This window comes from Danaus plexippus, chromosome 12, assembly GCF_018135715.1.
Source record: "Danaus plexippus chromosome 12, MEX_DaPlex, whole genome shotgun sequence".
Classification (NCBI taxonomy): domain Eukaryota; kingdom Metazoa; phylum Arthropoda; class Insecta; order Lepidoptera; family Nymphalidae; genus Danaus; species Danaus plexippus.
Window position 1 is genome coordinate 380,746 of NC_083545.1, and position 72,089 is coordinate 452,834.

Sequence of the window (72,089 nt, forward strand, 5' to 3'; positions counted from 1 at the left end):
GCCGTTCACATGCGACTATATCTAAGCACAATAAACCTTATGGATATCTATCAATTGTTTCGTTTTGTTCTTGAAGCTTTAACAGTACCTGAACTGAACCAAGTCAAACAACAGCATACTCTCCGAGCTAAGATTATTTTCACGGACTAATAAACTACAATTTTTACACTCGTGTGAAGTTTCTTATGATGGTTTTAGAGTTCTCGGATATTTTGATGTCGTTATTAAGTTATCAGACAACCCTCGGGAGTAATTCCATTGCTATAAATCATAAAACAATGTTTAGCAATAAACGAAATGTATGATCTTTTGACTCTCGTATATTTTCGTAAGTGCTTACAACCGGTAAATTGATAATTGCGTGCAATTTTATTTCTACATTGTTCTTCTTAACGGACAAGCGTTGTAACTGTTGTTCTTATTAATTTTTATAATATAGTTAATTTTATATTAAGTGATAATGCAAAATATGTATGCTTAGCACGAGTTTACACGTAACACTGCATACGGAGCGTTACCCTTTCCCGTGCAATAAACGATGCAATGTGTGCAGATTTATAAACTAAAAACTGATAATTCCCGTACGAAAATCCACGCAACTGTGGTAGGCATACAGACTTTGACTATTCAAGAATTTTCGTAAGAACTATTTGTTTTAATGTCTACTCATATTCGTAATCATTGTTACGGTCGGGGAACGTCGAGTCTCAGGATAAAATAATCTGACTTAAAGTTGTAATTTAATGGATACTGTGACTCCTACCTACAGAGTATATGTTATCAAAGAAAAGTTAATATATAGTTATAATATTATTTTATTATTAGTTATGTTATAATCTAGGCTATGATCTTCGCATCCACTGTTTGTACGTCGAACCGTAATAGCGATACGTTATAGTATAACGTCCACAGTTTCTTAAGACGACCGTTTTCAATCATCGATCTCGTGACAGAATTATTAATGTGAATCATTTTATATATTTTTCCATCTAAGAGCAGTGAAACATACTTAAAATACATCGTTTACATTAGACTAAAAAGGTGTAAACAACACCTTGAAGTTGACGTAAACGGACTATTAAATTTTTAACTGTGATGTCTTTTACTACACTCACTATTTTAAGGCTTCTCGTATTCAATATGAAATAAAGGACACTTATTTTTGTCTGAAAGTATTTTCAAAGTATATTTTCTTATTTCTCTTTTTCATTCTCTCATTGAATTGTTATTTAACCTATTAACATTTCGTCATGAAAAGACAATTTTATTTATTACATAAACAGCTTTATCTGTTGCCATTAAAGAGATAGACCAAAATAGGATTCTTTGTATAAATACAATTATTGAATAATTAGCTGATGATAGCCTTCGTGTTACACGAAATTTGTATTTGTTACCAAATCAAATGAATTAAATAACAGTTGTATTTATCTGAAGTGAACTCATGACTATAAAGATCACAATTATTGTCTGACGGCTTCGTACAATCATATATATACTTATTGCAATTAATAAGCCACAAATGATTGAGTATTAATTTTATGAATATGTACTTCCAAATATTGTTCCTATGTTTAGCCTCAGTAAGCCAATAAACATGTTGTTTAAGACCTTAAGGTGAGGAAGCATTATATTCAATGGGAAAACCCGTCGGCGATCATTGATCCGTACGTGTAATTTTAATATACATATATATTTTCAATGTCTTTTTTCGAAACTAAATCAGTAAATTAATTTAAAAAATTAACGATAAATATTTATTTTAACATAAATCGGTGTCGATTAAAACTTTAATAAAAATAAATTATGCTCTCAGACAATAGTCTCGATGACACCAAAAGAATTTTCAATAAAAATAATATTCATTGATTTTCAATAACATCTTCTGATTGAGTTCCAAATTTATATGTCGTTTGTTAAAAATATTATTACGGATCGTAATAAAATGATGTCTATATTTTATTAATTATAAGAAAAACTGAAACAACCATATATATGTAAGCACGGAGTAATAGTGGAAAAGTCAAATAGTTTCGTTAGGTTTGTTACAAAATAAAACTATAAAAATCGAGTGCTTGATTATTTTATTTTGTACGTTTCCGTGAATGCATCCATTTAAATCTCAAGAACATGCTACTTAAAATAACAATATGTACAAAATGATTCTCATAAAATATAACACTGAGTATGTATTTGCGACTAAATTTCACTACATTGAGTATATAAGACAGCAAAAATATATAACAAAAAATTGCAACATTGAGCAATTAGCAGAAATATATAACATACACACGTTTATAGGAATGTTTGACGTAACATGAGAAGTGTCTTTAAAATGTAACTTAAATTAGATAAGGAATAATAAAAAACAAAATTCACAATGCACCCGAAGTTAAGTTGCAATCAAACAACACTTCAATCAAAATTCTACTAAAATTAAATAAATTATATTTAATACCATATCATGCTTTTACATTATTTTCCGCGGGGAGCATTTCCATCCAGAACTAAAACCGTCTAACGAAACTAACTTAGTATACGAATAATTTAGTATTTACACTCAATTTGTACAACCATCGACCGGGGTTCACCTACATATAACATTACCATTTAGAAATTACTTAACATACGTATTTGGATAGACTCTTTATTCAATCGATAACAATTCAACAAACACTTCCCTAATCTATTCACCATAGATTTACTGGCCTTTGACGTGGTGATGACGAGACTTCGCGTCAGACTTTAGTCGTCAGGTCGAGAGGATGGAGTTTGATCCTCTTTATTTGAGAGTATGCCATGTCCTCTTCGTCACTGGCCGATGCTCGATCACTGCCACTCTCCGGGTCATCATTATCTGGGGTGATTATCTCGCTATCATCGGACCTTCGTCTCGCTGAACTCGATCTACCGTCGGATTTCACCGACAGATCCATCGGGTTTTCCTGTAACGGTGATTCTGACGTCCTTCTTTCCGCCGGAGGTGTTGGCACGAACTCAGCCTCCGATATGACATCTTCTTGTGCGGGCTGGTTGGATCTCTGTTGCTTCAAGATCTCGTCCAAAAAGAATCGCTTCGACGAGTCTGTGTTGTTATCGTCGATTCTGACATCATTGTTGTTTTCAGCGGCCTGTCTGAGTGCCGCATGATCCAGTAAATGTCTAGAATAAATCGGATGGAAACCAGGTGGAAATAAAAGTGGATGGTTCGGAGGGAATGTATTGAAATGGTGTGGTGGTAGAAACGGCGAATGCGGGAAGTGTGGCAAGGATATATTGGCTAGAGGAAGATGGAGAAAAGCGTCTCTGGGCGGTGTCAGAGGTCTGTCAGGCGGCCGGGATTGTGTGAGCCTAGATTTCTCATCTAATTTAGGTGAGGACCCGCTTCGGTGGGAATCTGGGGATCCAGAGCAGGGCATCTTGTAATCATCGAGGCTCAAAAGAGCGAGTTCTTCTTTTGACCGTGGTCTCGCTAGTCCAGGGAACAGATGAGGTGGAAAGGGAGGCGCCATGTGCGGCGATTGTGGCATTCTAGGGGGTGACTGTGATTGAGCTGCTTGCTGTTGTTCTTGAAGAAGACAGTGAATCTTAAACCAATTGGAACGTCTTCCGTATCTGGAACCAGACTTTGACATGCCCACCATCAAACATTTTCGAAGTCGGCAAGCTTTACATGCAGTCCTATTCTTCTTGTTGATAACACACTCGCCGTTGTTTTTGCATTCCGTAATGGAGTTGAGATTATTGTAGGAGCGTCCGAAGAATGACTGGAAAAGAAAAAACATAAAAGATTAAAATCATATTTCATTCAAAATTAATACACTTAATTTCTGTTTTGCGTCAAATTGTATTTTTTGTTCAATTGTACTTAATTGTGTTTAATAGATTTTTTTGTTCTCAAAATAAATCTCTTAATATAAATTACTATTAAATAGTAATTTTAACTCAATCTAGTCAGACAAGTACGATATACATCATGTAAATCTATATTTACACGGCTTGCTGGTCGCAAGTCGAGTGCGTAACGTTGAAAGTGAATTCACGGTCTCTCAAACGTAGTATTTACGGTCTAAGACGGCACTTCCTTTGTATATAGGCCACAGGTACGGTTCCAGTTGGCTTCGTCCGTTTATAAACGGTTTCGTTTTTCGACCTTGAGTTTTCGCTGAAGTTGTTATGTAACCTATTGTATTGTAAGCTTTTCATTCCTAATTTGATTTAATAGGATAAAATAACAAAATTTAGATTTTTCATACTTGGGAAAACAAATCCTGTTCATATTAAAGAATGCAAAGTATTGAAGATGTAATAATAATGAAAACGGTTACACTCCCATATAAACTTGTTAGGATTCCCGTTTATCAATACTTTCGGTACATTGCCAAAATATGAGAACACAGTTAGAATGCTAATCCGACTGCAGTGATCGCGTCATAGATGAGGAATTTAAACTGAAACAATGCCATCTTTAAATCGCGTTCCGCGCGTGATCTGAATGCGTAGCGTTTGAGATCAACTGTAAGATACGATGGGCGCCCGCGCAACGACCAACACTTTGAAGGTGACATTTTAACATTTAATGTTTTATGGTAATAAATATATGTATTATTATACATTTCCCGAACGTTCAGTGCCGGTGCATACAGACGGCGTTGAACGAGAAAATTATAAATGTCTGTATGAACAAAAATAACATAAAGATCGTCTGAAGCGATTAGTCTCATCAGAATTAAATACATTTAAATAATATGATATTAAAATCAGCTACAGTAAACACGTCAAGTTTATATGAGGTTTCGCAATGTAAGTCGACTCGGAGATGGACAATTTTTAGTTGACCTGCAACCTCTCACCGGACCGGCCGGTCTCCAGTGCATGTTACCTGGTTATTAATAGACTTGATAGTCATATGTCACACCGTTATATATATGACATGTCTGTTTGTTTAAATGTGACACAGAAAATCATCACATAAAATGAAGTTAAATGGCGTATTTTTTATACTATTACTCAGTTTGAAGTATTACAATTAGAATATTTACTGTTAAGTGTATGTTTCGGCTGGTTTTATATAATGATTATATATCGTAGGTGATGACATCGGCTGTTTAGTAAACTTTATTAATTTTATAAGCCGTAAAGAGGATGTTATCAAGGCGCTTGATTTTCTGGTACATTGTGTAATAATGCTGCATAATTTTAATAGTGGGACGTGCGCCGCAGACGCTTTCACCTCTGAACTCTACCTCTCGATGTCGTTTGAGACTCTACTTATTAGTATTATATATATTTTTATGTTTAGAACAACTAGAATACTACACTGGTTTATATATTTTTATGTTATTTCAAATCGTTTTATTTTAATGGTAAACGAAAACCATTCTCTCGCCTGATAGATGTATTAACTGTGTTCTTTTATTATCTAATAAGAGTAAATAAAAAAAATGTATCTATTTTTGCAATTAGTTTGATTTAGTGTCCATAAATGCTATCAAGTACGGAAGATCTTAGTTTTTATGAATCGACCGTTATTATTTATCGTCTATAAAAGACCTGTGTTTAATAGCTTCACGATAAATTCGAATATCAAAAGCTGCACCTTATGATCCGAGTTCATATTTTCTACTCCAAGAGAATCAGCAATCAGCTCAAAAAAGGAAATGTCAACTTGTTTAATATTTAATAACATTTATTACGTTCAGTAACATCTCTGATAACTGCGGATCGTATCGTCCTCGTGTCGCCGGCGTGTCGTAGTCGTGTTGTTGGGACATTAAAATTCTATTATACAATGCATTAAAGTAATAGGTTAAAGTAACTCAACTAAAATTAACTTTAAACATGTTCATAAATATAATACTTTCGCTCAAAGAGAAAGATGGTGTCTTTAGTAGCTATAATTTATGAGTAAAAATATCTGGTCCTAGCATATTAGTAGTTAAATTGTACGTTACAGTTAATATTATTAAATAGTCGGTGTCATTATAGAGCGACGGTACAACATTGTAACCGTCATAAATGGTGCCCTGAGCAAATTCTCTTCTACACCATTAGGACTTCATAAAGCGGGGTATAAAAGTTATAGCACATTTTATGGTATCCATTGCATACCTACCGCAGACGGCCGACCGGTATTACTTTAATATTAAGATTATTATTCCACTGTTTAGAACTGGAGACCAACACACCAAGCCTACGGCCTGATCGGTAATCGATAATATTATATATTACAATACATTAATAGGGATTGAAAGGTCTATTTGTTTATCCCTTCAACGGTAACGTAAAAAATTATAAGCTTTCTTATCTCCATAAAGTATCAAAGGTTGGTTAATTTTCCATATGTGAAATATTACTCGTTCCGCGCGTGTAAGTGACAATTGAAAAATTATTGTCATTGGTTTATTTATTGAATAATTCGTACATACATATGTATGTATTTTACTCATGAGATGTTTCCGCGAATGTCTCGTCCTCCTTGAAAGTTACAATGACCAATCATATAATTAATTTCAAACGTTCGATTAAATCTACCATTACGTTAACGTGTGCTTAAACTCTTTTAAAAAATATTCACAGTTAATGTATTGGAATCACATGTTACCTTAATACTATCTTTCTGTAGGATCTCAGGTTATTTTTTAATGCTATTAATAATTTACAAAGCCTTTTTTTCATACAAACAGTCCGATAACGAATGCACCACAAACATATGCATCCGTATTCATTCACATTGACAAATTGTCCACAAACATCGGCCGGACCGTGATCAAATGCTAAAATGATCACGTTCGAACGCGTGAGAACATTTCAGATTAGGAATGATCGACCTCAGTTTCATATCGGGGACGCTATCAAAAATATAATATTAAAATTCGACTTTCTTGTTACAGAGGGAAGCTTCTTATGCTCGTTCTATTCTATCTGTACGTTTGTAGTTCGTAGTGTCGTCTTACGTTTGGTTCGAAGACGCAGTGACCTGTGGCTGCGATGTTTTGATTACGTCTGACATTAGGATACAATCGATTAATCGTGTAATGTGAATCGATGCTGCGCCGCTGCTTCTGATATTTCGATATCCGGTTACGTTTCGGTACTCGAATATTTATATGAATTTAAATTACGTTCAAAATACGTGGGCTCATGATGAATTGTGTACATGGGGTTAAAAGTTATCTACTAAGGGGAGCTGTTTGAAATATGGCAGAGTTTAGTATGAAGTCAGTTTGGCATGATATTTATGTGCAGTATACGTTTATAATGTATATCAAGTATTCTAAGACCGCCGTGTAAAGGTCACCCATTAGAATGTGACGCTTATCAGTCGTCATATATCACTACAGATGTTACAAACTTAAGGAGTCATGTGTCAAAATGACATCTGTCACGCAGAACACTGAGGAAGGGCAGAGGCAATATAACACGTTTATTATCAAGGAAGGCTTTCATTTTAAACAAAAGCAAATATAAATGAAAAGTGTTATAATCAATGTGAGCTTTAGTGTTAATTACCATGGCTATTTAAAGTATTTAGGTGTCAAAAATTGTGGTAACGAAGAAAATTTCGACAACAAATGTTTTACGTATTCGAATTAAATTAAGGTTCGTTTTGAATGACGTCTGTCCATCATCGGAGTAAACGTTCTCTGAGAGTCTACACATAGAATGCATTTCGTGACGCGAATAAAAATCACCGATATGCTCCAATAAGTTCATCGGTGTGCCAACAATTGCGTCCGTTGACAGTTTCATAACCTCTAAAACAATGACAATAATTAACACTAGCTACAGACGACTCTAGACCCTGTGACTGAACAGTTAAAAAATAATTTAAATCAAAAATATTTCGGCGTGATAATAAATGATAATGCAAAATATAGTTGATTGGTGGCGTCACAGTTGAATCGAATCGATTCAAGCCTCAAGCCGTGATTATCGCAATGATATTATTACAATCTGACGGCCGCAAACCAACCGATTGATTTTGATCCAAATTTTTTAATTAACTGCCATCGATTATTACAAGGTAAGGGTTTATATTGAAAGAGAAACAAAGCATAGTTTAAGAATACTCGGTAACTATTTGAATTTGAACTTAAAAGCCAGATGAATAGATAGCAAAAGGGGCATAGACACAAATGTGTTCGCGCAAAACTCATTACAGGACATTAAGCCGGCTACGTAAAGCACGCCCAATTAAGAATAAAGTAACAATCCGATTAATTCAGACTCGTCCGAGGCCATTAAAGGCGATACTTTTGTTTTGTTTGGAACTGTGACAAATTACGGAGCGGCGCGGTGTCTTTTAACTACTGAGGCTCGCTCGCACAATGAGCCCGCACAATGCACACACATAATAGAAAATCTTTAAAAACAAATTAGTAGATGATTTATTGCGGGTTACGAAAGAACACTTCTCCGTTCGCGTGCTGTACTGCAATTTGTATTTGATCTAAATTTGAATATAATTTGTGGCGTGCGATTGTGTCGCGTCCGCTCCCTCGCTCGAACGAGATCAGAAGATCAGATCTCAACCCGCTCTGAGGGAGATTACCGTCGCCATTAGATATTAGGATTACGAACAACGCTAGCGAAACTATAATGACGAACCTGAAACTCGCTATATAGTAATGAAGGACAGACGGACTGTTTCACAATATCATTAACTTATGCTCACTTATGTACATATGAGAAATATCGTATGTATGTATGTATGTAATGCTGTGTAAGTCATCGGGTAATTGGAGCAAAGGCGAGAGTCACACGTTTTTGTGAGTCTCCATCAATCACGGACCAGCTAACTACCGACAAAGAACGAATACTATACTTACTGTTAATGGATACGTCCAAGTTTGTTTGTTCATACGTATTAATGTTTATTTTAAGGTTTAGTTGTTTTCTATTCTTAATGTTTGTCACGACGACTGTAGATGTTAATAAAACTTGTATAGAAGTTTAAAAATTGCAACTAACTCCTGAACTATGGTGACCGGTAATGCCGATTCTGAGTATCAGTTATTAAAGTAATTGTCTCAATCGTTCCGTTTGCTCTAAGACGATAAATGTTTATTATAAATTAGACGGAGACCCCAAGGATGATGAGGTACGTGTATTAATTCATGGCTCATAAAAGTTCCAACGTCTGCGTATATATTGTCCACTGGCAAAGGTTATGCTATGTAGGTTATATTTTGATCAATTTATTGATTGTAATTATAATAACTTATAACAATTATATATTCATGGCTGTTTCGTAAATATTCTCATGTATTTGATGATTTTTTTAATGTTATTCCAGTAAATATCTAATATGTATATGTATGTATAATTCTCGTCAGTCCCATACTGTATGGTACATGTGGTACAGAATATAGATTGTTTTATTTCCTACGGCACACCATGACCGACCTCAGATTATCATTTAATCATTATCATCAATCAAAATCATCTCGATCTATATGTTAGTATTGAATTTAAAAAAAAACGACGTACATTAAGTACACGTGTGTTACACTGCTCTTTTAATATTATTTTTTTATCCGACTTAACAAGAAGATATTTTAAAATATTAATATATTTATTTTCCCATACAAATATTTCTACTATGAACGAGGAATTTTCGCTGTTGGTATGTTTTTCATTGAAATGTTTGCTCAATTGGATGGTAGTAAACTAAGGAAGTGACGTCACAGATTGACCGAGTTCCCGACATCCTGCGACACGTGACGCAACCATTGTTCAGTTCCACTTCATATCACAACAGAAACCTTCGTTTAAGGAAACAAAGGCTCTAAATCATAATAACGTTTAATATATTTCATTAAAAACAGCCTGAACATATTATTCTCTCCACAGCAAGCCTCGCTGTCCATTTGCTTTCCGATTTGAAATTCCTTCATACAATTAATTTGATTGTCATTAATTCGAGCTCACTTTCTATTTAAAATAATTTTCCGCTGTCAAATCAGTTAAGTTTTTATTCAATACTGCCGGACGAATAATTGATATCTCCTTTTTCATCTGTTTATTGAAACAATTCGAAGTCGTTGACATTGATGTTATTGAGTTACCAATAAGAGGAGCTTGTTGTTGTTGTTGCTTTAATAGGGAGCGAGTGTTACCGACGATTTCCTTGTGACGAGAACCCATGCGAATTATATCGAATCTCATAAATAGTTGTGAGAAAGGCGGAATGTAATACAGAACATAGATCTGTACAATATTATTGTTATTTAGAAAATGTTGAGCAGAAATATAACATGATTGAATTCCATTAATGTTTGCATAATAATTGGAACTCGGTGGATGTTATTCGGAAGCAAAGTCAATTTACTTACAATTTACGTATCCTTTGAACGAGAAATCTAACCTCTTGTTTGTGTTACAGCAAAAAATGTGTAGCGGCGTTGTTGCGTGTATCGACTACTGACGCGAACCCCCGGACATTATGGTATGTGCATACTAATTTTATTAATATTTTGTAGCATTTAGCTGCAATAGAGGCGCTTTTAGCTTGAATGAAGGTACCGTATTAAAATTAAGATATTATGATTATAAAGTTAAACTCGCTGTTACGATAAAGATTAATTTCAAACAGTTCTCGGACAGTTCATTTAAATATATCAGAATTATACACAGACGCCTGTTATATTATTGTGTATATATTTAATAAGTGATCGTAGTCCTTGATACAGTTAGTGGAAAGTGAATCAGAACCGACGCGTATTACAGTTTCCTATTCGAGTGTAATAAATGAATATTACAGTAAGTTTAATATGAACAGAAAAAATACCCGTCACCGTGAGATTGTATTGAGATATGTTTTTTGTTTAAAATACTGTTAGAACAATAATTACCTTGCATCCCTCGCAGGTGAAAGCTCCGAAATGAAAGCCGGCAGCCGGTTCTCCACAGACTTTGCACTTCTGATTCATCTGAAAATTTAAAAAAATACATATAAATTAAACAAATTATATATTCAACACATAAACAACGACCAAAATACGTACAGTTCCGTTACAATTTATCAAACTAAACAGTAGTTTGTGTGAAAATTAAGTAGAACTAAAAATGCAACAAATTAAAACACGGAGCAGAGTTGAATCAATTTGCAATGTTCTCATAGTGTTATCGGAGTAGACTCAAACCCAATTCAATGTTAATACGCCGTGTCGTCCAATCAGTCATTCAGTCGGTACATCCATACAGCTATATTAGTAATTGTAATAAAAACACTAAACCAATTATACTTTTAATCGGATTTAAGTAAAAATGTTTTTTTTAATTAGTTTTTTCCAGTGCACTTGTTAGGGCTGGTGCTTACCCGATATACATTTTTAAATTATATTACGTTTTTTTTTATAAAGAAGATAAATAATATAATTTAGGAGATACTTGTTCCTGGCACCGAGACACCGATATACACATATTTTTTTTTATGATACTTAAAAGTATTTCTTCTATTACATATACATATTTATTTTAGCCGAGTGGAATACTGAAGTCAGTGAAGTATTTCAGATAAAGATACAGTTGTATGTATAATTCAGGTCCTCAGACGATATATCACAGAGTCTACACAACTGAGGCTGAGTGGTGGAGCGTGAAGGTTGTATACATCGGGTTGGGATTTATATATATTTTATTGCAATTAATTATATTTTTTTTATTTGATGCATTGTATAAATTTTGAAAAATAAAAAAGTTTTTGACTGTAATTATTATTATTGTCACCAATTATATCCCTTATGGGATTAGACAAAAAATATTATACAATATCGGAAGAACTGTGTTTAAATATGTCCACCTTGAAGCCAGTCTCAAATAAAACATAGAGCGAGAATTTTGATAATCGGAAAAAATAAAGCATAATATAAAAGGGACTGTGTATAATGTTTTTAATTTTTTATTGATGCGGACGTAAAATCTCGCCATAGTCGCTAAGCTCCGCGCATAAAGTAAATCACGCAGCATGAGGTCCGAGCGGCTCCTCATCACGCCCGCTTTAAATTAGATCGGATATACATACAACTGCTACGACCTTAACGCCTTCCAATAAAGTCCATATTTCTATAGCGGAATTTTGCATTGTATCACATCCAAGTCGAAGTGAACTTTGGTTGTATAACTATAAAGTATACTTTACAATGAAGGCGGTTACATTCAATGATTTGTCTGTTTTATGATATCTCCTGCCGTATTTCGAGTGTCGTTAAGTCGCGTGCGTTATCGACCGCTCGATATGGTGTCGTATGGATTTCATATTCCAGTTATCGCCACCGATATCGTGATGTGATATTTCTGGTACTAAAATTGATTTCCGATCTCTCCAACCGATTTTTATGACAGCATCCTCGTTAAGTATAGTTATTACAATACGCTGTTTGTCTTTAACGTCACGATGGTTATTTTTACTGAAAAAAATACTGACAGGAAGTGGAAATTTTTATTAAAATATAATGACTTTAGAGTTAAAACAAAGTACTATTTTTAGATTTGAAATTGAGACGTCACCCCGAGATTAATTTCAAATCCTTCACACCTTTATCAATTTAATTCAAAAAAACTCCACACCTCCAAAAAACTCGGCATTCAATCTGCACGTCAAACAAATATTAAGTAATTAATATGGTAATTGCATGTCTAGATCGCATCTCAGATAAATTATCACCGCGTCACTGACGTCGGACGGCGGACGGACGGCCCTTCGGTTCCTTGCCAAAACCGCGACATGGCAGTACGTTTTTAGTTCATACGCGTCGATGCCTTATCTAGAAACATTCCAATATCGACCTTAACAACACTACCACAGAGTCCCTATCGAAACAAACAAAACGATATACATATTCATCACTTAAAGATCAACTCAATAGTCTTTTAAATAAAGTTAAAATTTATTCTCGTGTGTCATTGAAGGAGGATGCGTAACTCCAAAACACGTAAACGCAACTGACAAATTAATTAAGTGATACTTGAAGGGAATCGATACGTTGTAACGTATTTGATGCTCGAATACACAGGGAGAGCGATCGGGAACGCTTTTTGCAGATTAAGGTCAATGAACTCATTTTGATTTGCGAATTAAAAGTTTACTATATACGGAGTGGGACAGGGACATGGACATTTGATTATGAGATTCATAGATATAATATGGGGGGGGGGTTATATAGTTGGTCTAATTATTTATAACACTATTCTATAAGGTTATTGCTATGCCATTAGAGTCCATTGGACAAATCAAAGTGTTCCATGCAGGCGTGTGAAACGCCCGGCCTGTCATTTGCCGCCCGCCATTATGCCGGCCTCGTGGGAATGCGGGATGTATGGGAATATGATTCCTTGATCATGTGTACTGTGATCTAGCTGTATCTAGATTACGGTACACGGCTTTTGGACGTGCCTTCATGCTCCGCAACAAATCAACCTCAACTCACACACATACTTAATGATGAGCTAATATCAGATCCGATCAAGAGTGAAATCAATTCAGTGTTTAGTTCCCAATATTACAAACGCTTTACTCTAAGTGACTATAAATAAACCTATTATTGAAGTCGTACTCAACTTTTGCGTGTCGTATATGAGTATGAGTATGTACTGAGTGGAATCTCGCAAAAACTGTAAAGTCATGAGATAAAAAGCTAACAAGGATACAAAATAAGAATAAGTAAGGCGTTAAGAATGAGCGTATAGAAATACAGAGAAGATCTGTTATAATAGAGGCATAGTGGCCGCGACCAATTTGTAATGAGCGCGGGAAAGTGCACAGATAATACATACAAGACGATATTGTTCTATTTTTTTAATAACCTTCTTTGTGTCCTTCAATAATGTTTGTTTACTCACTTTTAACTTATGGTTTAATTCACAACAGACGCGTTCAGGTCAATATAAACTGTGAACCATAACCGCGTTTAGACTGATCAAAACGAGCCGCTTTTAAACATTAAAAAGCTCAATAGGAATATAATAATCCATCATCAAATCAGTAATACCTCCTCCGCCTCAGCGCGGTTCTTGATTTCGTTTTGATAGGCGCTAATTTGTTATGCTCTCTGCTCACACGTCTGTTAAGGTATTACAAAATACAAATATCATGACATATAAAGATAATTTAATTTGTTTTATTTCTATGTTACGAAATAGTCGAATAGGATCTTTGATTTTTATAAAAATATGGACGAAACTTAAGCCTTGCGATTGTATTCTGAATGATATAAAAATTTAAAAAAAAACTTTAATATTCCGTAGTTTTTAAAATAAATTACAATTTATTTATTGAGCATTTGTTGTTTGTTTTAATAATGAATCTACTACTACATAAGTAGTTGTAAAACCGGACTACAATGTTTTTAAAAAATACTGCCACATGTGTCACAGTTCATCATAACGGACCCTTTGTTTTGAAAATGACCATCAGTTAAATTTCGTAAGAGGAGTCTGCGGAGCGTCCGATAAGGAGACCGCATTCGCCTCTTTGCAATATGAAAATTTAACAAAATACCTACTGGATTATAATGTGTCGCTGGAAATGTTCTTATTATTCCGGTGAAGTACCTATCTGTTCTATCGTAAGACATTGGCGATTTTTTTTAATGAAATATGGTTTTATTAAATTAGAAAGGTTTTATTGAAAAAGTTATTACGCATGCATTGACAATGTATATCCAAACTTTCACTGGTAGTTATTTATAATGAATAAAGCTTCTAAGAGTAGAAATAATGTTCTCATATGATTTTAATACGGTGTGCTACATGCATTTCGTAGAGCATGAGGAGTCAAGATTGTGGTATCATTGCACGTCCCACCCTCCGGCCCTCTGACCCCACAATTCAGTCCGCGGTATTGTATTAAAATTGCTAATGATCTCAGGAATTGGTTTTGCAGCCATAATGTACTGAAAGAGGATAACAGTGTTCCCTTAATGGCTGCTTTCACACTCATCATCGCTCAATATAAGAACGAGTTTATATGAGTCTTTTCATGACTGAACTGTAGATATATAATGAATAAATGATGTAATATACTAATGTTTTCCAAGTGTGTACATGAATGAGCTAAAGTTTGTTCTTGTTTAATGTCATTAGTAAATGTTGAACCTTCTTAAGTTCAACTATATGTATGTATATTAATTAAAACGGTAGTTTGTTCTTGGTAAATCGCAGGACCTATTCCGTTTAATCGGCCGTCTGCCCTCGCGATCAATTGCTAGCCGGCACCTTATTAATATTAACTAACAGATAAGCATCGCTATGTAAACAAATGCCCAATTAAATTGTACACCAGACTTATTTATACCAATTAGTGGTAAGTTGCCCTTAACATTACCCGAGGACCTTAGTACACTAAACGTTTCGCATTAAAAGCATCTTTACTGTAAATGTTTTAACATTTTTATTTGATTTTTTATAGCGTTCAATTTTATAGGAGGCTTTTTTTTACAAAAAAAATATTACTTTTAACTTTTTCTATCAGTTATTGCACAATGCTTTTAGTGTAAAGAATGGACGTAGCCTCCATTTTTGTATGGGTTGTGCAATTTTTACATAATGGCAAATTCAAATGTTTGTCGTTCGCAAAGGGCTCGATCGATAAAGGATTTACTAATGTGAATGAATGAATGAATGATTAATTGTTCATAATCGTTATAATGCAGGCCCCCGCTGACGTCATCCTGACAAGCAATTCAGCGACAGCCCGTGACAAATCGGTATGACAAAATATTTCAACAGTTGTATCAATTTATACGAAGCAACCCTCAACAATGACCGAATCTCACGTAAATATCTAATGGGACATGCCAACGCATTCGCTGGCCGTGCGTCCTATGTCATAGCAATAGAGTCTATGTTTCTATGTCAGATGCGTCCTCGTATTAGCATTTCGGATGCGTAACTCAGGTCACGAATGACTTAGCGTTCTGAATTATCAAATTTGAATGAATGAATTCAAGTTTAATGATTGAATGGAAGCTATGGGACTTCAATTTGTGAAATGACTGGCTGTATATATATACATAAGGTTAGTATATTAAATATTCCAAAGTCGCCGTCTGCGCTAAACATCTGCCAGCCATCTTTTATTAAAATTTATTGATTTGATTTCACTATCAATCAACAGAATGCAATGCAAATAAGGATATCGATAAAAATAAATAATGTCAAGTCATTTTTACATGATTATAATTTATTTAGAATTGTAAATTGATATAAATCAAAATTTTAATTTAAATATTTAATTCGTTACAATTCTAAGGTACATTTAAATATTCGAACTGTATTTTTTATTATTATCTAAAATAACTCTTCGTGTTGGTACATAAGACAACGGCACCGGTCGCCGAACAGCCCGTTAGATTACATTAAACCTAAATCCTCACAGCTAATAACCAAGCAATTACAAAGCATTCATTTTATCACAATATGTTGCATAGTAATGAACAGCTGTCTCTCGTACATCCCAAGTCGATGTAAGACAAACCAACAAATAAGTTTTCGTGTAGCGTTATTCTAATAATACACTGGATTAGAGCTTTCTACGGAGATCATATTATACCGGCGTCCCGAGTCGACCTCTGACACACAAATCAAACTGTCAATGACTGGTCAATACCCCCACATAATGCTATTATGATATGATGTACTATCACCTGACGTTTTTTTGTATATAATACGTCTATTGTTTGAAGTAAGTGATACCGCGGAATCGTTTAAGCTCGCGTCTCCTCGCCTCGACTGTAGACGGTCGGCTATCGGATGCTGAATAAGTTTTGATTGAAAGTCATTAATCTTAACTTAATGAGCTTCGATTCGCGAACGTGAAAATGATATGAAGGTATACATACATAATAACGTCTTTGAAATCATATGTGACGTCGGATTTGATGTGACATCTATAAAATTGGAATTTTAATGGAAGGTGTCGCTCTAATGAGAAACGCTTTTAATGAGGGTGTTGTCGTTTAGATCGCATTGATCCAAGGTTTTTTTTATTTAATGAGCTTTTATTGATGTCCATTTCGTTAGATATGAATATTGACAGGTCTTTTGATATTGTGTTTATGAAATGTATAAGTGTCGTTAACGTAGTGATAGTTTTAACTATTTCACTGAGACTATTCCGTCGCGGTTGTAGAACGGAGGGTTAAGGCAAACAATACAATTTGCTGCGTCACACTGGAGTTTTTTAAACAATCTCAATCACAATTCCGGAGCACTTTCGTGGATCGAAGCCTGACTCGCTTGATAATTATCAAATTTATAACAAAAACATTGTAATCATATAATCTATAATTGAAGTAATTCAATGATATAATAAATGAACCAAAATAGAGAACTGTGTTAGAAAATCTAGAAACGAAGTAAATGAAGTCACGGTTCGTGTAATGTTTTATTTAATTTGAACGTGAGCTGGTTGTTTCTTAAATTTCCCTTTGAAATGACGATCGTCGTGATCGATTAATTGGGTTAAGACAGTTCTTGAATAAACAGGAGCAGTATGTTGTATTCATGTGTCTGTGAAGCGACTCTCTTAAATCAGTATGTTGTTACTTCGCTTTAAATTAACTCACGGACGAGCTAACTTGTACTTCCAGACGTATCATTTTACTTATTTAGACTATATTTGGATGATTGTTTCCTATGTAGGTCGCGAGTGTAAGCGTCCGTTCGGACCTAATATACAAAATTGAGTTGTCAGATCCATTGTCACCACACAATGCCTCCTGTATCGATACAATTCGAATACAATAAGTCCTCCGCGGACGGTCACACTGCCGCGGCCCCCGTTACGAACCTAATTCATTCTTGTTGTTTTGTGTCGCTTGATATAAATAGCTTGTGATAGTTATGATTAATAATAACACTGTCAAATTATCCTTGTGATATTGCTTGCAGTTTAACTGTCCTTTACCCTTCCTTTAAAAAAGTAAACAACAGAACTGAAGCAATGAAATTACTTGCTCAATAAAGTAACGGATGTAATATATTTTGTCATAAATAAAAAAACTAACAGAACGTTAATTTGGTTATAGTAAAAGCGTGTTATCATTTAAAGAATCGCAACATTAGCTAATTGTATATAAAAACATCGGCACTTGAAAGAAAGGAGCGGCGGAACAAAAGCCCTCGTAAAGATCTGTTCTAGGAAAAGAAATTTTGCACAACGTGCTGTAGCGCATTGTTTGTAACAATTGTGTGCAGAAACATTTTTATATTATGACCGAGTTTAACAGTAATATTAGTTAGTTTGTAGATTTTTATTAACGCAACAAAAGTGCAGAGAAAGTAACGGTTCTTGTTCTAGGATGTTATATTTTTTAAGTGTAATAAAATTTGAGTAAAAATACTGTATTAACTCGCCGGTTTCTATTGAAGAATGTTTTCATTTCGTATTGTGGACGCGTTCGTATATACTTAAATATATTTGTGCAGATACTGCTTCAGTAAAATTTGGTGTTACGTGAGGGGGAAGTACATTTAATGTGTATCACATCACAATGACTGTGAACGAGTGTGATTGGTCGCCTCGCTCCGCCTCCGTGATGTCACTATGTGGATCATTTTATTATTAATGGCGGACACGTCACTTATATATTACATATGTTCACATTCATTTGTAAAGACAGAAATATTTCCTCAACGTATGAGGAAATATCGAGCAAACCAGCTGGAGCTCTGGTTAAAGTGGCACAAGAGAAATCAGAGATGTTACGTGAGACCGTGGGTATCGTGCACCCCGGTGATATAGAACTTTAGTTTTAAAATGTATGAAATTCAGCTGTTTATATATAATTAGCTGGTTTATTTGGATCATCGATACGAGCGGAACAACCGGTGGACCACGAGCGAAACCTTCAATATGGATGAGAAGCATTCAAGTGTCAGGACGGACCGACGCGATTTATTTCACTTTATACATTTATTGATACGTTTTACTTCACATATATAGATATTGAATATTCATTGATATTATAATATGAAATCTTATTAATACACGTCACTGTTATACTGTATTAAATAAATCAGGCGTATGATTTGAATTTTAAAATTAATTTTGTTATTAATGATTGTCACGATCACTTGGAACGTGTCGAATCCCGGATAGTGTCGTCGGTTCAGTCTATTTGACATATACGTTTCTTAATCTAAATGCTATTTGTTATTGAGGAATATTTCACCAAAAATATATGCAAAGCGTATATTTATTTGATGTCGTTATATATATTACAGGTCTCGGACGCACGGCCTTGTGACTGTTTGAATGAAGACCTTCGAGACTAATAGTGCATCATCATAATCGTATTACGGCTGTTATTGTTGTAACTGTTACAAACAGGGCGACGTGGAGTTAATTTACGTATTGCTAGATACTTCTTTTATCTGTCTGGGATGATTTTTAGTTATAAATAAGATGAAGATTGTTCTGAGATGATATATAGGAAGGCATACAGCCGAAGTTCAGTATAAAGTCTGATAATTGAGGCAGTGGCTCTGGTAAATTACTTTGCTGCTGAAAATACATACTTCATCTTTAAATTCGCTAACCTGACCTGGTAGACCTAATTACGTCTCTGTTTAGCTCTTAGGACGATAGAATCCATTATATAGACGATACTTTATTTGTATACTAAGATTCATAGAAAACTTGTCAACATATAAAAACCGTGCGTTTGTATAAGAATTATTAGGTTTAATAGTTGTTGCAAGTACTGACGGTAATATTCTTAACATCATCTTAAACATCCGATAAGCGTTTAGAGGTTATCATCGAACAGACAATCAAACATCCGTCCGGGATGGACTGACACAAATGACAGATTACACGCACTACCGTTTACTGTCTGTGTATACATGGTGTGTAACATGTTCACAAGAGTTATGTCTGCATCAGATTGTATCTAGATATATTATTATAATATTTGTTTTGAATCACATATTTTAATGTTTTTAATTATCATAGACGAGATTAACATAATTTATTGTATATCTATTCAGTATTCATATGAATTAAATAAAATACAAAATCGATTTATATAATTATAGTACAAATTTGATTTCAGAACATTAATTTTATTAATGTTAAAAGTCATCTGTCTGATGCTTGTAATGGATTTTTTTTTGTTTTTCGTATATTAATTAGTGATAGAATTTTATCATACCCAATGTAGATATCATCAAGGGGACATTTTTGTCAAATAACACGAAAGAGTAAATTTACAAAATCCTCGTCGTCTATTCAGGTTTGAATTGATTTGAGCCGTATACGAACATCTCGTGAGTTAATTTTCATGAATGCTGTATATTCGTCTGCCAAAGTGTTATTTGGTATATTTTTTCATCACCCTATCTGTGGAGCCAGTCCGAAGTGGTCACGGTGTGCGCGCTGTGAGCCAACCGACCAGCGGACGCGGCGTCACTCCGAGGACAAGCTAATTGTGTCACTATGACTTATATTAATATTACATGTTAGGTTCTCGTTGTTAGCCTTTATTATTGCTATGGCTACTTTCGTAACCATTGCTACTTTTTGATATTGTGTAAGGAGGTCTTGTTGAATAGATTGGATTAAATTGGCGAGGTTCTCATTGAAATCGAATAACTGTAATAACATATAATAAGCGGTATAGGAATAAAGTTTATTTAGGGTTTGTAAGCATCTACACGAAATGTCGCCTCCAGTAACTTGATGCTATTAATATGAGCAGATGGACATTTGTATTGATCATGAATGAGAAGATTCAATTGCGTTTTATTATCAATATTCTTATTACTTATTCAACTAGACCTAGGGTCAGGTCAGACTTTCTACTTCTTACTTAACACTTCCTTATTACGAGCGTTGTAAAACCGAAATTGCTATGACACTTTCAATTGGGTGTCCGGACTGTGATCTTAAATGGACCTTAAAGGAACGGGATAGAGTGAGAATTAGCGTGTGCTCATCTCCAGCTACTAAATGGCTGAGGTGCAGTTTCTGCGCAGGTCACGGGATGCGCTCAACCTTTCACGCGTGCTTCGTACTAGAATGGGCGCGGCTATTATATGGTTTCATTGTAATGTGAGACAGGTCCGTTGATATTTTGTTAAAGATTGCGAGGAAAGTGCATTTCTGGTGCTATTTTTAAATAGCTCATGTAGGAAGCGATTCTGTTCGAGATCCTGAGATATGGTTCGCTGGATCGAGCTCTTTAATACGCGATGTTCTTTATAAATAGTTTAGTGAGTTTCGTTTTTATTTTATATTGAGAAACTGTAATTATTGATGTGGATCTACTGAAATATATTTTAGTTTTAATATGAGTTTGATTATAACACGGTACCGCGGAACATTCCTGTTGGTGTTCGGGCATTCCTCTTCATCTCCGTTCCGTATACATTTATTGAAATCCTGTTGCGGATTGTATGTTAATCTGTACCGCCCTATCTCCGAAACCGTTGCCTCGAGTCGTTGCAAACTTGACGACTCACATTATACTAGACATTTAATTTTACAGGTAAACAACATGGCGATGTGATTACGTATTTATATATTAAAATTAATATTTAACTATAAAATATTACTATTATTCATAATGTACGTTTTAGTAAATGTTCCATGAAAATTAATTGTCGTGTTTTATTGCTATCATATTATAATTACCCACTTAGAGCTTCAGTTATACAGTACTGTACATCCAAGAGTCACACTGCTAGATCATACTAGCTAGGTATATAACAAAGGCTACACGAATATAAATAGCGCGTCATAAGAAGTCTAAACGAGCTCTTAGACTACATGAGTCTTATAAAACTACTGAATTTAATATTATACATACTTAAAAGAATTTAACGTATTATTATTACGATCATAAACGTTAGTTATAGCAGTTATTATATAAAACATATATAATAGAATGAAGTGAACGCGAATATAAATAATATTTATTATTGTTATAAATAAATAATAGGACTAGCGCAAGGTGAGAATTTACAGTATGGGGACGTCAAAAGGGCAGATGCCCTCAAATTATTATTGTGGTATTATCTTCGAGCCAACGCTATAATTTTGAAAATAATTGGCCAAAGGATTTACTGTAAGTACCTCCGACCCGGTTCACATATATTGCATTAAGGTATGCAAATCAGATGTTACGAACTTTAAACTTGACTTGTATATGTTCATGTAAATATATATTATTTGTCGCTTCATTTGACAATGACTCTGTTACCAGGAAGTCAGTAAAGATCGGGATTTAATTTGCGGATTACATCACTCGGATCAGCATCCGAGCGGCGTCTTTGACGAGGTAATGGAAGTACTGAAAACTGATGGCATTCGCTTAGTTTATGAGTTGTGATACACCTCAACTTACGAGATCCACGATTTTTAGTTTAGATCCACGATTAAAAACTTTATGTCGTCTCACTTTATCTTCATAATTATACATTACACGTACATCATATAAATCAATATCACCACAAATCATTTAAATTTTTTAATCTCATTTTCATGAATCTTTGTTTTTTTTAATGTAATCCAACTAGACTTGTTTTGTTTTGAACCAAACCTATCTTGTTGTTCATTGCAAATTTACAGATAATCATATTCTTTTGCCTGTAAATAAAAAAAAAATCATTTCAATTCTCTGTATTTAACTCTACACTGTGAGCTTGTAGTGTCAAGTCATGTCATGTAGTGTCATGTCATATAAACGTAAAAATACTTTGAATTATAACAATACGTTTCGAGTGTAAGGGTCTATCGTCGCCAAAACATAATGTCATCTTAAGGTAATAACTGTAACAGCTACTGCGGAAAGCAGAAAATATGAAGGCAATGAAATAACTTTTATAACTTTATTGATACAGACACATATCAAGCGAATGTCTTCTTACGACGTTAGAATCCGGAGACTCCGACGACAAAATAAACAAGACCTGAGAGTACACTAATTCTTAATGTTACTCGCATATCAATTTATTTTTATTTATTTCAAATTTCATCGCGATATTATTAACTTTATTGCGATTATTATCTTGGGAATACATTTTTGACATTTTTATTTGAATTTATGCGGTGTCCTGAGACACGACATATTTATTATGTCGATCTAATTAGACAATCATGACCTTATTATAATGAGATAGGGTTGGTTTTGGATTGATTTTTATTTTTGGACAGTAATGTAGGCTTCAGCGCGGGTCGCCGTGTGACCGTTCTAAGATTTTATTATTTTTAATATTGATATTTTGTTTTTCGTACAGCCCCGCCATAGAGCGCAGCGGGTGATTTTATGTATTACAGGGAAATAGCTTTTATGTAGTTAACAATAAGAACAGTATTGTATGAATCATTTTTGTGATCCATTATTAGGCTTCATGGAATTGCAGGTCGCGTTTTTTTTACGCCTCAGTCGGACGTTTTCGATAAGATCTTCAAAATTTTGTAATATTAATTTCATTGGACATTTATTATTATCAAACCTATATTTATTACACATGATACGCAAACACCGTTATGTTTATACAATTATTTTGTTCGATAGCTCTTTAATCGCTCTGTATATAGCTTAGAGACGGCCACACATATCTGTCAATATCTAATTGATAAGTATAAAATATTAATTAGTACAGCGAACCTTCTTTACAGACATAAAACCGGAGTTATTTTAACGTAATTAGTTTTAATTTAATTATATGTCTAATATTCCTCCTATCTGGTTAGATTCAAACGGCTTTTTACTGCTGGTGGCTATAAAATGAAATATTAAGATAGTGATCGGCGAGAGCAATCTTTGCGTGAGATCCTCAGAGATCGAATAATATTATATATTTATGTGTTGATGTGATCTTCTACTACACCCGACTACTCCCGCGTCCGCAGTCCGCAGGACGCATCTCACTATACATATGTCCCTAGATTTAATTATGTTACATTAATGGAAAAATAGCCGGTCGTTCTCAGTAATGTAGTTGAAGTATATTTACACAGGCGCATCGTTTAAGTAGTCGCATTATGACCGTATTTATGAAGAACAGAAACATCCAGTGCGGACTGGGTGTTTTAAATATTATTATACTGTTCGCACATTAACGACCTCGGCTGTTACACCGGCCCATTAAATATAATAGGATTTTATTAAGATATTAAAATGTCATATTTTAAAGTGGACTGTCGGAGCGTCCCTGACGTTATACTCTATATACATGTAGCGTAATGTAGTTTATGTGTTCCCAGGTAACATAATAAGCCGATGTTACTAGGAACAGAAATGCCAATGTAGCGAAACAACGTGACATAAGATTCCAAAAAGCTTAGGGCTGGGAACGCCCGGAGCGGTTCGTGGGTTCACCATCACTGTGGGAATATACGATTGAGACTTCTGGGACTACTTACTGTAATAACTGTTTTTGATTGAATCATTTGTGGTTATTTTGCTTAGTTATTTAATAGTCCTTTCAGCCGGTTGTGGCATCCAACGATGAATGTTCGTCGGTTGCAGCGCTCGATACCTAGAGCTGAAGCATTTGTTGCTATCGAAACATTAACGGCGGAATTGAATTTTATTCTCTAATAACTATTAAGATTATTATCATTAGAACTGACAGTTAATGACAGCCGCATGTAATAGGTAACGTGAACTCCGCATTAACGTCGAATAAAAGTCCTTTTTTAGTGAAACTCGTGCCGGAGCCTTGCTGTTCTTGTCATGTTTCGTAATAATCGAAGGATTTTCATTCGCTTGGAATTTACAAATGTTCGTCTTTAACGACTCAATAATAATGTTCATGTACAGTTTTAGGGTTAATAGTTTTGTCATAACTGTGGTGGAGACTGGATACTTGTGAACGTTGTTAGACTGAGTTATGCTTCGCTAATGTATATGTACTCGTACATATATAAATACTTATATTTGTTACTGGAATGGTGAAAAGGTGCTATATATTCATCCATAACGAATGTTTTGCTTGTGGCCCACCTTTGTTCCACTCGTGTCGATGAGCAAAATGATAATCAAATTAATCTTAAGTCGATTGTTTGGTGTTCCTCAACTACGTTATGTACTATGTTAAATAACTATAATTTGCAATAATAATATTAAACAAAATTATTCCAATAGACGTCTCAATATGTAAACTTTATAATACGGCTTCTATTTTTAAAGGATCTATCACAAAAATATATACTTTGATCTTGTCAAAAGCTATTTTAATATGTATAAGATAAAACAGTTCATTGAGATTAAGAGTCAAATAAATGATATTAATATTAATAAAGATACATCCCATTAATAAATCAGAAGCAGATATCTCATAGGATTTAATGATACAGTAAAGAAATTCAACTAAAATAAATAGCAGAATGTAGAGTTAGGAGTTATGTAGAGTTCACATGTGAGTGAGATAGCGCGGATAAGTTCGCGACGCGTGGGCGAAACTCCGTGGGAAACGAACACTCCTTACATTATTATAACAATACATTTTATTATTATATGTAATTAATTTTAATAAATGGTCTGATTTATTATATGTTACATAGAATTTATTTCTACTTTATGTTGCATTTTTATTTTCAGTTAAACAACAATCGTTACTCTGAGTCAGACCAAACGTTTTACTATAAATGTAATCGGTATTTGTAACTCACTCACTAACCAACTCAAAATTACCTTACGGACAATCCTGTTATGTACTTAAATAGATGTATACAACAAAACATGATGCATAAACATATGATTATAAAAGTTTATTTTCAACAAAATTCAACAAGGCCGTATCAATACAGATTTCTGTAAAGAATTTAATAAAAATAACTTTCATAAAAATTATTCATCATTATTTATATACAAATCTGTTGTATAAAATTTTTAAAATATATCATAAATAATACTTTATATATATTTGGTTGGTGAGCTGCGAATGAAGACAGACCGACGGACTCATATCGTCTTAGGTTTCATTTACATTTCGGGTTCAAAGGTCGATTCTCAAAAATGACAACGCGAATACGATCGAGAGAGACAGATGTAGAAAAATATACGAGTGCGAACGAGACGACCAACGCCGCAGGCGCCGCACTATCAAACGATATTACACCTCTGATATAGCTTAATTTCTACAAATGACCTGTAATTTAAAATTCATACCCCTTATTCCGAAGCCCATAAGGTTCTAAATGGGACGGCGTTGTTTGTAACGTGTTAAGCAGAATGAGGCTATTACATATTTTGCAACGCTCCGAGATATCGATGTGGAATAAAAGTCAGTAGAAAGCATCAAGCGGGGGATGAGAATGACGGCCAGGTTACACGTTTGTATACGAACATAGGTAACTTATAGATAGAAATAAACGAAACAGAAAAAATAACGCATTGACCTAACTTGGAAAAAAATATTTGATACTTATTTCTTTAAAATACACCCGAATTAAGTTTACCGATTGAAATGAATAACTTGTTTACAGAAAAAATATGGATTGTTAAAAAAGCTTTAATATTAGATTATATTTAAATCACAATATTATATATAAACGCTACATATATTTCGTGTTGTGTGTGTATAATCGTATATATATGACAACTGTCCAATATATAATCATCGTATTAATTACAATTCGATGACGTAACGGTACGAATGCTGTTAGCGCGTGCGCCGACATGTTGGTACTTCGTTACGATGCCGTAAAATTTATAGTTGATTTAAAAATGTGATACACATGATGTACCGGCTTTATTGTCAGACGGACACGCCGACACATTTGTATATAACGATTGGCTAAATTAATGTTCATTGATCAATAGATTATATACATTAAATAATAATATTATGTGTGGTTTCAGTATTTGTACAGGCCGTATTATTAAATCATGCGATATGTAAGTATTCAATATGAATAGTCATATTTCATTCTAGTTTTTTCAAGAAAAGTTAAAATATGTAATCGTTTTTTGATAGAAGAGTCTTAAAAAAGATGTATTGTTATATACATTTAACACTGACAAGCTTGTTGACGAAATGTTAAAGGCTCCAATACAGGAAACATACCTGCAAACAAATAAACATATTAAGAGATTTATAAAAGATTACAAAATATTTAGTTAACGGTATTATTGTTTGCTATTATTGTTTATAATTTAAGGCGAGATTTTCCCGGAGTTTTGTGTCTAGAGAGATCTTTTTTTTGTCACAAACATCTCTACCCCGGATACATTTCATTCACAGTGACTGTTGAGGAGTTAATCTGTCCTTTGTGAGTATTAGCATGTGGTTAACTGACAAATGGCGATTGTTTATCAAACCACAGCTACTTAGGGTACGTTACGTTTCAATTCACAAATATCATTTGCCTTTTAAGAGATTATAAATGATTTATTGCTTGCACTTTTTTTTTGCGGGATTAAATATGCTTCTCAGAATCATCAGCTTTCCCGCTTGCAAAAACTTTAATTACAGATTATATTACTTATAAATGAATTAGGGTAAGAACCTGTTTTTTTTTGTTTATTTCGGGCGCTAACGAATTTTATATCGCTTTAATAGATGTTTTCAAAATTTATGGATCAAAAGTTTCATTGGCCCACTCGGAACTCGAGGCTCTAACAACTTAAGTGCTGTGTTAACAGTCCGTGGCAGTTAGTGTAAAACTATACAAAAGACGTTTCCGAGATGGGCATTAAAACACGGACTTGCGGGTGGTATCTGATTGTACGATGTGTGATGGATTTTTACTTATATAATGAATGCACCTTTAGCAATTATTCTGTGAGAGAGCACTATGTGTGATCAATTATATTTTGAATCTTTTTAAATATACTTAATAATTATAGTATTGCTATATAAAAATGTAGTCGTCATATATCAAGTTAAACTCAAAAAACTATACGGAACCCGGTGATTGTGATCTGAAATTGAGTGAGGGGAACGCGTTTCTAAATTAGCACTTCGAATGTCGATTGATAGCGACGAATTAGCGTCTTTTGTTGGTCACCGCATGCCGCACGCTACCCGTGTTGGGGGACTGTATCATATAAAAAATACAGGATTGTAATTATATATGAATATCGAAAATAAAATAAACTTTTATAAATAAAATCAATCAAGAAAAACATCCTAAATAATATTTAATTTGGTGCTAATCGATCTGACGTGAAGCATATGATATTTAAAAGTATTTAAGTGTTATATAAAACAAAAAAACAACGACAAAATGTTATTAATCCAAATTAAAATGTCATTCAGAGAACTGGATATAATTTAGTTTTAATAATTGGTTTATTATGTGTTATAAAACAAAGGTATATTTATATTTTATAATGTCTCGCGATACGTGCAGGAATATAAATTTTGTTATATTCAAAAATAGATAATAGTTTAATAAAATGTTATAATAGCTTCGCTTAACACGGATCCGAGATATAACCGCGGATGTCGAGTAAGTTAAAAATAATGTATGATTTGGTATTGATTGATTCGAAGAATGATCATTTGTTAGAAAGCGTGAACTAGATTTATGGGAAGTTTTTTTAATCAGATATTTTATTTGTTATCATTTAGCACTGCATATAATTTTGTGTTATAATTTCTGAGAGCGTACACTTTTATGCTAATTTTCTTTTATTTTACACCCACTTTGAAACCACATTAACTTAATTTTATATAACAAAATAATTATTAAATACTACAACGCTAACGCCTTAAATATTCTCTGCATGCAAACTGTAATAGTGTTTTGTTTAGTGTTATGTTATGTTCTTGCTTTCTCTGACAATCAAATATTCCTCAACACTAAATATAGATGTTAAATCAATTTGCGTTGAACTTTTCCCTCGCTATATAATTTGTTCTATATTCCCGGTTGCTGCATGTGAATTACATTTGGCCAGTATGTTGTTATGTCCATTTAGGATTCGCGCAACGTTTGTCTTTTTAATACTTCATATTACGACTCCTCTAAGCTTATATTGTTAGGGCTTTCACCTGTTCTTAATAGCAAAGGATTTATAATAATTGACTATTAAGTCCATATATATATAGATGATATTTTTATTTAGTTTTGTTTACTATACATTAATTATCGATAATTTGAGGCAAAAAAAATTAAATTATTTAATTTTAGTAATGATTTTAATTACTATTACACGGTATTCAAGTTTAATATGAAGTTGAATATGATGATAGGAAAACGTTTAAAAAAAATGTATGTTTATCATAAAAATCACACGACAACCATGACGAGGTAACCCTAAAAGTGAGAGTACAATAAACGTCCATAATATATTTGTGTCAACAGATTGATATCGAAAGTACAATTTACACAGTATTAGTAACAAATTGAATAAACACTGAACCGTTTGTTCGTTTTCAATATGTTATTTTCGTCAGACATTACCGTTTTTCGGTTACACATATATATTTTCTATATGATATAGTTGTCCGCGTGTCTTCGACGTCTGGGATGTGGTCCGTCAGGGTGATTCAACGTCAGTCAAGTCAGTGGACATCCAGCTTGTATCCCATTCAATACCATATTTGTTGTTACAGATCTTTGTCTTTGTTGGTTTCTATTTAAATTAATTTCAGATTTCAAATCTACGGCTATCAGTATTTAATAAAATCGTTCCTGTTATACTATAAAATGAATTTGGAGATTAATGTAAACCCTTTGTATTCGTTTGTTTCTGTAACTTCGGCTTATTGTAGGTAAGCTAGGGCAGGTTAACTTGGTAATTTTTTATTCCTTTACGTATATTCCTTTTTCTTTCGTTTGTTATGTTTTTCACATAATTTTAGTCCATGTATATGATTATATATATTTCTTCCCCTATGTCGAGTTAGTAAATTTCCTTAAGTAGGTATTGTTATTTTTATTATCATGCTGAATTGGTCTGAACATGAGAGGTTCAAAAGCTGTTTGTTGTTTTTTATAACAAATTTAATAATAAAATTGCACGATGTTTGTATGTCCGTTGGCTTCCTAATGAAAAAAAAAACAAAAAAACAAATAGTCTCTAATAAAACATCGGAAATGTTCCAGCATCAGTATTCTTCCGATATTTTTCCTGTATAATTACTTACATTAATGAAAGTCAGATGTCCAGATAGTATTATTTGTGGGCATGTATCACTATCGCCGCTGACGTTATAAAAAATTATCTACGATCTGTAAGTGTGATGCTCTCGAATTTCACACAGAATTAAAATGGTTATTGTTTTAAGATAAATGTGATCTGATAACGCTTTCGGTTATATAAATATGTGTTTTATTTCGTGATCGGTGAGCTTTATTATACAGGAGGTCATCGGCTCTGTGATTTATGACCGTACAGAATGTTAGTGATCATTTTATATTATGTATATAGTTACTTTGATGACGATTCGTACACTCCTTGGTATTATACTGTATAGAAAGATTTTTGTTATACGAACATTCGATCTAGAACGGAAGGATTTTAGCATCAAAGGCGCGGTTCCAATCCAATGAACTGGGGAGATCATTAAAAGCCTAAGAGAGATACAGCGTGGTAATTTTTAAACAAACTTTAAAACTGTGAGGTAATGTGAGAGATCAATTAAAATCGTATAATAACTTCAATTTCACAGTAAATTTTTCACGTTATTGATACACGCGATACGACTGTTAAACTATTAGGAGCTTACGCTGAACGCTTTCTGTATGTACCTACGATTATGTGTGTGTATGTATGATTCATACTTTCATATTATTTATTCGTCTTAAAGTATATATATAAATATATAGCTTAGGATATTGCTATTATATAATGTTTTTACTTAATTAGTAAAACTGTTTATATGAAACAGAATAATATTGAAATATGCCTTGTAACGGGTGTGGTATCTGACAGCAGTGAATGTGTGGTCGTGGATTGATTAGAATGTTTCATAAACGTACTAATTAAGAGGATTATAGGAACGGACGTCGGATGCTGGGTACTGGAGGTTGGACGCACTTAGCACCGAGAGGTGGCTTTTGGTTTGTGTTGTTATAACTTCATTTAAACATGTTAACGTCGTGTTAATTGGATTTTGAGGCTTAGCATTAAGGTATTTTGTGTTGAGCAAGAATACCAGTTGAACGAAGTTTCGTTTGATGTATATATTAATGTTGCTGACCCATTTTGAAGGTGTAAAAATTTGATATGTTCTCTTTAAAATATTCTTTATTACGTATTTAGAAATGATTCCGATATCCGATATGTTTGTTTTATTAAAATATCATTTTATTGGTTTTATTAGATCCCTACTCGATAAAAAATAACAAATAGCTAGATAACGTGACTCGTTTCTCACATACTCGTATAGTTAGATGAAGAGATTAGTATTGGAACGCTTTTAGCAAACTTTCATCGGACTACAAATTACAATGGATGTTAAACAACTTGTGAGCGCGGACGAATCAATACGAACCGCCCAATTGCATTCATTGATGTAACAAGCAAAAACATGCTTTAAAATAGCCGGATAAAGCTAATAGTCGTTCGGCATCACCTGCCGAATTCGTAATAGCATAGTGATCAGAATAGATTAACGCTTGATAGAATTTGTTTATGCAATTCTCATCTATCATTCGCACTCTTAAAAGCTAGAATGGCGTGAAATATTTCACAATTAGAAACTAAGTGGTCAGTAAACTGTGTTGTTAGATATAAGTGTTCGCAAGTTATACTCTCTTTATACGTTGGCTGTAAACAGACACTGCGACAATATCGTCGTAAATGCGCTAAACGGAGAATGGGTAAGATGTATAGAGAACAATTAAAAACATACGTTTTATATATACTTATATTTTTATAATAATAACTTAAAATTCTTAATGCGATAATTTCCTTTGATAACTTGAATGAAGGCTTATGTTGTAGAAATAGTTTTCAAGGAGTTCAAAGTGAGTCTATCAAGTTTTCGATGATTGTTATCCTTACAACAGTTTTATCACACGATTAATATTGTCTAACATTTGTTAAGTTGGTTAACATGTATATTGTTTAACCTCCTCTTAGAGCTTGTTCGATTAGCTCATTATGTGTTTAAGATATGTTAGCGGGTACGTGCTGCTCTTAGCGTGTTTTGATTTGTAACGGTCTCTTAAATACTACGACAGCTGGCATAGATTGAATTTTTGCGAAACAGCCGTTACTTTACTTTGAAAGTATTATAATTATATATATATGTATATGTATATATTGTGTGCTTCTAGATACGTAACATTACATTTCACAGTCCATACTTTACAGGTGAAGTTCAATTACGTCACGTTATACGTAACACGTAACACTAGTAACAATGGACTAATACGTTTACGGATAAGAGGGAAAAAAGTCTCGCTCCAGTTCACACGCGACGTAGCGGACAAGTCATGAGCGGCGGCGGTTTTATTAGTATGTTATATTAAGGTCGACTAATATCTAACACTCCCTGTTATGAAATATGAAATTGGAATGTAATTTCATTTCTATACAATTAATTTGTATGAAAACTCTTACAAAATATTATTAAACATATGTATGTCTTGTTATATACGAATAGTGTGTATCGCTACCGTAAGTCACTTGCACAAAGAAATAACCTTGATCTTGCCATAATTAAAGTCAGACGTCACAGTTAGACATTGAAGGTATTGTACGAGCGGTTTGTAAAAATGAAGACGAATAAAAAGATGATTTTATGTTCGCAAAATTTAATAGGATAATAATACGTTTTTAGTGGTTGCTACTGGATATTGTTTCCGGGCGGTCTGTCTCAAGAATCTTTATATATAAGATAATTTTATTTATTTAAAAGAAATATGTTAAAAATGCATTTCATTGTTAGGTATATAAACGATTTATTTATATTTGTCACGCATTAAATGGTTTTGTGATTAAATGATAAAACAAAGTATAGTAAAATATAAAATAATACAGACAAGTAAATATATTTAACAATAAAAATATTGTAAATCGGAAATGTAATTAGAATAGTAATGTTTACGAGAAAACAAGTTCAATTAAAATACTTTACAATGAGCCTCCGTCTTTACATCCAATACAGAGGTACTGTTACGTGTTATTTGTGTAGAATCAATCATAGGAGGTGACGCGGACCGTAAAATTTAATTCAAACAGTAAACATGACAAAGGTTGTCGCAACTTATTACGTGTCCGTCCATTGTGAGACGAGTCGATAACTATTTATGGCATTTTCTATGAAAGGACCTAACGGATAGCAGATAATGAAAAATTATTTATACTCGTACATAAAACGTCCTGTTAGAGCGCTCTGGAAATTAAAAAAAAAATAGCAAGTTTCTGAAACAGAAAAAAAGGTATTTTATCAAGTCAATTAAGATATCACAACGATTTTTATGCATCTTATCTGAAGAATACGCTTAATTATGACTTTAAGTTTTTTTATTTGTATGATTTGAGTAGTGTTGTGGAATTATTTCCTAAAATAGTTTGTTTTTTGCGTGAGATGCAGTCGGTGCATAAAATATTGCTCTGTTGCTTTTACACTATGTTGAGGTGATTAGTGTGATGATAGAATGAGTCCATATACAGTTAATATCTGATGCGACATATAAGTTAGGAGAAAAATGTATAATAGACAATATCAGTCATTACATTTAATTAATAGTAGTTAAGTGAAATTAAAATACGTGTTTATTAGTTATTAAAAAATATACGAAATCGATGATTTGTTTTATTTTTTTATATTTTTTTCTTGTATTGTCGTAACCATATTTCTTTTACATATCATAATTCCTGTGTTTTTTTCGATGAAGTTTTCTAAACAATGTCATTAAGATTACAGTCCAATAATAATGACGAGCTGTCAACACTAGCATTGACAAATTAAATGGCGTTATACAAACTTATGTTTGCTGTTGATCGAGAGTTATCTGTGATACTAGTGTTCAGTGTTTTTAGTTTTGACAGGTGCAAACGTAACGTTGTGGTAGCATCAAATTTTGGCCGGTCTGTAATTAGAGATTGACGGACGTATGGGGTCATGCGAACGCCGTGATAGAAATCATCTTTCAGTAATGACACGTATGGTATATTATATGAGCGGAGGCGTATAACGATACAATTCATAATTATCACACAATCCAAAAATATTTGTATACGCATCTATGTCTGGAACGATTCAAGTGATCTTGATACGCTCCTCTCAAAACTCGAGCCACACTTCGATAGTTTTTGATTGGGCTTAATTAAAATTAATAGTCGTCGAGAGCCGCGCTCTGTAATTAATGATACGCGGTGATGCTACTTAGGGGTGAAGTATAAATGACCTAGACGCTAGCTGTTCAACGACTATTCTACCTAACTAATAACTATTCTAACTTTGTTTATTAAAGGACTTGTAAGTGTTTGCGTCTTTTGTTCATTATTTAATATCTATTTAGTTCCGTAGATTTATGACTCAATGTTTTTGAGCGATGGTTTATTCTGTATTGGTTCTGTTTCGTTGTGATCTTCGAGTTATTGTGGTCGTTCATCACATTAATACCGGTTAACACATAACTCATAGAGTAAGCTGATAGCGAAATTATGCATTTATTGAAACATTATACAAATTTGGCCTTTAAAGTAAAGTAATATTGCCTATAATGGCATCAATGTTTGATAAATGACTCTTATAGAGTGGAGACATCACGAAGTTCCAATAAAATGTAAGTGCTTTCGCGTCGTAAACAAGAATGTCGTTCATGTACTGGTTAAGGGAGAGGACTTAGTAACTTTCAGAGCTCCGTGGGTTAAAGACAATAATGTTTTAATATCATTAATTTAGTTTAATGACTTAGTTCCGAAATCCCTCATTCATCACACACCATTGGGGCAAGTTTGACAGATTCGTAGGATGTATTTGCTTTATTTTTTTATTTTTGTTACATACATAGTCCATTGGTGTCTACTAACATTCTGTTAATAGTAATGATAATAAATACACGAATATAATAATATCGTTATTAGACATCTCAAAGTTTGCAACAATCTTTAAGAAGGTGAGCCAACAGGACGCCGCATGTTAGTCTCTCAGAGCTCACGATCCCGCCCCAATAAAGTTGTACAGTTCCGTACTTCTGTACCAGAAATGTTACAGACGTTCCCATACCACGAAATTATAATCGACTTGCGAAATGCCTGGCTTTATGTCCTTGTATCGAGGAACCTCGTGTCCGTTGCTGAATGTATAAATACATGCGGACACATTTATACAAAATACTATTTATAATTTTTAAATTTGTGTGTAATGATGACATTATATAAACATGCTTATCCCCCGGCTCTCCTCGTCTTATGTAATACGAATTTGTTAAATGATTTAATTCCGTGTAAGTAGCTTATCTTAATAACGTGAATGCACATATTTATGTATAATGACAATTACTTCTGTTTAAAATCGGATATATGTTATGTTGACGAAATAAAAGTTAAATTATAAAAATATAAGTAAAATATAATCGTTTTTCTGAATTTAAATACGAGTTAAATTTAAATTATTTTAATATGAAGTTGAAAATAAAAGTGTCTGAATTATATGTATTTTTTTCATGTTATTATAAATTTTGTTAATGTTTAAGTCCGGCAGCATCGGACAATAAACTGACGGTTACATTTTAATTATAATTACTGGTTTGTATTTCATTATGTATATACAATAATATCTCCATATAAGAAAACGCAAAAGTTCCATCTTTAGGTATTATATCTTTAATTCTAAATCTGTTTATAAAAAATTCTTACGTTGCAGTGAATGAAACGGTTCCGTACAGTAGCAGGATTTAATTCTTTTCATACATCTAAGGTAAGTCACCAGCGGTGGCGCTTACTTCAGAATTTAATTTCTTGTAGTACACAGAACGTGGAATACTGCATGAAGAAGTTTAAGTATAAAAATATCTTACAATTACAATGTATCGTAATATTTAAGAACATAGCACACTTTTGTGTAACTTAAAATAGTTTCGTATTACAGAAAAGACGTTACGAGAATTTCTTTGATTATGCTAATTAGAATTCTCTATTGTATTTCGATAGACAATTTGTTTAGATAGTTTAGTTATCGTATTACTTAGATATAAAATATAATACTCAGACCGAACAATTGTCATTGTTTTTGTTACATGTTAGGATCTAAACACGAATGTGACTATTTTTTGTGTCCGTGGGAAACTCTCCCACGGCTTATTGTGCACAAAATATTGTTTTGTGCTGTTTTTTTTTTTTCGTTTTTATAATATAACGAGCATTATGGTCAATTGTTCAATTGATTCCAAGTGGGTCAGATACGACTCGCCAGGCATTATGATTATTACGTGTTTTGTTTTATCGTAACTGAGATGACGTCTAACTCATTAATTATCAGTGAATGAATGTAATTGTAAATTATAGATTTAATTGTGAATCGTTTAATGTAATAGAATTAACTTTAGTGAAATTACAATAATATTTATTTAATACATCAGAGTTTACAGTCTCATACAATGTCCAGTATTCTGTCGCAGAATATTTTGATAGAGCTCTCAATATATAGTAACTAAATGTAGGGAACATTGGAAGAACCATTCCTTAATATATAATTTCAGGATTAAAGTAAAAATAATCTTCGAAATAGGCTTAAACATAATACGTCGTTTAAAAAGAGCTGAGCGTATAAAGATTTGTGGAATTATCATGAAGCGCGTTTAAGTCTTTCAAAAGGGAATTTGAGGTAATCCCTACAATTATATTTAATTTATGAGCACCTCGTCAAAATTTTAAATAAATATTTTTAAACTATTATTATGAAGTAATTACTTATCTTCTTTCCGCTCTTCTTATAGTACGATAAGGATATGAATATTAATAATTTTTTTTCAGTGTTTTTTAAAAAAACTATATATAATAATTATTGCTGTAAAAATATTATATATGGAAACCGTCTCAACCTTATGAATATTTTGTTTTAAATTTAAAATAGTCGTTATTAAATAACATTTCTGGATCCAAATAATAATTTTAAATAATATTATTTGCGATATATTTTATTATAAATATATTTTTGGAAAAATTAAATATGCGTTTTATGAATAACAATTTATTTTATAATATTAATTTGTTCGTCTCTAAGAAAATTGTAAATACGTTACAAACCTACTCCGTTAAAATTTTGTTATAACATAATAATAACAAATACTTTATCTAAAGGGGACCCACCTCGTTATCTTTGGTGACACAGCCTTTTAAATCCCAAGCACTTCACAAGTCCTGAACACTACAGTTTCGGGGCCAGTCACTTTCCTCCGACCATTACAAACATCTCACTCTCTACAGACCAACATACATGTCGTATTTCCGGCGGATGTAGCGACAGATGTGTTCTCTGAACACGTGTTCCTGCGGCTGCGCGCGCGCACGAATGCCCCAAGAGGTGGATATAGAGGCTTCATCAGCGATGGGCGTGGCCTGATTCTAACGCAACCTCGCCATGCCTCCGTCTCTATCGCACCCGCACCGTTCTACGTACAGCCGTCTCGCTCTCTAACGCGTATACGCGTTTATAGTGGGAACTTCGATTGATGCGCCGAGCTTAATGTTGCAGTCATCGAAGAATCTTAACAATGTATATTGATTAAATAGATTATTAAATATATCGAGTATTATATTAGGCCTAGATTTAAATATATATATCTACATAGGTACAACATATATATATATATATATATATATTTTAAGACTTTTATGCAAGTTTTTGTACAGATACAGGATTCTTCGTCAGTACAGTATCATAGGAAAGCTATCATATTTCTGTTTTTTTTTGAGTCAACTTAAATTACAAATATTATAATGACATCACTTGTTGAAGCCCAATTGTTTTTAAATTAAAATATGTTTATCTTAATTTCGACAAGTTATAATTTACAAATTTAACTAAAGTAGACATTACATGATAATAATGTAAGTACTGAATAAACGTACACTCACACATATTAACCTTTTTTGTTTTATATATAAAACTAATAGATGTCAATAAGTTTGTTACAAAATTTTCTACTAAATCGGTTTTGATGGAATTCTTTCATTGATGTAGCGATAGATTTGAAATTCATGATCAAATTTTCCTCCCATGTGTCTGTTTTTAAGACATATTAATTTGGATGACACCTAAATATACGAAAACAAAAATCAAGAAAAGAAAATGTCCAGGGCTTTGATCGATTACGTTAAATTTAATCAAAATTAATCTTAATTTAACGTCTGCTTGATAAAATTTATTTAAATGTAATAAAAATTCATAACATTTTCCCGATACCTTCGGTAAATTATTTAAAAAAATCTAGAAGAACGATTAATAAAGTAGATATATTATAAACAATACAATTAATGTATTTCTTGTAATTAGGTTTTTAACTTTAAAGCAATGTAGAGTTTAAATTTAAATTATAAAACACTGCTGTAACGCGATATTCCGGAAGCTGCAGCGGCTTCAAATCCTGATTATGTCGATGAATTTTTATTCCATATATTTTAATTAAAATTTTAATTTATGTCACACACATTTATAATAAATGATTTTAATAAAAATTATCTAAAATTGCCCTCAGTTATTAAGAAGGCTCTGTGAAAGCTTTCATTTATTATATAACTTTATTGAACCTTTACCTAACGGAATAATAAAGTACGATTAGAGATTTTTAAAACAAACATAACGATATATTTCCTTAAATGGTTCAACAATCACCTAACAGTGAAACAACGGTACATTAGATAATTTGCGAAACATGCAAAAAATATCCAAAAAGAAAGCTAATAAAAATATCCAAAGCACTAAAACAATTACAACCCTTGTGCAATTCGCAAGTAACGGAAAAAAAAATTGCACAAAGAGCAAACAAAAAACATCAAAGTTAACGTAGAAACGGCAAAGTTAAATAGTTTTACGACTTTGAAGGGTTCGTGTGACGTCACTAGAAATTGGGTGCCGTTAGGTCGACTTTAGGGATTGCAGTCTAAAACCTATATAACTATTGGACATATTACACTTGTATAAATTATTTACTTATTTCAATATAGGACAGTGAAAAATCTGTTTCATACTAGAGTACATGTTGACATGTAAAAGACATCAACGCGCTATCAATATCTTTCCCACTTGCCGTAGATTAATACGTATAACTGTTATAAATCTACGAAACTTATATTCCGTATGAACGTGAATAAGAGCCGTCCGTATAAATATAAATTATGGTTAAAGGAAAGCACTACTAATAGACATTTTTATATATAAATCTATTAGAGAATAAATCACCGGCGAGATTAGATCTGGAACGTCTTAATTTAACAATAAATTTATTAGTATGTTTGTAGTTTATGTCCGTGGCGTCTGTGGGGAGGCTGTGTGTACCTAAATACATCGTTACAAGATAGCAGTGGCCGTGTATTGAATAACGGAGCCCTTTCATATTTATCGGTTTATTTTTGACTGTTAAGGTTAATTTCGTTTTAATTGACACAGGTTCCGTATGTATTGTATTGCACCTTATCATGACAATATATTATTATTTTCATTTGCTTAATATTTAAATTAATTAATATGCTTCCTCTAGCAGCACATCACATTTATCTATATAAAATAAATAACCGAGCCATTGAAGGTCGGATGTAATATTTTTATTTGTTTATAAATGAAATATAACATTTAACTTTAAATGTATTAAGTAAAATTTGTTATCAATACTAAAAAAAAAAGGTTTCATTCAATATGTAACCAAAGGTATGGAACCATAAAAGTGTATCGCGTCGTTGTATTAACACATCCCTCACTATCAGTACGTTTAAGTTCTGTTAATCCGATATAATACTTTAGGGAACCTGCCTCGATTTATGTATGAGATGTGTTTGATTAATGCTCCAGTTCGTATATACAATAAACGACTCTATGTGTAACGGAATAGGGTTAAACTCAGAATGCTACAACAATCGAGTGAGGCTTCAATGGATAAGTACATTGACCTGTAGGAAAAAAAATTATGTCACTTTGTTTATTTTATACCGGATTTATTAATGAATTTAAATTAATCCAAATAAAAATTAAATTGTAGAAAACTATAGATAAATATTAAAACAAAATCAGCATAAAATTAAACAGGTTAGAATAATTCAGAGAAATATATTATTTCCACGTACATCAGTTAAAATAAGAATAAGAATTTAAGAATAACTATAATATACATAATTAGAATTATTTATGAACATATGCAAAAATTATAAGTACATTTTAAAGTAATGAAAAATTAAGTATAAGAACCAAAAAGGAATTAAAGTGAAAAGATTATAATCTGTTATTTAGCGGACTAGTTTTTGTAACTAAACCTTGAATGAATAATTTTAGAGATACTGTTATTTGTTTCAATAAGTCTTTAATCCCTTAACAAAGGCATGAAGGTGTACTTTTAAATACAAACATTATCTGGTGTAATTAAATTAAAATATTATTAAGAAGGAATGAGTCTACTGATAATTGTTTAAATATGTATAAAGAAAATTAAATTGTTTTAAATAATACGCTAACAGCAAGCGAAATAATATTAGTGCTATAAGAATATGCGAAACATTTCGCACAAGGAATAGAAACTCAAATCACAAATCCATTATCGGCTTATGAAATAAATACACTACACAATACTATAAACTAATTGGTATGCATCCGAGATTGAACCCGCGACCTCGCGCTCACCTCCATTACCGCGGACACAAGTTATTACAGAGTGATTAAAAGCGCAAATATCACATACGCAAAATTATATTAGATGTACCGTTATGATTATACACTGTGGGATTTTGGGAACGGATTTACTCGGAAGAGACTTTTACTGAGAATTACTCAAGGAATTAAAACTGCCCAGTACCAGCCCTCTTAATGCCCGCTTAAGCGATTTAAGTTTGTATATATCTGGAAACAGAAAAACATAATTAGTAGAATATTAATCACACGAACGTTGCTTATTTTATCACGCGCCATTAAATTAACATATAAATTAATAGAAGCGAAATATTATTGTGATATTAATTAAAAGAGACCGTTCGTTTTAATTATCGGAATATGCATAACGTATCGTCGACACAATCTAGATGAACTTTAAAATGTATCAGCCGTGTATAACTAAACAGCTAGAAAGCCCCCGAGATCATTATAACACATTCAACTAATTATACTCAAAAACCAGAAGCGACTGGCTCTGCGACGGACGTGGGTCTTTAACCTAGCTCGGGTGATGGGTGAGTTCTTAAAAGAATCAGATCACAGCATATAATGTTAATAATTTGACAAAAGAAAACGACATCACTCCCAGCGAATCCTTCCCTAAACATCTGCGAGATATATAAAAACTAAACGATGACGGATGGATAGATATAAATAAGACGTCAAATGTTAATTACAGGTAAACGCGGATCCATCCCCGATGCATAGCCATCCCGACACTGATCCTGAATCCTCTGAAATATTTTGATACAATCTACCAGATAAATGTCGTCGATTTATCAGAGGCAGCGTGAATGCGACCGTTGCAAACGATCATCTCATGATAAGACCCGTTTAATATTTATTTCACATTACCTTATAATATCTATGTTTGATTTTTAGCGTCGCCTGTTTAGTTAGCTCAGTTTCTAATGGGGGCCGTTAGTAATATACAACCATACAAGCTGTTCTGTTCTCACGTTACATTATTTATACTAACGAATGTCTCAAATCGAGTCGATTATTTTTAATGATTTTTATAAATAATTTTAAATTCGTTTTTCTAAGATTATATTTAATTAATTATATTTTATCGATTGCAATATATGTTTAATTTATTGAAATATACGTGTCATATCGTTTTTAAAGAACGTGTCATTGAAATTAACTTACCAATTACAATAATGGAGGTTGAATAAGAACGACTGTGAAACACTTTGAGTGACTTTTTTTCTGAATTAAACCAAGATCTTATGCTGACTGCGATGTTTTTTTATTACTTATGGTTTAAGATTATCAAATAAAGGTAACAATAGCTGAACTCTACATTTTTTAAAGCGTATTCGTTACATTTTGTGGCGGTCGGAGGTCGAGGGTCATGACCAATTAGCTTGTCATAATTTTGCTTTGTTATGTATATACATTTTATGTTATAATTATGCCTTGATTTGTGACGTAACTTAATAAGATCAAGTTTAATGGAGTGATTGTTTATTGTTCTAGGGTATATAGACAGACATTTAGTAGGAACGATTGTTAAATGAAAGGTAGGAAATGACGTGAGCTAGGTGTTATATAAGGATGGTTAGTAGTACATATAGAAAGAAATAATAATATATAAAAGATTATATACCAGATTTTTATTTAAAAAAAAACTTTTTTTTTCTGTAATGAGTCTAAAATATTATTTTATGACATGGTCGCAAAAAGCTGAGTTAGATGCTTATCTGCACAACGGCCATTTACAAAGTACAATATAGAATTAAAATATCTTGAACTTGGTCCATTCAAAGATCGGACATTCTAACAATCGCCAAGAGTACAATGGTATAGGCAGGGACTACGGTCTTCTGCAAAAAGCAAACGATAGGATAGACCGTCGCGTGCGAACCGGCCTAGCCAAGAATAGTCTATAAGAACACAATTTAAAATTGACAAATATCTATATATCTATAAATATAACACATTAATGACTTAACCGACTCCAAAAAGAAAGGTCATTATTAGACTCAGAGGTTATCACCGAAACTAGCAGAAGCTGACATTATTTTTAATTTATTACTTTTACATTTTTCTGTTTCTCTCAACAAATTAAGACCCAATAAAGACTTAAATCTGTACAATGAGATTATTCTACGACAGGCAAATTATTCCAATAGGGATGTATACAAAAGAATTAACTTTTATATAATAGTTATATGTGCAACATAGTGGTATTGGTAAGTAAGACATAGAGCGCTAGTCTCCAGCGAGGCTGTACATCATAGAAACGAGGCGTCCAAGTGTGAAACACCATACGTTCATATTTTACAGAATTATACACGTTATCATGTCATATCTGGTATTTATTGTGCGGCCACACTGTGTTTGTGTGGCGAGCTCTAATCGATTGCTCTTTATGACGGGACATTGACCTCCAGTGAAAATTTCAATTAATATTTACTTTATTATAAATATTACGATATAACATAGTTTATAAATGGCATTGCTCCACTAACATCTCCGCATATAAGAGTCATTATAGTGAAGGTTCTCTCAAATTATGTGTAATTAAAATGCTCGAGTCCTAAAAGAGGAAGCCATGCCAAGTAAATGCTAACTGGGGTATATATAGCCGTTATCTGAGTGCGATCTCGAAAACAAACCTATTTGTTTAATAATTTATACTTAGATGAGTGCCATAAGGTTCATCCGTTAATGTCCAAGATGCGCTAGGGGTGTGCAACGCACCGGCAACTATGGTTCCGTAGATATAAGTACAGTTCAGTAGCGATAACAGAACAACTGTCCTGGAAAATAATTTCAGTGCAATATAAATCTAATGTCGAATGATAATTCTTATTTATCTTATTTGTTGTTATACAATAAAATTTAATATTTAGAGTATGAATCTATATATTTATATAAAATAAAAGAAATATCTTCATCCGAAAAAGTGAGATGAAAAACGTCGTCAATATTAATATTATAATACGATTTAAATCAAGTTATCTCCCGACCTGCCTCAATGTGTCTTAAATCGAGATGTTTATTGAAGTGTGACGTCACTACTAGGTATAATTAATAAAGTAAGAAGCTCACTACTACTCCGACTGCCAAGTGATATGATCACAGATGCACTGCTTTCCTAGAAAATGGCCCTTGTAATGACACTTGTAATGTACACTCACAGACAAAACACTAAACAAAATTACATATAAATATCATTTAAAACAAAAGCGTGTGTTCTAATCAAAAAGTTTGATTGTCACCAGAAAAATATATCAATAAAGAATTATACACGCAAACATGTTTAATGTGTTACATTATAAGCGAAATATTAAATAAAAATATTAAAATAAATCAATATAAATGTATAACTAGAAACCAAGCCTGCGGAATGACTCAATCAATATCATCAATAGGTCAAATATTCAGACAAACAAATTATAAAATAATTATTACCAGAGTAATATTTATCATTTAATATAAATCCGGTAATAATATCAATGTGAACAATGCAAAGTGTCAGAGATTTAAATTTTATATTATAATTAACATAAAAACCACTAACCGCATATTTTTATATTATAATCACCTCGGGATATGAAATGCAAATAAGCAGTTGAACTTTATTAATTCTGTCTACAAAATATGAGATACGATGTTAAAATGCTGTTTATGTTTCATTATATAATGGTCGGGTGTGCGACTGTACCCGCTCGTCATTTTCGCGTTCATAACGACAGTCCCGGCGTGTCGGGTTACACACTAAGCGCTTGAATGTTATTCGTTTATTTATTCTTAAAGTAATCGCCGACCGTCAACCATATTACGCCCACGAGTGACTTGATCTCCTCACATCCCTATGATTCCTCTCATTTCTATTTATAAATCGATTTTATTGCGTTTCATGAACTTAAACTTTAACTTTAGATGTTTTTTTGTAGATAATATTTCGATTTCGGCTGTAACTTATAGTATTAAATTGATTCGGATTGTAAAAATATTTGATTTCGTTTACTAACAAAGTGAAAGTTTAGGACGCTGGGATCGATAAATCTTATTCATGTAGGATTTGTATATTATAAATAAATTTTTAAAGAATTTTTCTACAATGTTCTTAACAATGGAAATGTAATATGAATACTTAAATTTAAATTATTGCCAAAGCATAAACTTATTTCTTTGTTAAAATCCGTGTGGTAATTAAGAATATATTAAGGAGAAGTGAGTCGACACAGACGCCATTAACTAAAGCGAAGCTGCCGTTCGATAGTTTTGTGTACAATAAATGTACGCCTTAGTCGTCTAAGATGGAGTCAAAGAGGCATTATGGCACTGTTTTTGCAACTTAATCAGCCTTTGACAACGTTGACCTTGATGTGCCATAGTTCACACAGTCCCTTCACTGTGAATGTGGAAAAAACATAACAATAGGTCGACCCTCATGCATGTCTGTGGACAAGACAATCGATTACAATCATTCTTATGCATTTTATTGATTATTGTTTACAGAAAATTTAATTGGGAAATAGGTGTCCCTCAAGGCAGCATTTAAACCACTCCACCTATCACTCTTTTTCTATGATCCGTAACTTTAGGCGTACTATTTTAAATTATATAATGATGGCATTTTTTTTTGTTTCCGACTTTATGCTATCATATTTATGTTTATGCAATATAATAAACAATATTGACGACAAAATATTTTATCAATATAATGAAATTCTTATGGTCATCTTTAAAACTCTCAGATAATCTCCGAGGCATTAAAACAAATCACGATGCTAATCCTAGAAGCGGGAACTCCATAATTGGTGTTAAATCAAACACGGGCTAAAATTCTGCGTGAATGGAATCCGAAGATCTGAGATGACCGCGAGTTCCGCTGAGATGGTATCTCGGGACACCTAGACCTTAGCCGGGACCAGCGAATTAATGGATGCGGCATATGTGAATTATTGTAATGTTTTATCACAGCTTACACTTTCATCAAATTGTTCGATAGATGTGATTTATGTTAAACATCTAACAAAAAACAAATAAATAATTGTATATTTAGTTAATTTTTTTCAATATATGTATATAATATAAGTATATAGAAAATTAATAAAATAAACAATCGCGCCTACATTAATAAATATGTTTTATAAATTGCTTTCGTCTTATCAAATTAACCGGTCTACAAAAAAAATAATATTCATAACGATAAGACAGCATTCAGTGACCCGTGATTAAATTCTAACAGACTAATATTTAATTACAGTTTCTATCGTATTTGAATGCTTAGAATATAGCATTCTGAGATGATTTGTGAATTTAGTCAACTTTAAGACATATAACGAGTGTAAAAGATGATGAGCGTAACGGGTCCTCTCGTCGTGTATCAGCGGCGCGTGCGCATGTGTACACACGCCGCCCGTCGCGGTAATTGTGTCTTATCTGTGCATTGTTCGTAAACAGCACAAGGCTGCGACGTGTGAGCCTCTATTGTCTGTTTTCATTCCAACTCTAAACTATTTTGAGACGTTTCTGAGTTTTACTGAAATTTAAATAGCATACATACTTACTGGAGGACCTCGGTAAATAACGCTGATATCGTTCAGAGTTCACGTCAATGTTTGTTTTGAATCATCGGATGAACCGGATGCTTGTAAATGTTCAACGGATTTATTTATAACGCGTGTATTAATTTTATTTATGACCATAGTTTTATATTTGTCAGTTTTAATTTCATTTACATTAATCGTGTATTAAAACGAGGATTCTTGGTTAATGTGCATTTCCAAGTTTATGTTAAAGTTTATGTATGCTTTATGGAATGACATTACCTAATGGTATGCACATTACAACCCGTATTAAATAATAAACACATAAAAATTTTACGTAACATTCGAAGTTCTCGGTTTCATCATCAGAGCCACCTCCATGGCGACACTTCCCCTTTCAGATGTACTTTATTGTTCTTAGATTGAATAAATACATTTTTAACGAACATTTGAATTTCTACCGAGTTACTTTGTTCCGAACCAGTAAAGTTTAAAGACATCTTTAGAAATAGGAAGCAACCCTTTTAGATGTCTCTATTGTCATAAATATTATTTGCTAGTATTTCATGAGATTGTTATTCTCAAGGCTTTACAGCCTAAAATGGCTTGTCCAATGTTTCAACTTAAAAACTGCCATTGAAAGTGAGGATTAAATGCAATTTGAAAGGCAAGTTTTTGTGAGGTGATAATATCTTAATATGTTTATAATAAATAGGGGTTGAGCGTAATCTGTAACTGTCCGTCTGTCCCGTTTTATGTCACTGTGACGTTTCGCACCTTTTCGGGGATCATTCTAAACGGTACATTCGTTATGGTTGGAATTAGTAAAAAACATTTTTTCGATACTAAGAACTTGTGAGCTGATTTTAGTAGAAGACGTGAAGACGTAATGCAGCTATAGTTGTTAAAAGACAAGAGTTATAAGTAAGTAATTAAAAGAAATAATAGTTTTTAAGACAATTGGGAGTTCAATTAATGGAGTATTGTAGTGTACGGCTGAGATGATTGAGATATATTTAACGTAGCTTAAAATGTCGCACGACTTTGAGAATTATCGCCGAGGAAGCGTGAATTGTTTAGTTTTGTTATTTGATTATTTTATGCGACATCACGAGCGGGGTGTTACGATACGGATCGCATGCGGGTTCGATTCCGTTCGCTGTCTCTATGGGATGTTATGAATAATGTCTGTAACGGTGATCATTTCTCGTTTTGTTTGATATATTTTTTTGTGAGGGGCATTCTGAATTATCTTTGTGCTAGGAAGATCTGTTGATTAGGAATTCGTTGAAAAAAACGTATTTTCGTAACAAAATAAAACGATAATGTAATTTTTAAGGATGTGCAAAATAGACTGAACGTTCATGCCAGTGACAACGTCTTGTTTTACAAAGTATCTGTCTAACGGCTAAAGGATTACTGGAGCAGCACTTCATCGCTCAGACAACATCCTATACTTTTTAATGGTTCGTAAAACTGGATGTTATAATTGTAATATTTATTTTGATATCCGGGTATCGTCATAGGAATTTCCCCTGGCAGCAGACCAACGTTTAAGTCGGATTGTCATTGTTCGTGACAGTGTTTTAAATATCGACCTTCTTTCTATTCATAAAACATTAGGTACGTTATGAAGACTGTTGTAAATATTTGATATTTGATTTACAGATGTATCTTTATTATCCGTAATAAGTACAATATGTTACTTAAGTTGGACGTTATTCGTTCAAATCCAGTACAGTGATGACTATTTACACCTTTGTCAGTATCAGGAACCTTCCCGCATCAGTTAATCGACAGAATAACTTACGATTTTCTTACATTTTATATGATGTTCTTCATTAAAATCTTTATCGTGATACCTTAACTATAGCAGAGTTTAAAATCAAGTCTAAGTCTGTTTCGTATTTTAGCGGGTCGTCACTTGCTAATATAAGCAAAGGATAAATATTTTATATAGTTACATATATCTAAGTCTTTACCCTATGTAAAATAGTTTTGATACATTCTGTTTTTGCTTACCGAAGAGTTTATTCATTTGTTCCTCTATATTATGACAAACATTTGTTATCACAATAATACTACAGATATGATTTTATTGTACTCCTGCTTCCATGATACGCCTTCGCTTCAACAAATTAGCTCACGCCGCGGCTACTGAATTCAACGTGTGTTCGTTCACACTACGATCATATTATTAATATGCTCGCTCGTTTAGTTTTTTTATTATTTATATTTGCATACATACAAATTATGTACAATATCTGTATTGCTAATATTAAGAGTAAGTTTTTCGTACAATTTGGTTTCTTGGCTCCAAAAAGTAGTTCATTGTTAGGGATATAACCATTTTTTTTCTAGTACATAGTTAGTGTAGACTTATTAACTAATATACATTGTGCAAACGTATCGATATGTGTACTAGCATAACGAACGAGATTAAAAGCTTTCATCGCGCCGCCGTCACTTTTATACATCGCTCAATATTTCTCTATGACGTTTCAATTTTGACGCAAAGCGGCCAACTTACAAAGAAAAAAATTGAAAAATAAAAAATAACACCATTTGTATTACGATCCGACTGGCCAGCTTAAAAAGACCTTTAGATCTGTTTGGTTTTAGAGATTAAAAGCCGTTTTCAATTATGAAAGGGAGAGAAAGGGTCAGATTATAATGGTCTGTAATGTGATGAATGCTCGGATAATTTATATTTGATTTAAACCAATTAGTAATGCTTACACGCGAACCTTGTATTAGAATTGAGTCGTAACTTTACTCGACGATGAAATGTAACGTTTTATTTTGAAATACACGGGGTTATATTGCTAGCGGGCTTGTTCTTACCCAATTTAATATGTGCTTTAAATACATACACTAATTATATTATAACAGAAAATATTTAAGCACACCGAGTTAAAGGTAATTAAAAGTAACTGACATAAATATTAATAAGCTATATTTTATGCTTATATTGGATTGTAGCGGACTAGCAAAAAAAAAAATTACACTTTTTACACTTTACTTTTGACTTACAACTCATATTTATAAAACCGTATTATTACAATAATATTATCTCGTTATTTAATTTCTAAAACATCTCAACATCTTCACAGAAAATTCTAGTCAGACAATGCTTTATTCAAAATGTTTATAGATGCTCAGACAGACAGATCATCCGAGTCTTATTAAAATCATAGCTAAGTGACTGGCACGTTCTTGATTGCAGTGATAATTGCTTTTAGTTTGCTTTTCACCAATACTGTATTAATTTTGTTACCGTAATATTTCAATACAACTAACTGTTGACAAAACGTAGTTATTTTATCAAATATCTACTTACAATTCTTATTACCAGCTTTTTTTTAAAGAAAATCTTGTAACGTTAAATAGGAAACCATAACCATCGCCAATATTATTTTTTGACATTTGTTAAGCCAAGCGTGAACTCTGTTACAATAATTTGGACCTGTCAAAAACACGAAATCTGTTTAGTTCTGCGCAAGCGCACATCGATCATGCTCATCTCAACACGGCACGAAAGGATTACGTATATTTATTTATCAATTTGATATAGTAGTTAGTATTGCGAATTAAAAATTGATCTACGTGAGAAATACATATGGGAAAGTAGAATTATATGTGTGAAATATCGTACGAGACTCGAATATTGCCAATTAATAAATAAGATTACTTTATATTTTGAGCTACGTCTGCGTGTGGTAATTATATAAAACTATTATTAAGCTTTAATGCCATTCAATCGTTCAAGTCAATTTCTGTAAATATTTTGCTTGAATACTGAATTATTAAAAAACATCACGTATGGTAGAATGTCAATCCTCAAGTTTTCTTCATTTTTACACTTAAAATACAATATACATAAGTAGCTTAAGTCAGAAATAATATTAAAATTTTGAAGCGTTTAAAGATTAGTATAGAGATAATTAAATGCAATGTCAAAACAAGGCCGCGCATGAAACAAAGTAGTGCAGTGTCGTCCGTCACGCTCTGAGAAGTAGACACTCGCGAATATATTATGTTAATGTATACTTATTGTATGAATTATAACGACAACAAAAAATCTACTCTCATAACTCAACAACTGTTTAATCCTGTCAACCTCAAAGGCAATTCTCACTATTATTTGAGAAGCTACAAGCATTTAATTATTATCAAACCTTTTATCAGAATTAAAATCGTTGAAATTAAATCCTTAAAAGCACAATCGCCGGATGCCATCGGATAAGATCAGAGGGAATGTGAGCAAAACATCGAGAATAAGATTAAAAGATGCCTAGATTTAGTGCAAGGTCGCCGCGAGGCGGAAGCGTTACGGAGGCTGTGTTACGCGGGTGACTTTGAATTTTAAGATAAGCTAGTGAAAAAGCAGTAACAGGCAATTTCTTATAACTTAGGCCATCACTGTTAGGCACATGTGTCTGTATCAATATACAATATATATAAAATGATAGCAATATTTTCTGGACAATTCCAAAAATATTATTCTCAATCCAATGCGAGCTTAGTATTACATAGTGTATGTAGCGTATGATGTTCTCGTTGAAACTTTATTTCAAGAAGAAAGATAGTCGTTTTGTGCAAATCCCTCCCACAGGTGAGAATAAAATTCAATAATACATAAAATATAGATATTTTTAGAGTCGCTTACTGCTTATTTTTTGTTAAAACAAAAACCTCATTTTAATTGTCTTAGTTTGAACCCTTTTAAAACATTGTTTTTAATACCTGCCCGAAAACATGTTTATTTATGGGATAATTAATCAAAATTATATGCAATTAGCTAACCTTAATCATGTCTTTGTTCACTAATTTTTGTTTTATTTCAATTTAGTGAATCATGTTTTACATATTTAGATCCGTTTCGTTAACTCTTAGGGACTGACGAAAATTAACTTTGAAATTGTTTTGTATTTCCATGAGGTTTAATTAATAATTACATCGCTGTAACTCTTTAATTGTTTGAATATTTGTCACCAAATTTAAAATATCATTTCCACATAATACTTATAATTTGAGCATAGATCTCATTGTAATATTATGATTAAAGTCACGGTAATATCTTAGTGAAGTTAGGGTCGCAACATAATAGATCTCAATTGGTTTGAGTCAAGGCAGTGAGACAATGTTGCTTCGTGAGAATCATTGTGTGACATAATTCCTTATAATGAGATGTAATGTGTATGTGGTGCAAGGCCGGTTAGGAGGTTATACGAATGTCATACTGTCCTCTACTAGTGATTAGAAACGTGCAAACAAAAAAAATACTTTCTCATCTGATAAAAATATCCTTTTTGTGTTCTTATTGAATTTATCAACATTGTAGGTCGAAAAATGTATATAAAGAAATAAAGTTATTGACTCGGAAGTTGTGAATGTAACTAACCAGTGTTAATATAACAATGAGGGAAGTGAACTGTTTGTGAATACGACATAGATCCAATATTAAGGTGGACAATTCTAAGGAACAGATCAGTAAACGACGTCACGTAAGTTCCCATAAGTTCTTAGACGATTAATAAAAGTTGAAACTTGAAACTGAGCCTACAATTATATGGAATTAAAACAAACACGTGGTGATGTGGGCGGCGAGAGGCTCGTGTCCATTGTTACAGTTTAATATTAATTGCTCTTGATATCGTTGAGACAATTAATTGAGAGCGACTAGCCTTCTAAAATACATCATAACTTTGTATGTAGATCTAATTATTGTATATATTCAGAATATTAATATTTTTACGCCCGACATATGTAGACACGAGGTAATAACTGCTCGTTGAATACTTCAATGATATAGAAATCAACAAATTTCACTTTATATCATCTTTAAATCACAAGCGATAATAAACATTGTTATTGATTACGATTCTTATCTGTGGTCTCTAATCTGTTTTATTTTATTATAATGTCTTTCGATGTTTAATGAGCTCGCCTTTCTTGTATTGTATTAAGTTGTCAGTGACAAACAAAACGTTACGAACGTCAATGAATATCGAAGGTTTGTTCTTTGTAATATTCTTAGCCGTAACGTGAAACAACGTGAACCTCATATAGGTTTTGATATTATAGTGGTTCAATTAGTGCGCTCCACCCAATGATAGCGGCGACGTCGACACCCTGCGGACGAACCAGTACGATACTAATAGAAGATTAAAGCTAAACTTATATAAATAGAAAAATATAATGCCAAAGGTCTCAACTCTTCCATATAGAAATACATCTCGTCTATCTAAGAATATAGGACTAAAAGTTGTATATGTGTATCAGAAAACATTATATGTTCACCAAATCATATCACGTCGATTGATTATAACTAATACTGTATCGTATTAAAATATTTAAGGTAACGCCCATTCCGTGTTCGCTGTTCGGTCGTATTTCAAATAAGTTAATTCTGGTAATACGAGTCACTGTTATAAAAATACGTTTCTATTATTTTATGACCGTCTCAATGAACGTTCTGGCTGTGTGGCACATATTTGTGAATGGTTGCTTTGATGGGGTTATGATGTTTATTATCATATTATTTCATATCTATACTGACATACGTCGCTTTGTGTTTTTGGCCACACAATAGTATACCTAGAATCTATAATTGAATAAGATACATAATTTAATAAATTTTAACAACACACACTCAAAATGAATGGTATAGAAATTGGTTTGCAATAAAACAAATGTATCGATTTAGTATTCGAACGGATTCTCGTATAACGGAAACAAATCAGTCCGAAATCGTTTCAGAAATTACTGAGAAAAAACAAAAGATTGTTAATCGATTTTAATTCAATGTGCTGTATCTAATTTGTCAGTTTGGCCGGCCGTGTGTCCGACAATTAATCCAGTCCGATTTCGAAAAATATCAAACAATTTTATTTTGCAACCATCAAAAATAACATTCATCCTTCAGACTTTCAATTTAGAGACTATATTCTAACGTTTTATTGTTTCGGGATGATGTTAAATCCATGTGATATTGTAAAAACGTTGTGCTCTGTGTATTATTCATGCGTTACGTGTGTACTTAACAACGGCCATGTCTCAACGCGAGACTTAATGGTAATAATCAATTCTGGGCTGTTTTGGTGGTATATGTATTTAGAAGGTGACGACGGACAGATAACTTATCAGAGATAGTTTTTTTAATATTCTACAGCTACAAGAGGGCCGCCTGTTTGTTTGATATACAGATTAATAGCTCTGACTAATGTGAATCCTTAGAGTTAATTTATTTAAATATATCTATGTAGCGTAACTTGATTCAATTAGAAGGTAATAAAATTTCCTTTATTAATTTTTTTATTTAAAATCTTGTTGATTTAACCTTAGTTCCTTTATTCAATTGACGCCTTTCTTTCTCCGCTTTTTATTAGTGTTTATTTTAGCTTGTATTATTAATATTGTCACATCAAATATTATTTATAGATTTGTTAATAAATAAACTGGTTTTGGTGAAATTGAATATTTTGTGTTTGTTGGATACCGTGTTTGAAATAAGGGTGTTGGCTAACTCAAAAAAATCTATATTTCTTGTCTTTTAAAAATAATATAACAGCTGTAGATGAAAGTTATTTCAAACGACTTATTACCGTAGAAGTTGTAACATGAACAGAGAACAGTAGGACGTTTATGTTTTAAGGTGTTGTGTTTCCATAATCAAGTTTACTATTAATACAGAACTTTATAAGGAAAAACATTTGTTCGTTTCACATTAGAACTCGTGTTCCTATCGTTTAAAGAATTTCAGTTATGTGACTTCATGTGATGTTCAACCTATAGGCGTTCTCATATATGTGTGCATGCATGTTCCCACGTCAGCGACCACACTGTGTGCACCGAACACCGTTAAGGCCTCCTGTGTTGATCCGGAACTCAACGCTCGTAAACTGAGGTATAGCTGTGGCGAGATGACAAAATAACGTGACTTTAAATTGAATTTCCATTTCATAACAACACCTTCGTGAATATATCTTATATTTAAAGCCTTACTCCGGCACTTATAACGTCGCCTTGTTCGGCTAATAGTCGGATAATTATATTATAAAGATAAAAGCAGTATAATAATTTAACGGGTCTCTTTTTTCAACATCGAGTTTGTGAACACCTTTACTGATAACAACGACGTGAATTTGATCATAGAAAGTTCTAGAGGTCAATATTTCCATATAAAAGAACTCGAAAAGTATAAATATGAGTTACAACGACGACATCTAAAACTTGAAATGTGATTTGACACGGAATCGTGAAATACGTCACATCACAAATAATAAAGTAATTTTACGTGTGAGTAAATATGAGAAGAATTTTTGCTCGGCTTGCAATTAAGGTTTGGATGTGGTTTGAAAATGAGTGCACAAACTTGATCACTATTAACACCATCGCTTATCATAGTGAAGCGATCGCTGACATATAAGGGCGCTGTTTATCAAAGCAGCTATAAGCCTATTCCACAATTAGGACTAGCTCGCATGTAGCGCGACGTAGTGATACGAATCGCGTGATTTACGCTTCTGCGTTGCGATCTTATCACCAACACGCCAACGTCCTTTTAGGTAATGAGCTAGAATTAAAGATCGACTTCTTTTTGTCCAGTGAATCCTTAATTTAAATAATCTTAAGCATTTTGCATCGCATTTTATGTTTCTACGCACAGTAATTAGTTTTTATAAATAGTCTCAAATTAGAATTCTGTTATGGAATATATAACTAAATTTATACTTTTTCGTTCTAATTAAAACAAACAACAAATTGTGCATAAATCAAATTTACTATCGGATACTCTCGACCACATATGAAAGGTGTCATAAATAAAACATATCCAAACGCTTTAGGAACTGATTAGTCAGTGTTACAACCGTCTCATACTTTCTGTGTCTTTGTCTCCAAACCACATGCTATCAGATCTTTGTTGTCTGGATTGTGAATACAATTAACAAAATTGATAACATCCACCGATTCGTTAGAAGCCAATTTCACATTTGGACCTAACACAACAGGGGTCAGTTTGGCGTATTCCTTAATAATTGGCAGGAGTATTGGCGTGAACATCATGTCGTACGTGACACATGTAAACCGATAAGTCAGCAGTTTAAGTTGTGGTATCTGGAATTTAAATTCTATCAACGTTTAAGAAATTATTGTTTCCGTTATACAGCTTTAATATACATGAAATAAGCTTACGATCATCACAGTGGTAGCAAGGATCAATTAAACAATATATCATATTTTCTTACATACTGAGTGGCCTCAAAACATTTATACGTCAAAGTAATTTGGTGTTAATATTTAAAAAAAACTTTACAGTAGTGTTAATATGTTATCTCCTTTATGTACTAACTTGACACCATGTTATTTGTCACATTTAATTGCTCTTTGGCGTCCTAAGATCTGTCGTCACCTATTGAATGCCTATCAGCCAGAGGACGTCCTAATTAATTCACTACGACAAATAGTAAACAGAACTGCTAGTAACCTTGACTTCACAATTCGTCATCATTCCTTTCCTCGTTGAGGTCAATAGACAATGGCCACCGTTCGCCCCATCCTGGCCTTTACAAGCAACGTACCCTGATTACAACGGCATTTGAAAATAAATTTAATGTTGTATACTATAAGATTCATTTTGTATCGCAGCTTGTGGTGATAGTTGGGTTCTTTCAGTTGTCAATGGATATTCTAATGTGGAATTTGGAGGTCGCGATTGTTCAGATTCACCCAACAATATTGGATTGGTTCCAACCGTCGGTGCAACGACAATGCATCTTTGTTGGCAGCCAGCGAGGTCTTCGCCTTGGAGTATAGCTTCCGATCTGATAGCAAATAGGTTTATTGTTTAATTGTAACTAATCGCTACTAAGGCTGCGTAGCGTCCTTTCATTTTCAACTTGCGAATTAAATGCAGTTCCTTTTGTGTTATGTATTCAGTCTTACTTTGAGATATAATATTAGACTAAGTGCACAAAGATTTTCTATTACAACTAATTGTATTATTTTATGAAGTTTTGTTATAATTTATTAAATTAAAGTTTCAGTTTACAGTGTACAAAGTGTTGGAAAAATTGTTCAAATCACAATATCTAACACAAACACTAGAACATACATATGTTTTAAAGTAAGATCATATCTACCGCTTACATGACAGATTATATTGAATAAGTTTGATGTTTTAAATAGTTAAAGAGAACGGAACCCGCCCGCTAACAAATATTCATACAAGCAGGTGGATTAAAAAAGAAAGAGAGCTCGGACTTCATATTAATCGCAATAAAAGGCGGTGACAGCGCATAAATACGATATGGCGTATCGACGGTCGGGCGATCGGAGTTAGTAACAATAAGTAAAACGCTATCGCTGATCGACGAGCGCGCTTGTAAATCACTGAGCCAGGGCTGGCGTCGTGGACCGTGCTCCGGAATAAGATGCGAGCATTATTCACATTTTTAGTGAGGAATATTCATGAAGAAAAACATGACAGTTTAGGTCTTAGTCTGCATTAATAAAAATTATCACAACTTATCGAATTCTTGAACTCGATTGTTTCGCACAATTTGTGTTTTTTATTAGTTTATTTTGTTAATATATTTATAACGAACCATCGGAGATGTTCTAAGGCGCGGTATTGAGATAAACGGTTCTGTATCCAGTTACGAGGTCAGAACACAGTGAACTATTATTTATTAGGTGAAGCTAAACGATTGTTTGTATCAAATCGGAATCGTGCGAATAAATTTTTATTGATATTTTTAAGCGATTTATATCAATCGATTCCGAAAGATGTTCTGTTATAAATCTATATTGCGAGGATTTCGTACAGACGATTAGTGTTATATCGGAGAAAGGCGTCCGATATGTATAGCAATAATGTTTTTGTTGACTAACATTCATTTGCTCCATTTAGTGATATAGAAGGAACATAAATGTTAAATGTATATTTTTATTTCATATCGTATTATATGTTTATTGTGATGCATCACATTTTAGTGAGGTGCACGTTCGCTATATGTCCCTATGGTTGTGTGCTGAGCGGAGTCCCATACCGACCCGTCCCCTATCGCGCCACAGAGCAAATCACAAGGTGCCACTAATTGATATTATCTATGCAACTCCGCTTTAAAAAGTCAACACGGTATTAAAAAGAATACTTTTATATGTAATGGCCGGTTAAGTCGATGTCAGCAGGAGCGTATTGATATACATGAGACTATACTTGCAATATTGTATGGGAATGTTATATATGAAGAGTTATAATAATTTTAAACCGGTACATTTAAATACGGAATTCGGTAGTCTGCGTATAAATAATTGAATATAATTTTTGATATCTTTAAATAAAGGCTAAGCTTGTAATGCGATAATAGACATAGGCGAGTGCTAATACATAAACGGTCGACTGAATAATTTATATATGTTTGACACTAGATAAGTTAATGTTAATGTGTGAATTTAATAGCAGGACAAGATTATTAAAAATACGTTATAGGAAGCGTCAAATAAATCGCTCTTTATCAGAGATGAATGACATAATCTAGTTTCGGGTCATAGGCCATTGTTAATGAGAGGTTTCACCTTGAAATATTTATACACAGATAAACCTTATTTATTGCTTCGAAATTTAGATTTTTGATTCAAATTATGCTTTATGTTATGTATTATTTAATTTTGTTTTGCTAGTTTTTTTCATATATAAGTTCATTTATGTCGATATACTAAGGATAAGTAAAAAAAAGTCACAGAAAAACGTTTTAGGATATAAAAGCAACTGTTGCGTTTTTTAACAAAACTTCTGTATAGATAACAAATTACGGGAGGCTTTATCGCTGGATCTGGTGGCACAGTAGCCCGGGATAAGGTATCTAACGCGACATCACTAAAATAAATAGTGTTGCGCCCGACCCCAGGTTAACTATGCTATGCACCGCACTATTTCTAGCCGATTCATCGATATCGATTTTATATAGTGTTTAATGACTAATAATGTATCCGTTTATGGTACGATTTGTTATTGTTATTTCAACTGTTATTTTAATTACGGTACGTTAAAATAAAGTGGGAAGAGAAATTGCGAATGGGTACAGAGACTATTATTGTGAGATATTTTTAAAGAATATTTTTCTACTTATAAAAGTTCTGTTACCTTAATATTGTTTTATTTAACAGGATTATTATGATACCTAGAAGCAATATGTATACATACAATTACATCTATACTTGAGAAATTCCTTCGAGTGAGGGGCATTTATCGATACTTGCGAATTCATTTAATTGATGTGCAGCTGGAAAATTATGTATCTAATAATATAATAATAAATGAGAATATATTAAGTTTCATATCTTTTATTTATCATATACTACATATGCTATGATCATCCTATTAACGTGAAGTCTATGTCCGGGTACCACTGTCTTGTTATTCGAGCGGGTTAAAGTTACGATAAGCTCTAACAGCGCTTCACCTGCTTTAATTACGTTAAGTTATTTACAAACTTATAATTAATATCCCGTGTTTGCTCGCAGTCCGCAGATACGGCTATATTAATGGACATCTAACAATACATTTTCTATTAATATACAGGAAAAATAAATGATTGAAATCTGGTTACGACTTTACTTCCAAGTTCGTCGATATACAATAGTTAGAAGTAGGTATGTTTGTAATATTTAACCTAATGGTATAATGGTAGATCATCTTAAACGCAAATGTATGGGCAGAAATTAATTCTCATTTATATAAACAATCTGATAGAATGGAATGAAGCAATTATTTAGTTTCAATCTGCATATTTTGCAATTTGTAAATTTCAATATAGGACTAGTATGAAACTGGAATCATTCATAGGAGTAAATCAATATTTTATATACAACACCTGCTGAGCTCTGTGCGAGGTACTCAGCAAGCGGCGCCGGGGTATAAACAATATGATATAGCAGAATTATAGCATCGACTATGACGAGTGACTGGCGTTGTACTGTAAGGAACCAGCGCATTTTATTGATTTACCGATATGAAAGTAAAATATTCTATGACTATTCTAATTTAGTTCTGGATACACATGTTTCTTAAATAAGCTGCTGTGTTTCAATACTTGGGGAACATTTAAGGGATAAACGAAGTGTTTAATTATCTTATTCGGTATTATTACAGAAGGTTATATTATACCTAATGATTGTATAGTTTTATTATTTCAGATTCCATTTATAAGAATTTCCCATGTATTTTTAATTCAAGCAAAAATTTGTTTTCCATTGACGTCACTATAAAAATAATCTAATATAATAAACAATATTTTACTATTACATATTACATCCCGCTATCCGCGACATACCGCGACCACCCGTGTAGCGACACGCGACGCTCAGTTCGATTTACTGCGCATCGCCACAGCTACCAACACATACTATGATACATTGAGAATATTATATATTAAAACATATTTAATATATACCGAACAGCAGTTAAACAGACAGACCTAAATATGATTTATGTTTCGCTAAATCCTTGTACAGTTAACACAACCATTCCGTTAAAAATGATGCTTCCATTAACCTAAATACAGTTTGTATATTAAAATAATCAATATTAGTAGTGACCGTTCATAAAACAAACTAAACGTTTACGATCTAATAAATAACTATAAGTAAGGACGTAAAAAATGAGTTCAAAAGGTGGTCGTATATTAGAAGTGCAACCATCAACGTCCAAGCGTCATTCCAGATCGGTTTGGAGACAATAAACACAGATTTATTACGATTCAAATCATAAATAAAACGGTCACAGCAAATGCGGTCTTATTTTGAGCTATTACAGGGATATAAAGTGGTCTCTTAACGTTACATTGGATCCTAGTCGTAAATTGCGTAACAATTAATAGCATCTATTCTTATAAAAGAAGAGAGTGAGGGCGTTAAAAAATACTCCGCTGTTCCTTTAGTTTATGTTTTTATTTATATATAAGAAATAGTTTTGAAGAAAGGAGAAAAGTTTCGCCTTGAAAGTTTTAGCTTTTATCTGTTATTTGGTCTTTATTATAATTTACATAACTTCTATGAGGAATAGATGTCAGCGTTAGGAAAACTATCTTCAGAATCATCTCATCACTTGGTTTGATTTCTGTGAGTTGACACTTTTATTATATTGATATCGAAACTAAGTACTTTCCATATCATTTCTTTATAACAAGTAAGTACACGAAATGTAGGAACAATATATCACTTCAAATTCTTGTCAGACCACAAACAATTTTAAATATGTACATAAAAACAAAAACAAAAAAAAAAATTACCATTTAGTTATAGTTTTAGAATGTGTGTGATTTTTTTTGTAGGATAATGAACACCAATTGAATTTGGTCGAATATTACTTAAATGCAAAATAATAAATTCTTTTTAAACTTCATGCATTATAAAATTATTTTTTTATGAATAACCTTCCGAATGCTTGTGTAAATATCAGCTTACAGTCGTGGGAACTGTTCGTGTTTAAAATATCAGTAAATTATACTATATAGTCACATAAAACAGATTTATCAATAAATTAAATGTATTTTTTTCATTGATATGATTATGTGCATCTTAAGTGTGGCATAAATTGCAACGAAATCTATGAAAACAAGCGTCATAAACTTAACTTTATGTTCTGTTAAAAGTACGGTGACCATACGTTTATGGGTTTGAGAATCATGATTACATTTTATACCTCGATTGAGTGTATACGAGCAAGATTCTATGTTTCATGTATTTAAAATTTGCAAGAACAAAATGCTTAATTCATCGTAGTATTAAGTACTTAACGTATTATTAATTTAATGGTTTTGCTTTCTTTGAAAATGTTTCGTTTACAGCTAGCTTATGAAACGATTTATAAGTATATGTCTTAAATATAAACTGACTTGTTCTATCAATAGTCACTTGAATCTGTGTTAATCTTTAATATTGTCACCATACATTTACGGTTTGATCTATAAAACGTCAGCGTATTGTCCTTCTTGATTCCTCTCTTATCAATTTGATGTCGCACCAGTAACGAAGAAAAGTCGACGTGTGTGGTCATTTTATTTATTGTCCCAAAATATAAACAATATTATCGTAAACAGACACACATAACTCTGATATCTTACTGCCTAAATGAATAATTCTATGAGGATTTAAAGTGCTTTTATTTTTTTTATCAACCAATCGCTATATATTTTATATAGTCATACATAGTTAGCTTTGCATAGTTCTTGCTTGCATCCCATCATTTAACTTTTTGACATGGCCAGTACATCCAGATGGATAAAACCTAATCATGCAAATAATATTATTAATATGTTGCCAAGTCTGCATGAATAATTCCGTTCAGCAAGCTTTTTATTTCCTCAGATTGATCTTATTGTTTTGTTCACGAATACAAAAATATACATTTTCTGTTTATTACAGTTATTAAGTATATGTTAGTGTAATAATTATCTTCGCATATATTTTTAAGGTCGCATATTATTTATTAGTGAACTTTAACTTTATAGTGAATCACATCGAGTCCGTGTTACAAAACTGGTTGTCTAGTTGGTGACCCATTGTCTGCGGTTGCGTGGGTTGGTTGCGCAACCACAATCCTCAATTGTTTTAATTGATCTTTACAAATTATGTAAATCCTTAACGCTTTATGTGATTTTGTTTCTGAGAAAACATGGATGAAGAATTAAATCATACAGAATTTATATCTTAACTTAGAACTTTTTTAATCAATCAAAATGATTCATATATAAGTTTTGTCAATTCAAAATGTACATCGCGGAGTACAGAAGCGCACAATCCCCTTCTAATATAAAATATGTTGAATTTTATATAGAATAAAAATGCGTTTCGAGATACGCTTTCATGTTAACGTAATATAATCGACGTAAGGCCAAGCAAGGTTGGAAATAAGGATATCTGGGTTCCGGAAGTACTAAAAAAATAAAACTAATTGCTAGCCATCCATCACTCCATGCATTTGTCAGTTGTGAACGCCGACCGTTTATCGATGATAGATCTGTGCTACCGTACACAATGCTCACCACCTTCACTTATCTCAACGCTAAAGGCGATAATTGAGTGGCAGAAATAATGACACATCTGTCAAAGGTTTGTGATTATTTAAAATATGACGTGAATAGACATTCTAAACATCACAATCTTATAGTATAGTATATGTTGCCGACAAAAAACAGTTTTCAATGGTACTCAATCTAGATTTGATATTTCTTATTTTAACTTGTATTATTTTATACAATAACAATTCATATTGGAGACCTTTTAAAAATTAAGTATGCAAATTTTGACGACATCCGCCTCAGCCTCCCAGGTATGGTAACGTAACAAAAAATCAATTCATTTCTGCAGTGCGTCGGGATAGCAATAAATTAAAATTCCTCCTAATGTAAGATGATATCTGAAGATGTTCTAAAACAAAAACAATGACCAATATGGCGTTATAAGTGTTGTTCCTTGTAAATCACGAAACGAACACGGCCGTAATAATGTAAATGAATACTCAGAAAATATTGAAACAAAGTGAACTTGTGACCTGTTACAAGAAGATTTCTAACTATGTGTTAGGAGCGATGTCGGTGGAACAACGAAGACGAGTGAGATCAGCTTTACTTATGATACTTTCATGCTCCCTGACATTATATTTAAAAGTAAAACTGTACTTATTTTGAGAAACACATGTTAAATATCGTCTTACATCTAAAGGTAGCTCTGATAGAATAAACCTTTTCTAAGGGTTAATAAATTTATTATATATAAACTACAGTGTATGCACTTGGTTAAGATATTATTTTTTATTTAAAAATGTTGACCGAAGGTAAGTTAATTTTTCTATCTCACGTATATGTAAGGGGTTGCGAGAGGTAAGCTTCGAGAGAATAGTCATAGAATTTTCTGCCATCCGTCAAGAAAATGTACATCTTAGTACGTGTGGTCGGCTCAAGAGCCAAAATATACGCTATATTTTGAGAAATCGTGCAATATTATTATATTATTTTCATGGAGAAGCAATCCGTGATTAAAGTGTTTGACATCAAACTCGAGAGGAAAGAATAATAATTGAGCTATTTATTTATATGAAGTAAATAAAGTCAGTGCTATTTTTTTTGGTAGTGTATACATCCGCTTGGAGTATAATATGGCGCCCAAAGTGTGCCTCAAATATTGTTCGTGTTATGTTTGTGTGAAATTTTTAAACAAATTGTGGAATGTCATTGTTTTATGAATATTCAATAGATTGTTTGCTCGTACCCGTCCGTGTCACAAGATGAGGTGAAAGGCCAACATATATTTTGTGTATTGTTATTTGGAATATGTAATTTTGTAACAGAAAATACTAAATCAGAGATACTTTATTTGTTACCGAACGCACTCAAATCTTAGCTAACGGTGTCCTGACAGTATTAACATCTCGTATATTTATATGCAATTCGTAATACTAGATTTCATTGTCCAATGTTACGTGACAAAGTTCTGTTATTTAAGTTTTAACAAAATTTTTGTTTACCGACTTTATATCCCGTTTGGACTGCTATAGTATTTAATAACCACATATATATGTGACCGGAATTCACGCAAAACTGTAATTCATATAGCTTACCCGACTCCTAAGAGAAGTATTAGCGGGCATATTGCACCGGGCTATTGTATGCAAATACAAGAAACGTGTTCATTTCAGAGAAAAAAACGACAACTTACACTACCGAATCGCCGCAAGGAATTTTATTTTATATTATCGCGGTTACACGGCCAGCTTTAGGGTTCTCTAGTTTATATTAAAGTATTATTATGATAGCAACTTAACATATATACAGTTTTTAAAACAAATACAGACGAGGTTACGAGAAGTTTAATTGGTTATCTGAAAAGCTGTTTTGTTAGACGTGAGGTAAAAGAAAAATTTATAAATATTTTAGTGATGAATTTTTCTCGTTTAAATAAATTTTATATATAGAATATTTTTTAATTTTGTTATATATCTTAAGTATAGTGTTCGTCGATTGTGGCAAAACTGAATTAATTTCGACGGAAATCAACGGAAGAGTTGCACGACTTAACTCAGGTGTAAAGTCACGTTTCCACATATTGTATAATTTATATATACATATAAATATATATATAGAATATCTTTTTATTAATTTTTTTTTGATTTAATGAAACTGTGATATATTAGTAAAATAGGTTATAATAAGTATTGAATTTAATTAAATTAATACTATAAAAACAATGTTTTTTAATGTTATAAAAGATCAAATTAAAAATAGAGCTTTTAATACTGAAATATCATTATTTTATATATTTTTTTTTTTTTTATATTGAGGATGTTTATATTTAACAGTCTTCTGATTTAAGAACCTATAATTTTAAATAATTTTCACATTACTGTTACTGAGTGGGCTCAGTTATTCATCAAATGACCCAAAATTATAGTCAAATCAATTTAGCGTCTTGACTAAAACGTCTATTAATTCAAATTTATTATGCGTTCAGCAAATCGTTATTCGGAAAAGATATAAAAAAGCATCCTCTATGGAAAAGTAAACATATCTCAGATTGACACATGCACGTCAACAATCACAAACGAGGATTTTCGAATACAAATTGTGAGGTTGTAGCAAAATAATAAACACAATACAGCTTTTCTGTTCTCAAGACTTTAGCAATTAAATCTCGACGTATAAATAATAAAATAGTTCGCCTTTAGAATATGTCAGTTCGTGTGTGTGCTCGCTTTACGAGGCGGTGTATTACGGCCATGTAAAACTGCGTTTAACTGCTCACCTCTGGTATGCGTGTGCGCATCACAAAGATCAATAGGTTAGTTGAAGTGATATTTTTTGAAGTAAAATTTAACACGAACTTGGGATAAAATAATATAAACTATATAGAAGAGGGAGCTTTGAATAATGACTTCATTTGTTGAAAATGCCAAAAAAATGCCAATTTTCGTTACATATGGATAAATATATAGTTGTAAATAAATACATATAGTATAACATTTCACATAAATATATTAAGTTGAATATTATAATGTCATAGTTATTCTGTCCGTATTATTCTTTGCAGAATTCCTGAGCGCGTCCAGTTCAAACTTTTTCAAAATAGTTCAAATAGCGAAGTGGCAAAAACTAAGCATTGTCAAGAAAGAGGCGCATTGTTATATTTACGAGTGTGCTTTCAGAAAGACGGCCAATATGGACACTTGCGACATCGGAGTAATATTGCGACCCCATGTCACACCCTTACGTTCCACCATCTTTTATTTTCGTTCACATTGTTATGTATAATTCATTAAAATATCAATAATTTTTAGTGATATATATATGTTATGCCGCCATTTCTTTTTTGCTTCATACCTGCGACATAATTGTCTATGTACGAACGCATGTAGTCGCAAGTATGAATCGTGCTATGTTTATGGTTGCAACACATCAGAGCATAACTTTAGCCTCAAACATCGCATTTGAACTCGGCTCGTAAACTTGCTGTTAAATTGTAAGTAATTGTAGTATGCCTTTAAATGTATTTCGTCTGTTTCTATGGTGACTGAGGTAATGATTTCTGCAAGGATATAAAGAATTATTGTTATATTTCTTCTGGTAACAAATTTCACATAAAATATATAGGAATGAATGAAAAATACACACTTATTTCATAGGCAAATGGTAGTGCTCGCCGTAAAATATCAAAGTAGTTTATGCAGACAGTGTCGATTGTATTGAATTCTTTCAACTTTACGATAACCATGGTAAGTGAAGCTCGTTTTTCTAACATATTCCGAACACCGACACTAGTAATAGAAAATCGATTTTTTTCCAGTCGGCGGGCGATCGCGCGTTACGGCTTTTACCAGAGTCAAACATAGCTAGTTAAACATTCGAAGACAAATTTATGGAAGTTGACGCTCGCTTGACGTGTGGGAACAAAAGCTGTGCCTTATTTGATCGCTTTTAATAGCACGTTCGAATTTAGTTAGCGGTATATGTTAAGAATTTCGTACTAAATGTTTATTGAGAATTGTTTGTTTTGTCTTTTCTTTTGAACGTTTTAGAACTTCACGCCTGTTGCATTAAAATCAATATATTTTTGTAGTTTTAACTTTTTAAAATTATATTTTTATACGCATGATTGACTTACGTTTGCGAATAAATTAATACACACTGTAACCAAAGAGGAAAAGATGGTCACTGAGTATCATATAATAAATATTATATGTACGGGTTAGCAAGCTGTTGAAGCGTATGTAATACGATACTTTAATGAGTTTATACATTTCTATGTAATTAGGTATAACAGGCAACCTAAATACATACCTGCCACTTGAATACTAACAAGAAGCGCTCGCAGTGTTTTAGATCTTTACTTTATTACAATGATTTCAAAGGAGTGGAACATTTGAAACGTATCTTTATATTAAAAAAAACATATTGATTAAAAAATCTAATTCTATCTATAATAATATAAAGGTCTATATAAAAAGAAAATTTCTTTTTACGGACTCATATGTGGTTCTCCTTAATTTAGGAATTTTGTGTCTACATTAAATATCGTATAATATATATGTATATATCCTAAATGTAAGCAGTCATATAAATATCTTAGTATACTTCTTTATCTTGACCATACGTATTATGGTTTTAATTTCATATAATTACTACGATATCAAATATCGTCCTCTACTTTAATGAGATTAAGATAGATTATTAAGAAAACATCTTTCAGACATTTGTAATAACGTTTACATTTACTTGTGCAGATATAACTTGGTAAATAAAGCAAATACAACCGGTCCATTGACAAGAATATGACCTTTGGGCTAGAAGAATTAAGCATTACATTTCCTTGAACGAGAACCACCAGTGGTTCGTACCAAAAACGCTACTGTACTTACATTGAAATGTAAATATATTTTGTACTTGTCAAACGCATGCTAGATTGTCTTAATGTTATGCGTTGTCTCAATATAGCTATTTTATTAGAAATTAAGACGAGATTATAAGTTAAGACGAGATTATAAGTAAAGACGAGTTAATAGCATACAAATGAGATAAGATAAGTCGGTTGTCATATTAAAGAAAGTTCTTTTTATTGGTTTTTTTACTAGATACGGTAAACGCCGTCAAAATAAACGACATTTACAAACATACTTGCTGTAGTCTTGACGTTTCTACTACGAGCAAGTGTACCTACACTTGTATTTTTCTGCCAGTCCCAAATATAATCTCAAATTAAAAACAGTTTCAATTCAATGTTCCCATTGCCGGGGGGCGTGTCCTGCTAGGGTTAAACAAATATCATCGGGGCCGAATATAATGTAATAAATATAATTTACAATGTTTATTCGAGTGTAATCTCGTGCTACGATCTCGGGGCGACTGAACAGAGCCGAGGGTACAGACTGTCTTGTCATAGAGGATGACTGCGGAAAATATTACATTTATGTAACGATCCTTCTCAAATATATATATGTATATTGTCTGTCTTTAACATAAATTATATTCTTGAAATTTAACTCCATGTAAAAGCCTAGATTTTTTGTTCGAAACATTAGAGGCGTGGTTCGTTCGAACTAGAGGTCAGACATCGTCGGAATATATAAACTTTCTGTGTTTGTGTAGTCTGTGCCAATTATAAAAGAAATAAAATCGTTAGCGTTACATATGACCTGGGCAGTTCCAGTCAGGTTGTTCAAATATATCTTATCTCGTATTAAAGAAATTATTAATTAAACGCGCTAATTTATGATGTGGGCTGGACGGCTGGGTCACCGATCGACTAATACATATTCCTTAATAAATATCGTATCGAATGAAATTTCTCGGAACTTTATATTAAAATATATTATTTCACTAATAACTCCATCCCTTGATTGTATAGGATAAAGTTATTAAAATGATATGTTATGATATCTAAAGTATGATGACGTTACAGAAACATGATTTATGACTTCTATTGAAAAAATAAAACGCAGAAAAATACAAGCCGAAAAGTACAGGTTGTGTAAGGGCGGCATATATATATGTACATATATAAGAATTGAAATGGAATCGTTTGTAATAGTTAGTTTGTCAAGCAACAACTCTAACTAAAATGAAATGTTTTTCATATCTAAAGTATTACGGTGTTGGATAAAAAATGTTGGATAGATAACTCGTGACACCTGCGACAAACGGCGACGATTGAACGACGCGTGCGGTCGCCAACTGTGAACCACATTATGCAACGTATGATTATTAACATATTCAGTAGGTTTTCAAATAAAAATAATATAATAAAAGCATTAAAACAATATCTTTTTTGTATTTTAAACGTAGTTTCTATGAAATCTACAAAGAATATATATAAACTATTAGCAAACTGCATCCTACTGCGAGCTTGCTTAATGTTAGATACAGAATTTAAAATTAACATGCATTTGTAATTATTATTTATCTTTAGTGTATACACCCACCCAGACGAAGTCGTAAAGGCGATACGCGTTTAGCGCGGGACAAATGTGCCAACTCGATGCGCGTGCGCATGCCATATGTCAGTTGTTCACTTGCAAATATATCCCTGTGATGGGAATACCTACATTAGATGATTGTCACGTCATTTATATTTCAGATAATGTAAAATAATAAAGAAAAACTATTCTTCCTTACGAATAAATGATCCTAGAGAATATGAAAAGTATTAAATTTCAATAACAATTTGAAAGACATACAATTATTTTAGTAAGGTTGAGGAAGGTTAAAGTCTGTAAATTTTTCAATTTAAAAATATAATAAGCTGTATCGCTATCCTCGGTCAGGTTCCATTTGATTGCGAAAGTTTTATTAATCTCGGATGAACTTTCTTGACTTTGTTTTATATCATTTGTCATTACTCTCATAATACTAAAACTAAAAGCGGGCGACACCACAATAAACAATGATTGCCCTTAACCTCCTTATGTAAATGAGTTTGTTGCTCATTATTAAAATTAATATGAGTATATATCTTATAACGCACGTACAGCTGTAGCTACAGATTCAAATTCAACTTTGTTTCAGTTAAGGTTCTATTGTTCTAAACTTTTAATCCTTTTTGTGTTGGACTCATTTAGTTCCTTTCGTGCTAATATATTCTTTTGCTGTGATCCGTATCCTTTATTTATTAGAAATTTTGGATGAGAACTTTTTAAGATTAACAAGGTCACCGTTTCGGTTACTATTCATATACATCTTAATCATTGAAACTACAAAATGTTAGTACTTATCTTATATTATAAAAGTGACTGTCTGTCTACTACATTGTTATCCTTAAACCAGAGGAATCATTAACTCAAAATGTATTCATGGGATTATTAGTATAGGGCATTTTACAAAAAATACCAAAAAGGAGTATAATATTTTAATCAATGGACAAAGTTAGAGTATGTGTCTAGTATTCAATATTATTATAATGTATAGTGCTGTTTAATTATAACTTCAATTATAACATAGCTCATGTTTAGGCAGACTTGTATATAATGTGCTTTCAAGCGTCTAAATAATTGAAAGCAGATTCAGAGTTGATGTAGGCAAGGTGCAGTGTCGCGCTGACTCATAACAGAGAGTGTTGGATGTAATTGATAATATATTCCGATATGCTGATTTATCTGATCCTTAATTATACCATCGGAGGTGTAGCTACTGATCGCTGATTTACTATTACTACGGGTTTCGAACGTTAAACTGACTTATGTAGGCTGCGGATTTGAAGTGTAATATGATATAATGAATACAAACATCTACATGTATAATTTTAGTATAGAATGCGAGTATCTAAGTTGGTAATATCTTTATGTGATTTTGTCTCTTATACATCAACTGATGTTGCCTTATCAGTTTAAAATTTAGATGACATTTACAAAGTTGAATGTTACTTATCGTTTTTAATACAACTTGCATAATCACCCAAACATAAAAATATGTTTGACTCATTAATACAGTCATAAATATATATCAAGTGCTACGTAATTATATCTGCATTTGATTTATTTAATATCAATAAAATGTGAGTCATTGTAGTCTCAATAAATTTTAGAATACCAAGTTCATCTCGGCTAAACATTAAATTAAATGAAGGTGTTTATTGATGTAATGTTACAAGGCTATTGCTATTAAAGTCTTAGTGCGATCAGTTGTATCGTGAGGTCTAATTTTATTGTCATTAAATTTAATATTGTACGTACGGTGTTTTTATGTGTCTGTTTTTGTGCGAGAATATTATAACCTTATTTATGACATTAAAGCTATGTTGAGCTAAACTTAGAGAATAATAAATAGAAAATATGTATAGAATTAAGCACTTTATAAATTTAACCGACGTATCGGGACTGAAGTGAAGTTTATTAAGTTTTCGTATGGAAATCTTGAAAACGTTTTTTAACTTTACTACGTTTTTTTAATTATTTTAACTACATACTCCCGACGTTTGCTGCACAGTAAAAAAATTAAATACGCGTAGTAAATCCTAAAATGTTAGCTTCCTTTCAGTAATTCTAGATTGATGTTTAAAAATACTAACGATTTTTCACTCTTCTAAATATAGTAAAGCATCTCAAATGCTTACAATAATAAGCTAAACATTTGTTTGATTTAAATTTATTTTTATATATATATATATGTAAATTTCTAGCAAACAAACAAACGTTGCATTCTTTCTGTCGTAAACTCTTCAATTATGTTAAACTCACGTACCCATTATCATACTCCTAACATTACTATATCCATTTTGAATAAACAATGTCAATATTGTCACCTGTTTTTATTGCTATGGGTTTAGGGTTTTCCGTTTTCGCCGCCATGTTGCGGGCATGAGTCCATGATTGACAGTACAATGTGTAAATGCAAATGTCCACCAACCCTCTGGACATTTGAATATTTTTATAACGATTAAGTTGTTTTCATTCTGGATTTATGTGCATTATTTAAAGTTTCTTTGTGATCCTTTTTATATACTCTATTATAGAGTTAGCTTATGATTGGTATCAAGGAACGTTTTACGAAAAGTGCATTTTATTTTTAAGAACGTACGAAGACAAAGCACAATTTTTTATCGGAAAAAAGGGTGATAAATGCGAAAAGAAAAATGAAGATAATTTTTCTTATTAAACATACGATAAATGTATTGATGGCGTAGATGAATATTTCTTTGTTTTCTTCGTGGTTGTTTATTTATAATAATAGAAGAGCGTCGGCAAGTTTATTTTTTATATTTTTATTTTGTTATGTATGGAATGGTGAAAGATATTATAGAAAAAATATTAGGACACCCATTATTATGAATTTTCGTCCGAATGCTTTATACAATACGCCAAGCCGTCTCAAAGTTAAAACAAACCGAAAATAAAACCAAAATATATGTCAGTATTTGTCCAGAGTCAGATTAGTTCCAAACATTCAGTAGCGTGTGTTTGTCTTTTCACAAAGTGCTGCTCCTCACCTTACAAAGCAAACATATCTCAAGCGAAACACCAGCCGTATTAAATTTCCATTTGTTTATTTTTGTATTAATTGGATATTGATTATCATACCTCTATATTATTTTCATATTTAGCTCTCTGAGGTTTACACTAATTGTTGATTGCTATCATTATTTCGCACTAATGATTTAAGTTTAATTTGTAAATGAAGGGACAAGTGTATTTAGTACAGTTTACTTATGTTTTCATTGTGTTAAGAATAAAACAAAGATATTTTATGAAACATTTGTTAAATAATATATAAAAACAACACGAATCTTATTCGTCTGTTTGTTTGTAAGCTGTTGAACCCGTCCTGCCATTTGCTCCACAAATAATGTGCTTCGCTCGAATGGACG

The 72,089-nt window shown here is 32.5% G+C and overlaps 1 protein-coding gene and 1 long non-coding RNA gene across 4 annotated transcripts in view; one reads left to right on the top strand and one right to left on the bottom strand.

The window, feature by feature from the left end:
* Positions 1 to 2,067: 2,067 nt before the first annotated feature.
* LOC116772705 (knirps-related protein-like) lies at positions 2,068 to 37,365 on the bottom strand. 3 transcript variants are annotated; one of them, XM_032664975.2, is made up of 3 exons: positions 37,179 to 37,365; positions 10,857 to 10,934; positions 2,068 to 3,767 (listed from the first exon to the last, which is right to left on the bottom strand). In XM_032664975.2, exons 2-3 carry the CDS (start codon positions 10,932 to 10,934, stop codon positions 2,739 to 2,741), a joined length of 1,107 nt encoding a protein of 368 aa, XP_032520866.1. In that variant the 5' UTR covers positions 37,179 to 37,365; the 3' UTR covers positions 2,068 to 2,738. The 3 variants fall into 3 exon arrangements, with proteins under 3 accessions (XP_032520866.1, XP_032520870.1, XP_032520867.1); XM_032664979.2 differs by lacking the exon at positions 37,179 to 37,365 and adding an exon at positions 26,980 to 27,001; XM_032664976.2 differs by lacking the exon at positions 37,179 to 37,365 and adding an exon at positions 11,010 to 11,130.
* Positions 37,366 to 50,762: 13,397 nt separating this feature from the next.
* The window catches only part of LOC133319080 (uncharacterized), a 22,160-nt gene continuing 833 nt past the window's right edge, over positions 50,763 to 72,089 (top strand). The window contains exons 1-2 of the long non-coding RNA XR_009752776.1: positions 50,763 to 50,850; positions 51,580 to 51,742. This is a non-coding gene — a long non-coding RNA (uncharacterized LOC133319080). The remainder of the gene's footprint in view (positions 50,851 to 51,579; positions 51,743 to 72,089) is intronic.

Bases quoted from the DNA above. Each gene is read 5' to 3' on its own strand.
- LOC116772705 (XM_032664975.2), bottom strand. From the start codon at position 10,934: ATGAATCAGAAGTGCAAAGTCTGTGGAGAACCGGCTGCCGGCTTTCAT. The intron at 3,768-10,856 runs GTAATTATTGTT...TTTCTTTTCCAG, and splicing joins TCACCTGCGAGGGATGCAAG to TCATTCTTCGGACGCTCCTA.